Source organism: Belonocnema kinseyi, chromosome 1 (genome assembly GCF_010883055.1).
Source record: "Belonocnema kinseyi isolate 2016_QV_RU_SX_M_011 chromosome 1, B_treatae_v1, whole genome shotgun sequence".
Taxonomy (NCBI): domain Eukaryota; kingdom Metazoa; phylum Arthropoda; class Insecta; order Hymenoptera; family Cynipidae; genus Belonocnema; species Belonocnema kinseyi.
In genome coordinates this window covers 167,215,029-167,287,117 of record NC_046657.1, presented here as the reverse complement: position 1 = coordinate 167,287,117, position 72,089 = coordinate 167,215,029, and the positions used below count along the sequence as shown (strand labels likewise).

The window sequence follows — 72,089 nt, the reverse complement described above, 5'->3', positions numbered from 1 at the left end:
ACGCCTTTTAGTCTTATAGTAATAAAAACATTAAATGTGATTGGTTCCATTTTCTTCTGCCTTTCCTCACTTTTAAATTTTATTTAACCCTCAAACGGTACACTGGTGCGAATTCGCACCCAAAGTTTTTTCATTTTGTTGGCATTTGGGCAAATATAGCTGCAGCGGATTATCCTCAAATTTATTAAATATATGTGTGATATATGCTATTTGTTTATTGTGTGTTCAATATATTAAATATTTAATATTAACATTGCAAACAAACCGATTCGCACCAGCATACCGTTTACGTATGCTGGGTTGGAGTGTACCGTTTGAGGGCTAATCTATTATCTTTTATATCTGACCACTTTGGATTACAATTGATACAAGAAAATCTAAAATAATAATTACTTTAAAATAAGATATCTCTCATTTAAATAGCATTATGAAAAATACGTAATTCCGACAAATATATTATGGCAGTACAGAAAAGTAGCTAATCTGCACCGAAGCGCATGCGCCTTTCGATGAAGAATTACTCTCCACGCAGGTAAGTGTTGCCGCGCAGTTTTATATATTGAAAATTAAAAGGTGTCTGATTTTGCGATATGGGTGAACTATTTGATTAAAATATACTTATCAAATTACACGAATAATAGAACCTTTTATTCTTTTCAAACATTCTTCTAAGTCGAATATCCATTTATAGAATTGGCTTTTTTTAACACTTTGAATGCTTCTGTTTAAATTTTTGTGAAATCATGGACAATTGAAATTAAGTGATTGTGAATTCCCTTTGTTAAAGATTCTCTTGGCTTCAATTCATACATTCTCATCACGTGTTTCGTGTGTGAGAACCCACATAAAAAAAGTGCGCTCACTGTGCGTCCTCATATGCGGGACACGTGAGCCCTCACGACGTGCGTGTATGGTGCGTGAAAAGTTATGATGTTTATTGGGTATATAAATAACATTTAGATCCATATTTTTTAATTAAAAGCAAGTAATTTATTATCAAAGTATTTTTCATTGCAGGAACAAGTACGTAAAGAATAATTTTTCACATCTTCTCAAACTTAAGGATGTAACACGGCTAACCTCCATTAAGTTCCACCCAAAAGTACTTGTACATCCAGTTTCTCTTTTTTACGTGTTTTGGGAATGCTCCCCGGTTATTTTGAGACAAGGCATTAAAAAATCGTACTGTGCGTTTTTCAGAAAAAAGATTTTTTCATTTATAACAATTTTAAATCTTATTTTTCTCGGAAACGACGTAAAATGTAAGCAGCAGCTCATGCCTCAAAATTTTGAAGCTTCGAGTAATCTATGAAGATTTACCCTTTACAGATGTTTATATTGTTTAATTCAATACATTTTTCCAAAAATATAGAAAACATGGATAATATTCAAATAAAATAGCATTTAGCTTAACGTTTGGTTTTAGTTCACGGACAATGTAAAGAACATATTCCATGAGATTATTGAGGTTCGTGAGCTTCAAAGTAGCAAAATTGGTTCTTTATCTCTAAAATTTAAGAAATATAATTTTTACGGATTGAAAATCTCATTTTTCTCGAAAACTATGCAAAGTATGAATAGCAGTTAATAGTTCAAAATTCTTCAGCTTTCTGAAATCTATAAAAATGTACTCATATCTGATGTAAATCTTGTGGGTTTTAACCAAAATTTTCGAAAGAAATTAAAAATCTATTGAAGTGATAACATTGCGCTTAATTTAGCGAACAAAATTTTATTTTAAAACAATTTTTTTTAGTTGTGTACCAATATTCAAATTCGTCCTTCTTCCTGAAATATATAAAATAATACCCTCACCAACGATTTACCTTGTGTTTTTGAACAAATATAAGTCAATTTTTATTAATTTTTTCAATCTTCCTTTTTAATTTGTTCAAATATACAAGACAAATATTTCTTGAAAACAAATAAAATGCATTGCAAATAAAAATTCTACAATCAAATGCATTCCATAATTCTTACTAGTTTCCTCATTGATTTTTACGATAAAGCGAGAAAGTTTTTATTTTTGTAACTAAACAATTTGCACGAGTTTATTTCAATTCAATTTTCAATTATAATAATCATTAATAATATTTTTTTAATTAATGCTGTAATCATATTTTTTATTATACATTATTATTTTATATGATACACAAAGTAAATAATTAATTGAAATTACATATTTTTCATTATTATTATTTATAATTAATTACTTATTATGAATTAATTTTAATATAAAAAGTTAATGTGAATTGATAAATAAATAATAATACATTATTGCACATTTTGAAAATCACTAATTATTATTTTTAAAAACTGTGCTTCTTCCTTATGTGTGGCATCTATAAATAATGCCTCTCACAATTTGGGACGCATGTGCGCTACATGTTTGGCACACAGCATGCCCCTCACAAAGTGCGGCCCGTATGCCTCGCACCTGCATACACCTCACAAAATGCGTCGCATATGACCTGCACTATGCACACACCGCGTGCCTTGCAAGCGATGGGAATAACGTTCCTCGTACGTTTGCTATCTGGGAAGGTCAAAAGCAAATTTTTAGATCCAATTAAGGCAGAAAATCTTATAATTAAACATTTTATTGTATCTTGTGTCTTTGTTTTCAAAAAATTATGTTTTTTATTTTTAATGCCATTTTTTGCGGTTAAAACAAAAACTACGCATCTTATCAAAAAATAATGTATAACAAGTTTGTTGTTCTTTTTTCGCATATCGTGCCATTCTTCCACAAATTTTAATTTTCTTTATGTTATTCGTTACGATTAAAACAAAAATTGCGCGGCCTATAAAAAATGTAAAGAAAAATTGTAAATATTTTTTAAAAGGAAAACTGTGTCTTATTAAACAAAAAGTCTCAAGAACATTTTTTCATCTTTTTGAACCATTTCTCTTCCTAAAATGTTTTCATATCTCATATAGTTTTCCTAGGAAATGTAATTTTTTATTTCTTAAAAAACCATTTTCGACGGATATAACCAGAATCGTCGGTAAATAATGGCTGGTTAACACATTTTTTCCCTCGTTTTATGTCTTAAAAACGTGTGCCAAAACTGCCAAAGCTCAATTCAATCTGATCAATCTTTTAGAAAGTCATCGTGTCTACAGGAGAACAGGCAGACGCCTTCGTAAAAATCATTATTTCTGACTCAGTGGGTCTCAAAACCTGCAGATTTGATGAAACCCGATTAATTAAAATTTTACATAAAACTAATTCCTTCTCATTAGAATAGCAATGTAAAAATGTTAATACTTTTAAACACTTCAATTGTAAATTGAAGCAGGAAAAGCTGAACGGCGCTAAGTCTGCCGTTTTGACGAAATTGAGTTTTCCAAAATGATACTCTCCCGCTTTATCACACCTTTTTCCGTGAAAAAATTAGGGTTTTGAAATTTTGTACCCTAAAATGTATTAGTTAAATTTATTTAAAAATAGTTTTAAAGAAATCCAAGAAAATCGACATTTTCGATGGTAAAAATCTCGATATCTCGAGAAGGGTGAGAATAAATATAAATAAATAAAACAATAATTTGATGTAACACTAAATGATTTTTTAATATTTTCTTAGTCATACAAATATTGAAGTTACCTAATGTAAGTACTAATTGAAACTCACCAATTTAAAACTTGTTCCAATACCATAAAAATACAAGATAATGTTAATAATAATATAACAGAAAAATTTGTAATAACTATTAATTTATTAAAAGTTTTTGAATACTTCAAGTTGAAATTAAATTCTGAGAATTGAGAACAAAAAATAAGTATTGTCAATTTTTATTCAGATTTATATCAATATAATTTGTATATGATTCTTGAAAAAATTTGAAAAAAGATTTTTGAATATTTCAAATGTGTCAGAAATGAATCTAGAAGATTTTATAGAAATTTTTTCATTTTATAGGATTTTATAAAATATTAGGAAAAATTCGAGTCTTTTTAAAAGATGCTTAAGGCTTTTAGAAGTTTGGAAGGAATCAAGAAATATTTGGTAAATATACGGAAATTTTTCCAAGTTTTTTATTATTTCTTATCCAATAAAAACGTCTTAAATTCCTGGAAATTTTTTGATCTGACTCGACATTTTCTCAAAATTTGGAAAAATGATTCCAAATGTAAAAATATCATATTATAATCATATGAATATTCCCCGGAATTTTAAGAAAATTAATTCATTCTCTTGAAACCTTTCGAAATTCTTTTAAAGTTCCTTAAGTTTACTGTCAAATTCTTTAAAAATCTACATTTCTAAAAATCTTTAAAGTTAAAATTCTTTTTAAATCTACGCAATATAAATTAATATTTCTTGAATTTATTTGGTTTTCTTTTCTTTACTTTTCATTTTTTAATCTTTCCCAATTGAAACATTTTTCTTTGAAATCTACACTTTTTCGAAATTGTAAGAAATCGATTGATGTGTATAAAAGCCCTTTTGAATTTTCATCTGAAGTTAATTTTTAAAAATAAAAATAAGAAATATCTTTTTTTGCGATCTTGTCAGACCTTCTAAACCTTCTAATCTGTGAAAGTTATATAAATTTATCCTGATTTTTTTTTAATTCTGCCGAATTAAAAAAAAATTGTCCTCAAATCTTTCAGATTCTTCTCAGACAATTTTTGAAATATTTTTAAATAATCTCTTACAATTAATTTTTCAAAATAAAAAATTGTTTTCATTTTTCCTAGGAACCTAACAATTTTTATTCGCTTTTATGAATATCTGTTGAACTTACTCAAATTTTTTCTAAAATTATGTAATATGCCAAAATTGCAAAATTTGGCTTCAAAATCTTTTACACACTTTTTAAAAATGTTTGGAAATAATTAAAAATGTTTTTTTTATCTTTTTGCAATAAGTGTTCTCTTAGAATTCATTACAAAACAATAATTTAATATTTGCTCATGAATCGCAAAAACATTTTTTTTCATTCTCTTGAAACCCTGTAAAATTCAGTTTACCTAACATTCTTTTAATCCTGAAAAATTAAAAAAATGGTTTGAAAGTCTTCTATGTTCATTGTCCATACATTTTGAAATCTTTAAAACTTTAAATTATGCTTTTAAAATGAAGCTTAAGCAATTAAAAAATTTCCCCGAAATCTTGCAAAAATTCAATTGCCTCAAATCTTTTAAAATTATTATTAAAAAACGTCTTATTTTTTTTCAATTCTTCAAAATAAGTTTTTGCTGATAATTTAATTTTTCTTATCTCTTTAAAAATATATGGAAGTTCACAAATTGTTATAGTGTAATAGCGAAATGTTAAGAACAGTATTATTTCTGATTATTATATCAAACAATCATTTACGATAAAAGATGTTCCTTTTATAATGTTTAGAAACATTTAGAAATAAATGTTATGATGAATTAAAATGATTTATTAAGCAGTTTTGATGCAGAAAGTTTATGGTGCAGAAAATTCAGAAATTAAAAATGTTTCGTAATCAGGTTACAAATCCGTGTAAATCTTTCCACATCGCTTTAAATCCCTTTCAACAGATTAAAATCCTTTCAAGTATTTTAAAATCAATTGAAATTCCTTTAACCCCTTAAAAATCTTATAATAATCGAAAAAAAATTAAATCTTACAATATCCTTTGAAATCCCTAAAAATGTATTAAAATCTTTTAGAAGTCATTAAAAATCCCTTAAAATCCTTTATTTTCGATATCCCATTAAATCTCCTGCTTTCTTTTAAAATTTGTGAAAATATTTCGACAACGCAGAAAATCTTTCAAATATATTTTAAATCCCGTGACTTTTTTTAAATCTCCTAAATTCCTCTATAATAGTTGGAAATCTTTTGAAATTTCGTTAAATCTTTTGAAATTTTCTAAAATCCGTGCATGTATGCTATGAAATCTTTTAAAGTCTGTTGAAATCCCATGAAATTATTTAATCCTCTTTATATCTCTTAAAATCCTTTGAAATCCCTACAAATTTGCGAAATGTCGTTAAACCCTCTTTAAATATCGGAACTTACTGTTAAATCTCTTAAAATCACTTAAAATCCCTCAAGAACTATGAAATTCCTTGAACTTCCGTGAAATATTAAAAAAAAGTCAAATTCCTTTGAGAGAGCGTTCACATATTAAGTAACTTTAAAAACATTTGCTGGCGGGTCGTTTTTCATAACGAACTGCTATGGGGGGGGGGGTATTTTGGATCGATTACGTGACATTTTTAATTTATGAATTTTCTGCACCATAAACTTTGTATATCCAAATTTTTTAATAAATAATTTGACTTTATCATAAAATTTATTTCTAAATGTTTCTTCACATTTTTGACGAAGAGAAAATTTAAATTGTAAAAGATTTTTTAATATTGGGAAATAATTATATTCTTAACATTTTGCTTAAAATTTATAAACTGTTTTACATTTTCAAATATATAAGAAAAAATAAATTATGTGAAAAAGTTATTTTGAAGAATTGGAAAAAATTAGAAGCTTTTTAATAATTGTGAAAGATTTGAGGCGATTTAATTTTTTTCAACATTTCGGAGAATATTTTAAATGGTTTAGTTTTTATTTTTGAATTTTTTTCCAATTTTTCCATATTACATAATTTTATAAAAAAATCGAGTAAGTTCAAAAAAAATATAGAAGATATTTTCGAAAAATTTGAATAACTTTTAAAGGTTAGCATGTTTAGAAGGTCTGAAAAGATTAAAACAAAGAATTTTCTTAAGATTCGTGTGAAAATTGTGAATTATTATTATTATTTTTTTTTTTTTGAAAAATGAACTTTAAGAGAAAATTAAAAAAAGGTTTTAAACATTTTAAACGAATTCCTAAAATTTCGAAAAAGGATGTAGAAGAATTTAAATCAAAAGGTTTCAATTTAACAAAATTAAAAAAGAAAAAATAAAGAAAAGAAAATCGATTAAATTCAAGAAATATTAAGTTAAATTGATAAGATACAAAAAGAATTTTAAACTGAAAAATATTTTTAATGACGCATGCAAGATTTCAGCCATTTTCGACACCTTTGAAGTGGGGCTAAAGTTCCACTTTTATACCATATTGAGTGAAAAGTGACGTCAGAGGTGAATAATGAATATTATACATCTATGAGCTCGCCTTTTACCATAATCAGCCCACTCACCGTAAAAACTGTAAGGAAATTTCGGTTGCAGATAATATTTTGCCGTAATTTATGAAAAGTTACCATATATAATTGATCAAATTACCGTAAATTACCAAAAATTTGCGAAAACGTCTGAAAATGTTCGGAAATTTATATAAATTTTCAATTGAGTTTTGGGTAATTTATCTTAAGTTACCGTAAATTACCTGCAATATTACCATAAATTATCAAAAATGTCATAAATTTCCTGAAATTGATCCAAATTTTTAAAATTGAATTTTGGGTAATTTATGTTAAGTAACCATATTGACCTGTGAAATTTCCGAAATTCATAGATATTTTTAAATAGAATGTTGAGAAATTTATGGTAAGTTACCAAAATCACCTGTAATATTGCCATAAATTTCCGGAAATTTATAAAAGCATTCAAAATTAAATTTTGGGTAATTGATGGTAATTTACCATTTTACATGTAAAATTAACATAAGTAACCAAAAATTTCCAGAAATTTATCGACTTTTTTAAATTGAATTTTTGGCAATTTGTGGTAAGTTAATATCAATTACCAAAAATTTCGTAAATTTCCGAAAATTTATAAACGTGTTAAAAATTGAATTTTGTGCAATTTGTGGCAAGTTACCATGCGTTACCAAAATTTCATAAGTTTCCGCAAATAAAAACATGTTAAAAATTGAATATTGTGAAATTTGTGGTAAGTTACTATATTTATCTGTGAAATTACTATTAATGACTGAAAAATTCCATAAATTTCCGGACATTTCTAGACATATTTCAATGGAATTTACGGTAGGTTACCATAAATTACCCTTAAAATTACCGTAAATCATGGTTCCTTTATTCGAAATCTAATATGGGCTAAAATCATGATTGTATTTCGAGAATTGTCTGAAATTATCCATTTCTTATAAAAAATATCGTATGCGCCAAGGCGGAGAGGGACTTTTTCAACGATTGCATTTTTTCAGTATGAATTATGTGTGAGCGCATAGCGCCAGCTATTGCCTGTACCGAAAATCTCCATCAATTTCATATTAGAAATATTTCGAATTTAATTTCAGCTCAAATTTAAGTGTTCAAAAACTTTAACAGATAAATAATTAATTGAAATTTTTATACTCTATTATTAATAATATTATAGCGAAACTCTTCTATAGTGCCGATTTTAGGGCTGACTGTGTTTAGGGCTCTGCTTTGGTTTGTTCACGCATTTGTGCTCGCCTGAGTGACAACCGTAGAACCCGCACAGCTCCTGTTACATCTACCTGCGGCGCGGCGTCAATTCTCGACAGGGCTATAGAAGGGGGGGCTATTGAAGGGTTTCATTATTACATAATAACTGAGGGGGGGGGGTAAAAAGGTCGATAATAATGTTACGTAATATGTGAATGATTTCTAAAATGCTTTGGAACATTTAAAATCCATGGGAATCTTGAAAGCCCTTAAAATATAATAGGACCCAGTAAAGTCTGTTGAAAGACATTAAAAAACGTCGGAATTCCTTCCAATCCTTTGTAATGATTAGAAGCCCTGTAAAATCTTAAGTGAGCCCTTGAAATCTTTGACAACGTTTTAAGAATCATTCACATCTTTCAATATAGGAATCTTTCCGAATCTCTTGAAATCCCTTAAAATATATTATAATTATTAAGAAAATTAAAAGCCATTAAAATTTCTCCATATCCCCTAAACGCCTTTAAAATATCCAAAAATCCTTCGAAATCATGTAATCTTTTTCAATCCCTAAAAATCTTCATTGTAGCATTCAAATCCCCTGAACTCTTTCAAAATTGATGAAAATACAATGTAATCCTTATTTGAGTCCGAATTTTTTAAGGGGGGCGACCCATGTAAGGGCTTCAAAAAATCGATTTTTTGTTTGTTTGCTTAAATGGAAGCTTGTCATCCCAAAAACATGCTGTAAAAGTTTCAGAGTCGCAGGTGCATTCTTTAACTCCTAAAAGGCGCCCCGCGCGCCACGCGCTAGCCTGCCGACGCTGCCTTTTTTTTAACATGTAAATCTTTAAACGCGGTTTTTCTCGGTTTCATATTTTTCATAATTGCCCGGAAGATAACTCAAAAAGTATTTGACTGATTGAGTTCTCCTTGCCTACACATACAGTTGAAATAATTGTCCTCCGTGTGAACCTTTATGAACTGGAAAAAAATTGTTTCAACAATTATTTTTTAAACAATTTCATGCTTCTTTTTGAGTAAAAATACATTTTTTTAAACGGACACCATTTTGTCAAAAATGATTCCTTTTTACCATTTTTTTGTTCACACAGAAGCTATGAATATAAAATTGTAGAAAATTTTTTGTTTTTTCGTTTCAGACGAATCTATGAGAATTTTTATTATTAATTATTTTATTTCTCAGTTCAAAAGTGCCTTAATAAACCATAACAGTTTTGGAAAGAATTGTTATATTCTTCATCCCCACAAAAATCACAAAATATCACCCTTACTTTTGAGGTGTTACATGGGTCGCCCCCTTATAAAATACACATGAAATACGTCGAAACCGTTTTTTTATTCCTCATTGAAGTCCCTTAAAATCTTGGGAAATTTCGTGAAATTCCGTAAATATTTTTTTATTTTGTGAAATAATTTACAGTCATTTCAAAATTCCTGAAAATCCCTTGAAAGTGTGGGTATATAAAATAAGTAATCTTACGAACACTTTTAGGGGTTTCGCCGTGGGAAGTACATTTTTTGTCCACTTTTGTTTGCCCCATTAGATGGTTTCGTGGATTTTTTCACCACAGAAACTGAATTTTCAGATTCTCGAGAAGATGATGTTCATTCTATCGTGAAATGACAGCGACCCCGACAGATTAGGCTCACTTAAGCGACCCTTGGGTTATTATGTAAAAGAACTAAGCCCCCATTGTGTAACGTCCATGAAGAGCCCTCGATCTAGTAGAGATTCTAGATTATTCTTTGTGCCCACATACTAATTCCACATTCGGAATGTGCTTGACCGAATGGGAAAATGCATCCAAACTTTTTTTTTACCTCGCACTAGAAAAGGACACCGATTTCTTATTTAATTTTTTTATTCCTAGTTTCTATTTGCCCTATTTTGCCATTTTTTATATCCCGCTTATTATCTCTTCACTCAAACGTTTTAGAAATTATTTTCGTTTTTACTTAGAAAAGATTTTTGAATATTTCAGATGTGTTAAAAAAGAATCCAGAAGATGAAGACAAAATTATTTTACAGGATTTTACTAAATATTAGGAATAATATGAGCTATTTTAAAAGATATTGAGGACTTTTAGCAGTTTAAAATAAATAAAAAATGCTTCCCAAATAACTAAAGATATTTTTAACTGACTCGAATTTTTCTTTAAATTTTGAAAAATCATTCAAACGGTAAAAAAGTGCCTTCAAATCTTTAAAATTTTCGTAGAAATTTTAAAGCTTCTAAAATTTTTGTTTGAAATCTTTAGAAAAAAATGCATTTTTTAGATCTTTTACGGTTGGAAATTATTTTTAAATCTCTTCAAATCCTCTAAATCTCTTCGATTTAATCGATTTCTTTTTTGGTTTTTTAATCTTATAAAAATTAAATATTTTGCTTTACAATTTTCTACTCTTTTTCGAAATTCAAGGAAATCTTTTGTAATGCTTTGAAATCTTTTTAAACTTTCTCTTCATAAAATTTCTTTTTTAATCCTTTCAAAATTTTTAAGCCCAATATTTTGAAATTGTTCGTGGAATTTTTTTTGCGAAATCAAAAAATTTCCCTAAAATCTTTTAGATTCTTCTTTGAAAATTTTGCTTTCAAACCTGTTACATTTTTCTTTTAAATTTTAGGAAATTATTTAAAATGTTTTGCATATTGTTTTTCAATTTTCTCTTAAAATTCGAAAATTTCCAATTAATATTAAGAATTTTTTGTTTATTCTTTTGACGCTCTGAAAAAATTAAGTTTAGCTAACATTTCTTTTTGATCCTGAAAAATTAAAAGAATTGTCTTAAAATCTTTCATATTCTTTCTCCACACATTTTTAATTCTTCCAGTAAATTCCAGTAAATTTAATATGAATGACACCATTTTTTAAATTTACTTAAAATTCTTTAAAATTAGCAGATTATTATTTTCATTAATAAAATATGACTATCCGCGTTTTTGATAATCTGACTCTGCACTTGCACAAGTAACTTTATTGTTAAATAACAGTAAAAACTGTATTTTTACACTGCATTATTCCATTAATTAACTGTATTATTCCATTAAAAAGTAAAATTTGAGTTAGAAAATCCTGTATTTTGTTAAAAATTATTCTTTTTTGGTAGGAAAATTAATCTTCTTGGTAGAAAATCCACCTGCTCAGTTGAAAAATTTAATTTTTTTGAATTGAAAATTCTTTTGTTCTGAAAACTTAACTGTTTGATTAAAAATTCGTTTTCTTAGTTGAAAATTCATAATTCTAGTTAAAAATCTAGTTCTTTGGTTAAAGATTTAACTATTTTGTCAAAAATTCGTTTTTTTGACTCGAAAACTCAACATTTTGAGTTAAATTTGGTCTTTAGTGACTAAAAAATCTTTTGGTTGAAAAATCAACTTTATGTTGAAAATTCCTCTTTTTTCTTTGGAATTTAGTTTGTTTTGCTTAAGGATACAAATGATTTTTTAAAAATTCATATTTTTTGTTTAATTGTGTGATTGAGAATTTAACCTGCATGAACCTGTCACTAAAAGTGTTTAAAATATATTTAGAAACAAAATTGTGTTTTTATTCACATTCTTCATCTCCTAATTATAAGGTTGTTTTTATATACCCAAAAGAAAATTTTATAACGGTCAGGAGACATGAAAAATTATTCAGGAAAAAGCCAGGGAATTTAGAAATTTGGATGACATGAATCGTACATTCACTGATTAAGTGGTAAATAAATTATTTAAAAAGTTTAAAAAAATTGTAAGCTTGGAGAAAAGTAGCGTAACTACCTTTATATCAGGAAACTTGTATTTGGAGGGAAAATGTTGTATTTCAAATCAAATTCTCAACCCAAAATGTAATGTATAAATGACATTTTAAAAAAATCATTTTTACCAGTTGCATTTTTAAACCAAAAAAAAATGATTTTTTTTCAAAAGAGAACAATTTTCTATAAAACAGTTCAAGGCTTTAAATCGAAAATTTAAATTTTCAATTCAGTAGATGAATTTTCTACGAAGAAGATTTATTTTCTACCAAAAAATACGGATTTTTAACGAAATACTTACATTTTCAATCGAAGAGATGAATTTTCATGTGAAATGATGACTCTTTAATAAAAAAAGATTAATTTTCTAAAAATTGTATTTCAACCCAAGAAAAACAAATTGTGAGCACAATAGTGGAATTCTCAATAAAAACGCATATTAATTTTTGAACCAAAAAGATGTCATCCAAATTATAATTTAGGCGATAAATAATTTTGAATACAAAATGAAAATTTCGAACAAACATTTATTTTTGAAGTTTATATGTTCATTTATTTTTAGGCTTAGATAACTATTATCTTTCTTTCCTAAGATTCATAGAAAAATTGTAGACAGATTTCAAAGAATTCAGATATGTCGAAAAAAAATTTATTTTATTTTTTAGGATTTTGCAAAATTGTGAGAAAAATTTGAGTCAGCTTAAAAGATATTTAGGATTTTAAGAAGTTTAGAAGATAATCTCTTAAACTGACTTAAAATATTCCTAAAATTTTGATAAATATTTCAATATTATAAACCTTGCCCTTGATATCTTTTCAAATTTTCTTTAAAAATTCATTTTTAAAGTAAAAAGTCATTACAACTTTTTCCAAGAATCTCATGAAAACTTTTCATTTTCTTGAAGCCTTTCAAACTTCTTAGATAGTTTCGACAATTTTTTCGAAATCTTCAAAAATTTACATTTTATTACAATTTTTTGGAAATCTTTTCAAATTCCAAATTATTTTTTAAAACCATTTTCAAATTTTTAGATCTTTTGTATATGTTTTAAAATTATTCAAATTGTCTTCAGATTTTAAAAATTGTCTTCAAACTTCCAGATTCTGTTATGAAAATTTTGGAAATCTTAAAATATTTTCAAATATTGTATCAAAATTAATTTTTCTTAATAAAAAATCAGTTTAAATTTTACCATTTTTCATTATTGTCAAACTTTTCAAAATCCTTAATAAGCTTTACTTCAAAATATTCAAAAATGAACATTTTTTACAACTTTTATGAAATGTTTTCAAATTTTTAATTAATGTTAGATCCTTTTTTAAACTTCTAAATATCTCGTAAACTTGACAGATTTTTTTGATAAAACTTGGGAATATTGCTAACTGAGAAATTTGTTTTTAAAATCATCAATGAAATAACTAATTCAATCAAATTTAATTATTATTATTTTGTACTTTTTTTAAACACATTGTTTCTAATAACCAAAATATTACTCTTTCAATAAAGTTAGAAAGTCGTGGGGTTTTCTAAAATTTTCAACTTTTCATTCTTGTCCACTTTTTAATTGCCGTGGGGTGATAATTAATCCAAATTGAAAAACATAATTATTTAAACAATTTATATTTATTAATAATACGAGAATTCCTCGGAGAATTCTACATCAAACTAAAAATCTATACCCCCTCCTCAGATTACTCCATCCTCGCCGAGTGAGTCACGGATAGGCTTAAGGCCATGTGAAGAGTGGGTCACGTGACCAGATTCCTACCTTAACCTCACTTCTTTTATCTCCCAACTTATTTTTACACGAAGCGCCACATCGATTTGAAAATTTGGGATAATAAATAAGAAGCACTAAGAAAGGCGGGTCTGTATGGGAAATTGCTTTATTTAAAGATAAAAATGTCCCACTCACGCCTTTTTTAAAACAGTCAGCCCTGTACTCCAGAGTCCAAATCATGGCATTCGTCACTTCACATCAAAACCATAAAACTAAACACTTACTTCTCTATGCATTCTTAGAATCGTGAGAGGAGATTAACTTTTGCTTTAAAATCTCACGCATTCCAATATTCTTTCTAATACTCAACAGTCTGGTTCTAAATTTCAATAATTATGAAAAAAGACAAAAAAGGTATTCACAACAAAAAACTTTTTTCATAATTATACAAATTTAGGACCAGATCCACCATTCTTAGTGCTTCTTGTTTCGTATTCCAAATTGTCAACTCGATGTGGCGTTTCAGGTGATAATAAGTTGGGAAATAAAAAAAGTGGTGGTAAGGTAGGAATCTGATCACGTGACCCACTCATCACATGGCCTTAATGGTATAATATTCTCTTTGAATAATACTAGAAAATTGCAGTTTTTTCTCAAATTTTTTGACTTTTCAGTTTTTAATAAGTAATTAATAAACATCAACAAGAATAATTGTTTAAATAGTTCTTTATTTTTTTCCGAAGGAAGTATTATTATTTGTTACTCCTTTTCCAATGTTTAATAAATATTAATTTGTACAAAAAGGCCATCTTTTTCTATGCAATTAGTATTCCTTTGTCCTTTTATCGAAAATTATAAACCTGTTCATAGCTTATTATTCTAATCCCTCTCAACATGTTCTCCATTTCAATCACATTATATCAAATTGTCACATTTTTATTAACAATGCCAACAGTAGTAATTTTGCAACAAATATAACATTTCATATACAAATTTTAATGTTTATTACTTAAAAGACATTATATAAGTAAGAATAGTAAAAGAGTCAAAAATATCTGATCGTTTTTTTGTATTTTTTTTTTTTTCAATTAGTCGACATTTTTGAGACGAAGAACCAGTTGAAAAAAAATTGTAACACGAGACGAGAGCTATTATCCTTCAGCAGTGTCGCCTGAAAACCAGTTTTGCTTAAAGAAAAAAGGTGCTAGATTATTCATATATTTGAATAATTCTGATGTTTTTTGTCCAGTGATGAACGATATGAGAAATGATAAATCAAGTCTGCCGGTTCCAAATAATTTATGAATTTATCTTTGATCCCTTTTTTATTATCTTTACACCCACAAAGAAATAATAGTGTAGGACTGTAGGCTGTAGCCATTTTAGAGCAAGATTGAATTTTGAAATAGGTTTAATATTTTTTTATAAACAAATATTACGAAATTTTTTTTGAACAGACCATTTACATGTTTTTATAGAATATAGATACTGCCCATTTTTTTCCAATTCATCATAAATTTGATAGAGGAACACGAGTTGCAGATAATCTGTCATTATAAAATAAACGAAACATTTTTTATTAACAACTAATTTGTTTAAATGCAATTTTCACTGTCTTTAAGATTTCTTTTATTATATTTCCGGCGATCTAATTACAATTGCAAAATTTTGTAGTAGCATAATTATTGTTAATATTATAAATACTTTTTAGAAATCAATCTATGGAAGAATAGTCAATTAAATATAATTAAACTAATTTTGAAGATAATGTTAACAATAATAATTTTTCTTCTATATGGTTTTCCATTGCAAAATTATCTTGACTCAAATTTCTTTCAATCATAAAAACTACGTTAAAAGAGTGAAAACCTTAAAGCTATAGATTTATAGAAGCTTGAATTTTATAGGAAAATCCATACAAATTCTGCATATCTGCTTATTTTAAACTTATAAGGACCCTAATTTAGGCAAAATAAAGAAATTTTTAAAAAATTTTTCCAGAAAAGATTAAATGAATCATAAATCATTGAATCTGAGATTTAATTTGATGAAATAACAATTAATGTTTTTTAAATTTTCTTTGTGTTTTCTCGGATTGCTAATTTATCGGCGCTTTGTTTCCTAAAACTGGCTACAAATAGATTTTGCATTTCCAGAAATGTTTTTTTATCAGTGTTCTGTTTGCCTGAGTTGTTAAAAAAAGTTCTATTTTCCTAAATTTTTCAGGAATCATTTATTACGGTTCGGTTGTTATAAAGAGTTCAGGAACAGTCGTTCTTTTTTCATAAATTGTTAAGGAATCAGCGATGCAATTTCCTGAATGTGTTCAGGATGATAGCTTTCACTTTTCTGATTGTTTATTAATTATTGTTGTATTTCCTGGACTCTTCAATATTTAAAGTTTGTTGTCTTAAGGGGTTCAGGAATTAAGCGTTATGATTTCGAAAACTATTAAAAAATTGGATTTACCATTCCAGAACTGTTTTGAAATCAGCATTATATTTTCCTATAGCGCTTGGTTGTCGTAAAACCTAAATAGTTCAGGAACAGACATTGTTTTTTCCTGAATTGTTCAAGAATCAGTGCTGTGTTTTTCTGTACTTTTTTAGAAATTTGTGTAGTATTTTGACAGCGTCATCAGAAATCGACGTTCTGTTTTCGAAAATGGTTCACAATTCGGTGTTGTATTTTACCGAACTATTCAAGTATTAACGTTATTTTTTGCTGAATTGTTCAGGAATTAGCGCTGCGTTTTCCTGATTTTTTTAGCGACTGACGGTACATTTTTCGGGATTGTTTAATAATATTCGTTTTTCCTAAACTCTTCAGTATTTATCGTTCGATTACCATGAACCGTTCAGGAATAGACGCAGTTTTTTCCTGAATTGTTCTGAAATGAAAGCTGCATTTTGCCCACATTTTTTACGAATGTTTGTATTTTCCCGAACTTCTTATATGAATCGACGTTCAATTTCTTTTTACTTTAAAAGATTTCTTATATGAAGAGAATTGCTCTACTTTACCACAAAATTGTTTTATTAGTACGAAATGCGTGAAGGAAAGGAAGAGAATTGGTTTCTTCAAAAGCAAAACTTGTAATATAAAATGAAACTCGATTCTCCAGAGTTTTACATTGCTGCCCCTACTCTCACATCCCCTTTCATTGTCCCCATCATCCATCTAAAAACCCTCTTGTCTCTCCCGCCTGTCTCTCTTTGTCTCTCTCTACCCAATGTCACTTATCGTTACCTTCGTCGTTCAATCACCCTCTCTCTCTTTTCTCCTCTCGCTCGCTCGCTCTCTCTCTCTCTCTTTCCTTCTCAAATTCAGGGCCGCGTATATATAGTTTCAATTTCTACTGAAACAATTTCGGATTTTCATATTCTCTATACTCATCTCTAATCTTTGCCTTTTTCTATCCTTTGTAATCACGATATCCTTCAATGTATTTGGCGACATTTTCGGATACGAATGAATTCCGAACCAATCTGATCCGAACCATTCTGAACCAATCCAAAGCAAATGATCAATCTTTCAGTTTAATTGGAACTTGATGCTGATTTACGGTTTGAGATTCGGAACTAACATCTCAATTATTTTCAATTCAAGTCTGAAATCCAAGTGATTTAGACTAATTAATCATAACGCTGACTCATTCAGATTTAATTTGAGTTCAAACTGAATTGCATTTTCTTGATGGAAATCCTAACCCGAACTTCACCAGAGAGTTCCTTGTAATCTCCCCTAATCTGAGACGACTTGTCTAATTTTTTAAAAATAATCTATAATTTATCATCTAAAATCTATCATCTATAATCTATAATATTTTGTTATCCTATAATTTTTTCCGTAATTCCTGTATTAATCATTCTAAAAGTTTTACAATCTTCGTGCAATCTCTGTGGTTTTTATGTAGCCTTTAAAGCCCTGCAATACTTGTGTAATTTCTGCAATACACGGGGAACCCCATTTAAGTAACTCCAATTTAAATTGTTCCTAGAATTTGAGTCCTTAGCGAATGATGATGCGATGTCCGCGAAACAAGGAGAGAATTGTATATGTTAAGAGCAAGCAAATGTTCTGTTCGATTTAAGTGAAGGCCATTTAATACCATGTCGGAATTCGCACTTAAATGGAATTCACATTATTTTTTGGGTTTCCTGTTCTGTTGTGCAAAAGAAATTGACATTTGGGATTTAATATCTGAGTTTTAATTTATTTCTAATATATTTCAACGGAAAACAATTGTGAATCAGGTGCAAAAATCAAAGTAAGTCACCCGTTTTTTGGTCCAGTATTGAGTTCCTGAAAATTTTGTCGGTATTTAAAGTTTCTAGTCAGGCAAATTTTTGTGTGAATAAGGAAGTTTCTATTTCGATAATATTTTATACTACTTTAGATAGAAGAATGGTATGTAAAAAAAAACTTTTGTTAGTTTTCACCCCCTCGTTTTCTTTCGTTCGTTTAAAAATGATGGTTGAAATTTCTTCAAATTAAAAAAATTCAAATCACAAGAAAATGTTAATTAGTAACTAAGATTTTTGAACTTCACGATAGATAGAAGCTGAAAAATAATGCTAAAAATGATTCAAATATTTTTTTATTAATAGAAAAATCGATTAAACCTTGAGAAAAAAACCACCCTCAATAAGAGTTAGAAATACGTATCTCGTCTTTCTCTCATTTTGTATTAAATTAATATTTACCATTTTTTTAATTAAGTAGAGAACAGACGCTTAGCTTCACTTTAAAGGGATGAAATGTGCCTTTCCTACCTTGATAATATTGCATTTGTTCAGAGAAGTAATTTCAAGTCTAACATTAAAAGAAATATTTGTTTAAATTGGCAAAGAAACAAAGAACTTAGTACAAATTATTTTAAGAGGGTTTTTAAGAGGGGGAGGTTTCAATTTTTAATGGTGAATACTGAATTTTTATTTAAAGCAGTTCCGAGAACTCCAAATTAACAATAAAGTACAATAATGTTATTTTTTTCTAATTATTTCAGAATAGTTTTGTAAGTCTCTAAATCGCTTAGCGAAAAATAATAGTAATTTCCAGTAGAAACTGTTTGGCAATTTTCTGTGATTAAAAAAAAAGTGAAAAAAATTTAAGACATATTTTTCAATTATTTATTTTCGTATTATTATTTATAAAAAGTTGTTTTGCATCTAAAACTGGGAAAACGAAAGAATCAAATGATAACAGAATAGATTCTTGAAATCTATCCAATAATTCGTTTTTTGTTTCACATTTTAATGTGATTTATTCGCAGTTGCAAACACAGAGAAAATTTGTAAAGAAAAATGTCAAAAGTAGAAATATCTAAATTAACTAATGGGCCCCGAATTCCTCAGGTATGCCGCTCCTGAGATATGTTCCATCTCACTTACTCTCGCCTACTGACCGAATCTCTTTTCCCACTCTAATTATTTGCCCTCTCTCTCTAATTAAGCTCACAGCCCGAGTGAGTGGGAGAGCCCATCAAACCACGTGATCTCGGGGCGGGGGTGGCGGCGACATTTCGCATGCTCAGAACTCCACACTCCACAGGCTGCAGCATCACATAGTTAGAGATACGAGTGAAGGATACGCACGTTTTCTGAATCTCCCCTAAAAGTGAGAAAAAAAGAAAAAATCTTGATTAATTTCCCGAAATTTCAATCTCGACTTTTCCAACCCCTTCGTGAGTTGAAAAGTGCGTCAGTTACGGGGTTTTAGTGACTGATAAGACACAACGTAAAGGGAAAGGGTCACTACCCTCCTTTCGGCACCCTCCGGCTTTTAGTGACAACAAATTTCCCGAAGCAAGCGACCATGTTAGATCAGCATTTCCACATTTAACCTATAAAAAATACCCACCTCGCGATTTTATTTGTGCAGCGATTCTCGAGGAATTGTGATATCGCTTGTTTTTAAAGTGTTTTGGATTTTGTGAGGTGGCAAGAAATGTGCTCTGTTCGTGAAAAGTGATTTTGGTGTAAGGGCAGATAAGTGAAAGGAAATAAAGTGGTGATAAGGCAAGCCCCTTAGGGATGATGTACAGGTGTCGTCAGGAGGTGGGGTTGAGGAGTTTTTGCTAACAGCACGCTGCTGGACCCACACCGCTCCGGCGGAAACAATTGGTGAAAGGGAAAGGTTTGTTTTTTTTATTGCTTTTTTTAAATGATTTCTTTTAGTTTTGTAAACAAAATTGTTAACATTTGTATTTTAATGCTTGTAAAAAGGACGTTGGGGAAGTGCAAAAATATATATTTTTTATTAAACAACTACAATTAATCAAATTCTAGAAAAATACTCTAATTAATATGAAATTTAATCCGCAGGAATTTATTTTTATAGTAAATCAACATAAAATTATTGAAATTAATATCACTTATTATTATAGCCGGATTATACGCTATTATTTGAATTTAGTATTAAATTAACTAATTTTTTATCGTTTTTTCTCGGATTTAAACAAATTTTATAATATTAAGATACTATGGATGATGAACTTAATAACAAAATGAATTTTACACCAACTATGGTAGATTATGCCTCATCAAAACAATTAAGTTTCCGGTGAATTTGATATATTTTCAAAATAAATTTTAGACTTTGATGAACATTAATCTAAATGTCTAAGGAAATATTTTAAATAACTTAATGAAAATTTTGAAATAAATCAAGTTAGAAAAGAATTTTTTTCTAATACCATTGCCTAAAATGTTTGTCTCTTTTGAACCCTTGGCCTGTCAGCCTGAGGCAGATGAGTGAGGGGTGGTTGGGCCCAAAACACACAGAAAAGTCACATCTGGCCCACATCCTTAAACCTTTTCCGGAGAGAAAGTTTTCTGAGTGCAATTTGAAAAGTGGAACTCCTATGGATTCACACAGTTTAGAATTTAGAATTTTATATTATTCCTTTTTATTAATTTCTGCAGAAATAAAAGTAATAAAAATAAAAATCTGAACAAAAAACTTATTTTGCTCTGTTTGATATTATGTAAAAACACACACATGCGAAACTGACTCATGCACTTAATTGGGATAGTTAAGAGTAATTAATTTTAATTGGTCTTCTTCAGTTTATATAACATCGTTGAATTCATTTGCGAAATGGATTTTTGCATAATTGATAATTAAACGTCGCTTTTATTTAACATTAAAATTAAATTAGGTTTAATAACAATCGTTCCTTTTTTACACTCAATTAAATCGAATGAGCTGCGTTAAAGTTATTTGAATTCAATTTGTGTTTTTAAATGAAATCATGGCAATTAAATAATATCAATAATTAGTGCCTCTAACTTTGTTTCAAAACTTCAAAACAATAAATCCAAATTAATAATAATAATAATTATGCATGTAACTGAAATTTTTTGATATGCTATATCTGTAAAAGAATTTTTTAAGCCTTCAGAAACGATTTGTAGCAGACAGCAAGCTAAGCAGTTTCTCTGCGATAAACAGCGTGGCACGTTTTGTTTGGCATTTTAGATAAACTGCTCCTTTATCACGGCTTCATAATCTTTATATCCTTCTTGTCGAATTTATTTCTCTACATAAATTATTGTTTTTTTTTTCGTAGACTTTCATCACACGTGATCTTATTGTTTTTAGGGATCATCCATAAACTACATTAACAATTTTAAACCGCAAAGACTTTTAAAAAATATTTGAATTTTTAACAAAATCATTAATCTTGTAGCAAAATATTTGAATTTTTATTTAAGTATAGTTCAGTTCTCAAAAAAAAGAATTCTCTAAGATAGATTTAAATATCTTCTTATTTCATGTATGAATATTTTGATTTTAAACCTACCCATAGAGAATTTTCACGAAGAAAATAACTTTTAATAGAGAGATTACTTTTCAACTAAAAATATAAAGTTTTTAACCAAAAATTGAATAGTTATATTTTCAGTTTGAAAATTTAATTTTCAACAAAAAAAAAATTATTTTGAACTGGTTGAAGTCTACTTGAAAACACGAATTTTCAACAAAATAGTTCAATCCTCAGGCAAAATTATGATTTTTCAAAAAGAAGATTAAGTTTTTCCTGAAAAAGATGAATTTTCAACCAAATACATGAATTTCCCAGAAAACAGTATTGATTCCCACCCGGTACTATGAATGAAAAATAGTTAATTTTCTACCAAGTAGTTAATTTTTTACCAAATAGTTGAATTTTCTACCAAAATAGATGAATTTTCAACTAAATATTTGAATTTAAAAAAGTTTTCATCTTTGAATTACAGTTGCATTTATAGTTTAAAAAATTAATTTTCTACAAAAGGAAAGAATCTTCTACCACTTTAAATAAACCAAAAAAGACAATTTTGTAACAAAGTAGTAGTTGAATCCACAGACAAAAAGATGAATTTTTAAAAAAGAAGATTATTTCTATAACCAAAAAGACGATTTGTCAAAACAAAAAAATGAATTTTACGCTAAAAATTTTATTTTTCCACCCGACACTATGGATTTTCAAGAAAAAAGTTAATTTTCTTCCAATTAATTAAACGAAAAAAGGCGAATTTTTAACCAAATAGTTTTATTATGCATTCATAGCCAAGAGAAACGATTTTTAACAAAATAGATCAATTTTCCACGAAAAAGTTGAATTTTATAACCGGCCCTAGGAATTTTCACAAAAAACATTTTTTTTACCAAGCAGTTGTATTTTTCACGAAAACAGATGGTATATTGAAGATATTAGTTTTCAAACAAAACAAAAATGTTCTAAAAAATAATTGAATTTTCAATTCAAAAATAAGAATTTCTAACAAAAAGGTTCATTTTCAACTTAATTTTAATTATCTACCAAATAGTAGAATTTTCAAACAGAAAAGATAAATTTTCAAGGAAGCCTGTAATACTTGATATTTAAACAAAAAACTATTTTAATTTGAAATAAAAAAAGCAGTTTAATTTGATTAAAGAAGAAGAATTTTCAAAAAAATATTTTAATCTTCAACAAAGGATATGAATTTTAAATAAAGTAAATTATCTTTCAATTAAAAATATAAATTTGCAAACAATGATGGAATAGTTATATTTTCAGTTAAAGAAAAAACGGGTTAAATTTTCCACTCTAAAGAGGAATTTTTAACTAAAATTATATGAATCTTCACAAAATAATTTATTTTGAACAATTAATTTTATTTTCCAACCAGATGAATTATCTACAGAAAGTTTAGTTGGTTATATTTTTAACCAAAAAAGATTTTAATTTAAATAAAAAACAATTAAATGCAATAAAAAATACAAATATTGAACAAAATAATTAAAGCTTTTAACGAAAAGAAATGAAGTTTCAAGGAAATACATGAATTTTCAACTAAAAAAACATAAATTTTAACCAAATATGTAGTTGAATTTTTGGCAAAAAATATGAGTTTTTAACAAAATAGTGACATTTTCAAGAAAGTAATTAACTTTTGAATCTAATAGAAATATGAACCAAAGAAAAAATTTAAACAAAAAACCCGAGAAAAAGGAAAATTTCTTGGAACAGAAGAAAAAAAAACAGATAAGCTCCTTTAAATTTTGCACTCAATAAGAGTCATAATATTTCTCACTCGAATAAGAAGTGCTTTGTCAATTTCGAAATGTAGGTAATAAAACTTCCGGCATTCGCTTTTAGTCCATCTACAACGTTACATTCTAATAACACATTCGTGTCATTGTACGACTACAATATACTCAATTTACTTTGAAAAAATTCAAATTTAAAACAATATATAAAGGAGGATTTTCAAATTTCTCAAATCGAAATAGGGAATTCAGTGATCGAAAATAAAAAATAAAAAGATATTTAACATAATTTCCAAGATCTTCAGATTGAGTGGCTTCAAAATCAAAATTGATTAAGACATCCACATTTTTACGAGTACAAATTCAAGATTTTGATATCTAAACATTCGTATCCCATAGCTATGAACAATTAAAAGCATTTACAGCAGAATATTACAGTTTAAATTTCCAACTTTTAAATTGTTAAAATTTTAACTGGGTTCATTTTTAGTTCAATGAGAAACTTTTAAGTTTATAAAATAATGCTTATATTTAATTTTAACAGCAGCACATAATAAAAAGTTTTTAGCGGCCTTCCGGCTATTTTCGGCCCCGTATTTTTCGTTTTAATCGTGAAATATGCTATTAAAAATAAAAAATTTAATTTTTCGGCAAAACTAGACAAGATAGAAAAAAAGATGAATAGGCAAAAATTGTTCATCCGAAAAAGATCTATAAATTTTGTGTTAATTATTTTTTATGGGACGCATAGTTTTTATTTTAATCGTAAAAAATAACATAAAAAATTTTTTAAATTAATTTTTTGGAAAACCAACACAAGATCCGAAAAAAATTAAAAGACAAAAGTTATTCACCCAAAAGAGATCTGCCAATTTATATTTATTCATTTTTTATGGAGCACGTAGTTATTGTTTTATTCGTACAAAAATAAATTCAAAATAAAAAATTTAATTTCTTGAGAAATACATCTTTCTTCGTTAAAATAAATTTTCTGTTTGTTAAAAATTGATATTAGAAATTTAATTTGTGTTGCCAAAAAAAAACAGAAACGAAAATTTGTAAAGAAATTTTTCAGTCATACTGTTTCGCTTTCTTACAAACTATTTCAGTGACAAAAACCAAGGTTTTGCAATTTCTTATCCTAACATTGAGTATTTAAATATATTCGAATATGTTAAAATTCAAACAAATTTAAACATAATGAAATTAAACATACGAAATTATTCCAATTAAAAAAAAAAAAACAATTCGACGGTTATTTCAGAATATTAACAAGTAATTATCAATTCGAGATATTATTATCAAAATTAGAAAAAAAGTTGTATTGGTACTAATAAATGTCCCTTTTTTTAATAGTGTTATTTTTGATGGAATAAATAAAAATATGTATGTCATAATTATTACATGCAAATTTAGCGTCATATTTTTTTCACTTAATGGACGAGAGACGATTGTGAACCTCGCATTGGAATGCTTCGAAAGAGCCGCAGTGCGCGAGTACTCAGTCGAATATACTGCGCAATATTATGCATTCCAATAGGAAATGGTCCAGGCGGTCCTGACTGCTTATGTTTTGAGGGTACCGAGTTATTAAGAAGGCTAGTGCCAGGCAACCCCCGAAATTTTTATTATATGGGACTTAAAGTGTAAATTCGAAAAATAATTTAATAGTCTGTGCAATATTCCTCTAGAAAGTTCTTTGTCTCTCTTCTGAAATGATATGGAAAACAATGGGGGGAGGGGCTCAATGTATGTTACTTAACGAATATTGATTTTACTTCGTTTCTTGATAAATTTGAAAGAATTCTTTTCTTCTCTGTTTTTAAGAAACGTACCCTTTTTTCGTGTTTTCACTACTTGAATGCGAACTAAATGAATAGAATCCATCAACAAAAATTAAATACTTTTGGGTGAAAAGTCTACTATTATATTTTTGGTTCGGAATCTATCTAGGATAGTTAGAAATTCTAGTATGTGGTTAAAAATTTGGTTCTCTTACTGAATATGCAACTAGTTTGTTAAAAACTCATCATTTTTGGTCAGAAGAATTCTTTTTTCTAACAATCGAATTTTCTATTTTTTCTTGGAAACTATGGCAGATATGAAAAAATGGTAAGATAAAAGTTTGTACGCATAAAAAAGTTCTATGAAAAATGTAGTATTGTTCTTTTACGATATATCTCATAGTTTACGAGAAAAATTCAAAAATAAGATTGTTAGGAATAAAAAATTCTCCCGGCCTCAAGAATGCTTTAGTGCGCATGATAATCATAAGATGCCTTTCAGGTATAAGTAAAAACTTTTCAGAAATATTTAGAAGAATAAAAAAGGTGGGGTTTTCAAAAAAATCTTCTTTATCATTTTCTTCAAATTTTGAAAAAATTAAAAAGAAATATATTTTCTGAAAAAAAAACATTTTTAATTCAGACAAACCGCTGCCATATTTTGAATTTTAAATCTTTTCTATTTTCCGGTAGATTTCGAAAAAAAAATATGAACGCTATTATAATCAAAAAGAAAATAATAAAGATCTTAATAAGATCGCAAGTTATATGGAGGTTAAAAAATCGGGGGTTTTGAAAAACAAGGCATAAAATTCAAATACGCGTAACTTTTTAGACATTTTCTTTGCAAATTGGAAGAATATTTATTGCCTAATTTCCTCCAAAAAAAAACAACATATTTCGTCCTCGAAAAATTCTGCGATTTCAAGTGTAGGGCCCTGTCTGATATCAAACAGATTCGGTCGGTTAAAAATGTATATTTTTATCAAGATTCACCTCTCTGGCTTTTTTTATAATTCGGTTTTTTTTAATGAAAATTCATATTTTATCTGAAAATTTCGCAATTGCATTTTTATATATATAATTTATGGTGCATGAGTTGAAAATTCACGTATTTTGGTGAAAGTAATTCTTTTTGGTTAGAAAATTAATCTTGTTTGTTAAAAATTTTACATATGTTTCGACTTGGAATTTTAGTAATTAAAGTATTTCATATTGAATTCAATATGATATTTACATTATTTTTATTTGAAAGAATTTATCTCTTCATAATTACCCTATTTTCGTAAAAAATCACCTACTTTCCTGTTTTAATAGAATTTTGGTCTACATTATTTTTCGAGGGGGGGGGGGGGTAAATAGCCTCAAATTGGTAACTTAGTTTATGGACGAACCTTTCGCAAAGTTTAGCATTCCCGTCTTCAATTAAGGAATTTTTATTGTAAAGGCTCTAAAAATAGTTGTCTCTCAATCTGATTTAGCTAAAAATCACTAATTCATCAGCAAAAAATCATTCAATAATTCATTCCGTTATAGTTTTAACAAATTATGACTGATTTTTGGTGGAATATCAAATATAATAAGATTTAGAGATTTAAAATAGTATTGAGAATTCGAAATTAAAAAAATTTTCATACTGAGTTTTTAAATGAATTATCGTTCGAAAATCAATTCTATTACCTTAAGCATTAAAAAATTTAATCGCTTTAATTTGAAGTCCTAAAAAGTGACAATTTTTACATTTAAGCTATTTAAATTTAAAGATTTTTAATTACATAAATTTAAATTTAATTTTAAATCCTCAAATAAAAGTGAAATATGAAAGTTTACGGGGTCGCCCATATATTGCGCAGCATATTGTAAAATATAAAAAAACATTTCAGAAATATATAATAATTGCGCACAAAAATCGTTTTATACACTTATTAACAATTTTCAAAAACTACGTCACACTATCAGGGGGGGGGGAGTAAAGGTTTAGTGAATGATAAAAAAATTAAAATTAGTGGTTTTATTTTACAAGACACATTTTTTCCACTTTTCGCATCTTCGGCCTTTTTTAAAAAGAAATTCATATTTTCCCCTAGTTTCAATAAACTTTTCCTGAACTTAATTAATAGAACCCAATAAGAAAATGCGACTATTTTTCGGATAAAGGTTAATTTTTTTTTAAATCAAAATTCTACTAGAGTCGATAGGGGTGTGATAACGAGGAAATTTTGAGGGAAAACGAATAAGTTATTAACTTTTTTACCTTCTCATCAGAGAAGGTATTACATTTGTGTACAATTTGACCCCCCCCCCCAATTTTTGTCAAATGTCCACGTTTTGAGACCCCCTGAATCCGAAAAACAGGTTTTTACGTATGTGTCTTTCTGTATGTCTGTATGTCTGTAATCTGTCTGTATGTATGTATGTCTGTCTGTCTGTGCACACGATAACTTTTGAAAAAATTAATCTATTAGATTGCCCTTTGGTACCCTCGTTTAGTCTCCTAAATTAAAGGTTCGTTAGCCAAACATTTTGGATGAAAATTCAAAAAGTGGGCGCATTTTAAATATTTTTGAGACCACTTTTTTAAACATTCAAACATTCTCTATACGGTTATTCATAGAATTCAAAAAATTTAACAATTTATCCTAATGACTTTTTTTTTTGAAAAATCAAAAATTACTGGAGTTATAGCATTTTCAAAATCCAGAAAAACAAACTAAAATGAAAGATTTAAGCCAAACAACGCATGATACGAAAAAAAGTCTAGAAGAGAAAAACGTTGCTTTTTGAAAGACCTACAAGATTATGATAACAACTTTTTCAATTTGGTCAAAAAGTTGAAAATTCAAAATTCGATCGTACAAAAAAATTGTTGAAACCACAATTTTTTCAAGATGTAAAAATTCTGTGCACGGTTGTTCATAGTACTTCAAAACTTAAACAATTTATCCTTCCGACTTTTTTATATAAAAAGAAAATTATCAGAGTTAGAGCATTTTCAAAATCCAAAAAAAACAAACTAAAATGAAAATTTTAAGCCAAAAAACACATGATATGAAAAAAGTCAAGAGAAGAAAAACTTTGCTTTTTGAAAGCCCTACAGGACTATGATAACAACTTTTTAATTCGGTCGAAAAGTTGAACACTCCGAATTTGATCGTACGAGTACCAAAAATAATGAAAAATCCAAAAATTCCATTTTTTGGTCAAACTGTGCAAGATACGAAAAAAATGAAAAAGCTCAAATGACGCGCCCTGGAAAGAACTACAAATTAAGAATGAATTACTTTTCGATATAAGCTACAAGAAAAAATGAGACAAAACTTGTTCATCCAAAAAAGAGCTACAATTTTTGATTTGACAGTTAGTTTTTGCTTTAGTCGTAAAAAAATAACATTCTAAATAAAAATATTAAATTTGTTTGAGAAAACGACACAAGGTATGAACTTTAATTACCAGACAAAAGTTGTTCGCCTAAAAAAATCTATAAATTTATTATTAATTATTTTTCTATAGGATGAGTAGATTTTCTTTTAACCGTAAAACATAAGATTAAAAATTAAAAAATTAAATTTTTATAAAAAGCACAGAAAAGACGAAAGAGGACATAGGCTCCTATATAGGACCCTATATAGGTTTCTGTATTAGACCCTATGCAGATTCGCAGTAGTTTTTATTTAATCGTAAAAAACAGCATTAAAAATAAAAAAAAGGATAAAAACAAGGAAATGAGAATTAGTATGATACAATTTTTATGCATATTATGAATTGCAATGATATATATTTATTGAAATGATACATGTTTTAGAGCAGCTTAGAATACAATTTAAAGCAAAATAAGAGACAAATACAAAAATAATCATGATAAATACAATTTGCTTTTTATTTTGCAATTTTTTAATAAGTAATCCCTGGCAGAGTTACATGAAAAATGTATTATAATTGATATAAAAGTGTTGTGTATAATGTAGAAAAGTTGACAGGTTGGACAAAATCCAGTGCGAAGCACGAGATACGTGATGAGAATGTGTTCGTTAAAGCCAAAAGAGCTTTAACAAAAGAGAGTTCAAAATCACAAAATTACAGTTGTCGGTCCGTTCCCCTTTGATTTTAAAAGGTCTGTGCCCGAATGCGGAAGAAATGCAAAGACTACGATCGGCGAGAAAACTATAGGCATCTGGCTTTAAAGCTTAACAACTCAGTAAAAAAATGCTAGCGCAACAAAAAAACAGTCATTTAAAAGCTGAAAGTGTTCTACGTTAACGAGCTTGAAGACGTTTATGTAAAAAAATTGTTGTGCTTAGCAGACTGAAAAATCTAAACAAAAGTAAGGATTTTTGAGTACATTTAAGAACAGTCAAGTTTAGAGCATTATTTCTTATACAAGGGGCAATGAAATTTTTTTTTTAAATTATGAGTATGAGGAAAACTGTTGTGAACTAGTTGCAGTTGATAAATTTAAAAAATAATAAAAATTGTTACTTAAAAGAACAAAAATGTGCAACTATATTATCTTCAGTTCTAATACAGATATTAAAGCGATTCAAACTGCAAACTGTAATGCATAAGGCTTTGTACTTATTTTCAATCACCCGTAAGGATGTGTCAGTCTTATTTTTTGTGAAAATCGCGATATTTTTAGACATTTTTTTGTTGTAAAATAAGTGACAGAAAGCAGGGGGGCCCTTTTTTGTTTTACTGCCGACCGCTGGTCCCTTTCTTTGACCCGTGGCCATGTGCCATCCAAGCATTCAGAACTAGGGGCTTTTAAACGACTGTTTTTTTGTTCTGCTATTTTTTTTTTTTTTGACTGAGCTGTTAAGCTTCAAAGGCAGCTGCCTATAGCTTTCTCGCCGATAGTAAGCGCGGAGTGCGATTGCCCTCACTCACGTTCCGTATGTGCGCTCAAACTATCGAGCTAAGCTTTTTTGACGAAGGAGAATTCACAATCACAAAATTACAGTCGTGGATGTTTTGAGTTTTAATTTAAAAATATTTGCGCAAGAATGTGCGAAAATATAAAGACCGAGCGCGTAGCGCGAGTTAAACACATAATCGAGCGCGAAGCGCGAGATAAATACAACATCGAGCGCCCTAGGCGCGCTCAAACTCGCGAGCCGCGCGCGACGGTAGTGTGCCCGCGTGGCGGGCAGATTTTTTATTTTAACGTAAGGGTTGCATCTCTTATTATTTTTAGGAAAAATGTGGCTGTAATTAGTTATTGGTTTATTCAATTATTTTTAAAGAACCTGAGATGCTTCTAGCATATTTCAATTAATTGTGTCCTTTTGTTGATTTTTTTTGGAACAAAGGAAGATATTATATTTTCGTTGAATACTCTTTGTTTTCTAACAAAAATTGACCTTTTTATTATTTTTCATGATAAATTACGACACGGCGATTAAAAATCAGAATAAGGGGTAAGTGTTATATCTGTTTTTTTTATTACATTCTCATCAGAGAAGGTATTAGATTTGTGTAAAATTTGACCCCTGCAGTTCTTGTCAAATGTCCACGTTTTGAGATCCCCTGAATCCGAAAAACAGGTTTTTACTATTGTGTCTACCTGTATGTCTGTATGTGTGTATGTCCTTCTGTGAACACGATACTTTTGAAAAAATTAATCTATGATATTTCCCTTTGCTACACTCTTTTAGTGTCCTAAGCTAAATCCCAAGTTTGTTAGTCAGACATTTTGGATAAAAATACTAAAAGTGAGGCCATTTTGAAACTTTTTGAGTACACATTTTTTCATGATTCAAAAATTCCGTGTACAGTTGTTCATAGTAGTTGAAAAGAAAAATGTTATTTTTCGATAGCCCTACAAGATTATCAAATCAAGTTTTTGAATTTTTTCGAAAAATTCAAATTTTGACCGCACAAAAACTAATCAAAAGTTAAAAATTGCATTTTGCGGTTAAACTATCCAAGACAGGAAAAAAATTATAAGACAAACATTAGGCACCCAAAAAATATCTACAAATTTCTCATTGATCACTTTTTTTATAGGAAACGTAGTTTTTGTTTTCTTCACAAAAAAAAACATTGAAAATACAAAAATTAAATTTTTCGAGACACGACACAAGCTAAGCCAAAATAAATAGATAACATTTTTTCACTGAAGGTAGAGAAAAAAATCCGCCCGCTTCGTGGGCACATTCTCAAAGCGCGCGGCAATGAGATTACATTCTCATTGCGATAATCGCGCTTCGCGCTTCACAGTTAGGTTATACAGGCTCTAATTTTTTTAATTTTGAGCTAATAAAAAAATTCGGCTAGAATATATTTGAAATATATTTGGTATCTAGTGAAAATTTTTAATCAAATTTTTGGATCTATGAAAAAAATAAATTTGTCTATTTTTTGAAAATTTTGAAAATTTTTAAAAGTACATCACTTTTCTAATTTTCATCAAAATTAAAAATTTTATTTGGATAATTTGCAAGTCTTTAACCTACCTATAAGAAACTTTGACCAAAATTTTTATAATATTAAGAAAAAAAATTTGAAAATTTTGAAAATGCTATAATTTTTTAAATTTTGGGCTAATCGAAAAAATCGGCTAGACAAGTTTTGAAATATATTTGATAATTTGCAAGTCTTTCACCCATCTATAAGAAACTTCGACAAAAAATTTCAAAATTAAAAAAAAATTTCAAAATTTTAAAAATGCTCCCAATTTTTCAATTGTGGTTCGAAATATCTGATTAACGAACTTAGCCTTTATTTTGGGAACCTTCAGAAGTGTATCAAATGCAGACTCGATTGGACAAATCCTTCAAAAGTTAGCGTGGCTACAACATTCAGGTAACCATACATACAGACCCATACATACAAACATACAGACAGACGTACAGACAGACACCGACAAAATTTTATGATTTTCGGATTCTGTCCGCGCCGAAACGAAAAGATCCGTTAAAAACCAGAGATCGAAAATTTGGACGATTACATTACATTCCCAGGAATGAGAATGTAAAAAATGGTTATTAATGTTTTTTTACATTCTCATCAGAGAAGGTATTAGATATGTGTAAAATTTGACTCCACCCCCAGTTTTTGTCAAATGTCCACATTTTGAGATCCTCTAAATCCGAACAATAGGTTTTTTACGAATGTGTCTGTCTGTCGGTCTGTCTGTATGTATTTATGCCTGTCTGTCTGTCAGCACGAGAACTTTTGAAAAAATAATTCTATTAGATTGGCCTCTCGCACACTCTTTTAGTGTCTTAAAATAAAAGTCATGTTCGTTAGCCAGCCATTTTGGATAAAAATTCAAAAAGTGAGCGCCTTTTAAATATTTTTGAGACCATATGGGCGTATGTGTAAAGTTTAAATCATAAAGAAAACATTGGAAACAAGCTAATTCGCAGTTTATAGAAAAACGACAAAAGTTAGAATAAAACGTTAAATAACAAAATTTTTTTAAAAAGAATGCGCATTTTTTTTAAACGGGACAATGAATCTTCGTCTGTTTTAATACCAATGCAAGTTACGAATTATAATAATATACATTTATGGGAAGTATATAAAATTTCAGAGAAAAACTCGAGTGCGAAGCACGAGATACGTGATGAGAATGTGTTCGTTAAAGCCGAAGGAGGTTTAAGAAAAGAGAATTCACAATCACTAAATTACTGTTGTAATTATGAGAATGTGCCCGCGCGAGGCGGGCAGATTTTTTTTAAATTTTGAAATGCGAAAATTTGTCAGCAGTTCGAGGTTAGTTGAAGAGGTTAATAAACCTCATTTTTGGAATAAAAATTTGAGTAAATAATAATAATTGACCCAAAAAATGTTGGATACATACATTTCAACAGAAAAGTATTTTTTAAATCAATTTAGGAATGATACAATCAAATAGGTAATTTTTTCGGTATCACTGAAACTTCACTTCAAATAAAAATTTTTTTATTTCATTTTCATTAATATTTTTCAGTAACATTCGGATTTTAGTTATTTTTTTTTTAAACACAATCGTCGACGAGCTACTAAAGATAAAAAATATTTCTTCAGGCAAGATTTTATCGACTAAAGAAGCAACTGATTAAAATATATTTCTGGCTTAGAATACATTTTCTGTTGGTTAAAAATTTTACTATGTGGTTAAATATTATACTGTTTTGTTATAATTCGGATTTTTGGGTTAAGAATTGTATTATTTTTATTTAAAAAATCAACGAGTTCAATAGTCATATATTATTTGGTTAAAATTGTAATTTTTTGTTTGAAATTTAATTATTTTGTTGAAAATTCAACCATTTTTTCTTAATCTATCTATCTTCTTAACTCAAAAATCTAACTGTTTTGTCTTAAATTCGAATTTTTGAGTTCCAAATTATATCATTTTTGTAAAATATTCAAATGTTTGATTATTCATATATTTTTTTGTTACAAACTTAATTATTTAGTTGATGATTAATTTGTTTTGTTTAAAAATAAATCATTTTTTCATAAATATAATTCTATTCGGATTAAAATTCAAATGTTTTGTTAAGAATGTTAATGTTTTGTTTAAAATTCAACTCTTTTCTTGAAAGTTTTATTATTTTGTTTAAAATTTAACTGTTTTTGTTGAAAATCAGTCTTTTTTATGAAAAATTCGTCCTTATGATTTGAAAACTTAACTGTCTTTTAAAAATATCGTATTTTTGGTTTGAAAATTCAATTATTGGGTTTTATATGCAACTTTTTGTGATTGAAGTTTAATCTTTTTTGTTGAGAAATTCCACTATTTTGTAAATAATTCATATTTAAGGAATGCTAATTTAGCTATATTTGATTAAAAAATTATCTAATTTTTTGAAAATTAGTTGTTGATTTAAAGTTTAATTAAAGTTGTAAACGCAACTGTTTGGTTGATAAATACTAGTTCCTTTCTTAATTCAACTATTTGGTTAAAAATTGATATTTGTAGATCGATAATGTATTACAAATTCAACTATTTGGTTATAACTGCAATTTATTGGTCTAAGTTCATTTTCGTTCATCATGAAGCGTTTCATATTAAATTCAGTGTGTGATACGTACATCAATGTTTTTCGTAAGAATTTATTTTTATGTTGTTCCTCTATTTTCCTGAAAAATCACCCTATTTTCCCTATTTAGAGTAAATTTTGGGTTGTGAAGTATGTTTAAATATTGTGTTTCTATATGTTCTGTGTTTTATTTTAGGCATTTATCAAATGGAATCAAAGACAAAATGTTATCTTAAAAAGAGAAGGGACGTCACCCCTTTAAAATTGACAAAAAAAAATTACACCCCGACGGGTGTGGAATAATTTTATTACGCCAAAAACAGTATTTTTATCATAAATCGCATGAAAAAACGTTTCAAACTATAACAAAAGTTAAATCGACGGTGTCTAAAGTTATATTATTTGTATCTAAATTGATAAAAAGGTGGATTTTCAAACTGGAATATATCGTAAGATGTTCGGAAAAATAAATCTTTAAACAAATATTTGAGACAAATAATTTAAAAGAAAGAATAGGAAAACGGGCAATAATAACTAAATGTTTATTTTTGTATTTTCTTCAATTTTTCCCAGTTTTTTGTTGTATTTTTTCGACGGCCCTGATATTGCTATAGTGCAAGTACTGCACCAGAGTGGATATAGTGAAGTTAAAAGGGCGGAGCAGCGATAGATAGTGACTTGGCAACATAAAGAACACATAATGTAAAACGTCGTGGAAGGAGATTCTATTGGCTGGAAGCCCAGAATTGTGGTAAACGCCTACCCATCCAGTCACTCCACCTCTTTGACACGCAATTGGCAGACAATAATGCATGAGCCTTCTTGCCGAAACGAGTTCGAATATAGGGCCCAAGAAAAAATGGCCAAAACCAAGCCGACGAGAAAGGAGACTAAAGGCTCCTTGCTTCCTTTTTGCTTCCAAGGTCAACCAAAGAAAGAGATTTTTTTCCTCTAATATCAATCTTATATCTATTATTTCCTTTAAAGAATCCTAATATTTCACCAAAAAAGGAAAAGAAAAATGTTTCGAGATGAAATTGTTCCAAATAGCCTTAACACAAAAATTATCTTAGATTATAATGAGAAAAGGAAAGAAGGAAGGTTCTAAAAATGGACAAATTAGAATATGCGTTTTAATAAAACGCATTCAGTATGGGTACGGAATTTTCCATAAGACTTAACACTTTTCCAGCTCGTTCAGGGCTAACGTTACGGAAAATTCCGTGACCATAGACAGTGCCATAATAAAAATAATTTGTATACCTAATACAGCGATTCCCAAACTTTTTATGGACTTTCTGGGGAGCGGCAGGGGCCCCACCCTCAAATTTTTTCACAATACTGGAACCCAAGTGAGACACTGGACGCTAGTCGTTCGTGCTCGTTTGCTTGCTTCGCTGACCTTTTCGTTGTTAGAGAATTAGAGCCGGTTGAGAAAAATGAAAAGTTGGTTAAATATTAATTAATAGAATTTTGATAAGTTCCGTTAGATTTGTTAGATTATCAAATAAACGTTACAAAAAGGTAGAAGAAGATCGGATAATAACTTCAAGAGTTATCGCACTTTTGTTGCATTCACAAGATTTGTAAATATTTCATTTATTAGTTCGGATATTAACCGATTTTCAAAAACTTTGTTTTCATTTTCTTTAAATTTAATCACGAAATTCATTCAGCCAATTAAAATTTAATTGAGCTAAGTCTTTATAATTTCAGTTATTGCAAGTTCATTACAATGAAAGAGTCATTCGTGGTAGGTACACGAAAGTCGAGGAAAGTAGCCTTCTGCTCGCAGCGGGGAGCCTGCCTCGGAGCCTGCCTACCTGCCCGGCTCGGGGTGGCATCCCCCTGCCGGCGGCAGCCTCATCGGCCGGCGGCACTAGTTTGGGAATCGCTGACCTAATATATATATATATATATAAAGATTGTTTAGAGTTGAACAAGAATCGAAATTTTGACTAGAGAACTACGACAGGGTCTGTGGCTTAATGTCTCTGTTTATTAAGTTTTTGGAAGTATGTTTAAAAAAACATAACTTTAAAAAAGTCAAATTGTGTAATAAAATTGCCCAAAAAGGCTTAAAAAGAACTATGTTAAAAAAACATAAAAAAAATATATAAAATTAAGAAAGTTAACCTTATACGGTACACTAGTGCGAATTCGCACCCGAAGTTTTTTCATTTTGTTGGCTCTTACGCAAACACAGCAGCAGCGGATTATCCCCAAATATATTAAATATATGTTAATTATATTTGATATATGCTAGTTGTTTATTATAGGTTCAATGTATTAAATATTTAATATTAAAATTGCAGAAAACCAATTCGCACCAGTGTATCGTTTACGTATGCTGGGTTGGGGTGTACCGTTTGAGGATTAAAATGAGAGAAATATGTTTCGAAACTTTGTAATCGGCTTATTAGCGAGGGGTTCTTCACGAAGAAATCAATAAATTGGTGCGCGAAAAGTCTTAAGAGAAGACTTGGAGGAACACTTGGAACTCTCAGCAATCTAGCATTCGTGAAAATTCTTGGAAATTCTTTTTTTTTTCTCTATAAGAATAAATTGAAGACATAAGATTGCCGCATTCGCAGTTTTAAGATTTCGTACCGAGTAGCCCCTCGCTTATTAGAGATAGTTATATGACAATTGAAAAAGAGGGAGAAAAAAGAATGTAAGGACCATATTTGGACAATCACCATAAAATGTTCCTATTGTAATTTAAAAAAATATTCCATTTAAAAGAAATTCAAAAAGAAAAAATCTTCTGAATATTATTTATAAATTTTTTTTATTGTGATATAATAATAAACATAAAAAAGAGTTAAGAAATTTGGTTGGTTGCCTTATCATTTTTCTTTCCTCTTTTTTATTTTTGTCCAGAGATTTTTGTTTGGGACATTTTTTTTATTTATTTTTTTTAATGGGATCTTTTTTAAATTACTATAGGAGCATTTTACGGTGGTTGTACACATTTGGTCATTGGATTCTTGGTTTTGTTTTCAGGAATTCTACACATGAACTTGATTATTGAACGTTTTAACAACTTTTGTAAAATTATGTTAGACAAATTGACTTTCTTGAGTAGATGTTTTTTAAGGATACTTCTTTTTAAGCCTTCTTCTGCAATTTTGTTACACAATTTTACTTCTTTAAGTTTATGTTTTTCTTTTTAATGTACTTAAAAAAAAAGATTGTAGTGTCGGGGAAATTTTTGTTTGTAATAATTAAATGTTCGAAATAAATAAATAAACAATTTATGGCAAACAGAAATTGAATAATTGTTCTGAATATATTTTTTTCAGGTAGAGTGATATGTTAACCGAAGACAATGACCCGACCAAACCGGCAGGGATTTTAGATAATGCAGGCAACGTGTCTTCGTCGACGGAGGCCTCAATACAGCACCCTCGTACAGCAAACAATGGTAGATAAAATTCCAAACACTACTGATCCATTCCATGCCACTCAAACCACTCAGGCACGTTTTATTAAGAAAAAAATGTATAACTGACAAATTCCACAAAAATTTCAAAGGAATAACGATACTTATTATTATTAAATATTTGAAATGTTACCTCAATTGTTTAAAAGACGTTTTGATTGGAAAATTACGCTTAACGAACAATATTTGTAATTTCTTTTATAGGAAACCAGATTGAAAAAAAACTTTTTTTGTACAAACAATAATAACAAAAAAAGAATAAGTAATGCTTGTCTGTTCAAATTACCACATGAACAAATCTATGTATTCAATATTAATTATCAATTGTTTTTTCACGCCTGAGTGCTCGCCTGAGTAAAACCGCAGATCCCGCGCACCCCGCGCAGCTCTTACGTCTACACCTGCGGCGCGGCGTCAATTTTCGGAAGGGATATAGAAGGGAGGGCTATTGAAGGGTTTCACTGTATTTACCATAATTTCGGTACAAATAGCTGGATTTTGTCGGTACAAGTATAAATTCAGGGTCGCCGCTGGACCTGGAAACCGTGAAAACCGGAAAATGACGGTGAATTTATTTTTTAACCGGGAATTTCATAAACTTTTAGGAAAAAAATCGGTTTAAGTCTGATTTTAACAGTTTACAAAAATAATTAGTTGAATTGTTATATGTTTGAATTATGATATCATTTAGTTTACAATATGCGTAATTCGAACATCTTTTGTTTCAAACATGCTGTTTTAAAGACTTAAAAAATTAAAAATTAGAAGCGTTTGAAATCGACAATTTTTGATAAAAAAGTTCGATTTATCAACTGCGAATATAAATTCGCAATAAATTGGCAACCAGTTCATAATTTGGGAATTTTTAGATTTTAGCGATAAACAATTTTCAATTTTGAAATAACATCGAAATAATATATTCATACTTTTTATTACTTAATATTAAGAAATTATTTTAAATCAGTAATTAGAAAATAAGTATTCAAAACTGAAACAAAAATAAATAAATTTTGAACTTTACAATTGTAACCGTTTTATTTGAAAACTTAATTTGTGAGTAAATTTGTTGTCGTTTATTGTATAAATAAATATTGAACACCTATTATTCCTAAAAAAATTGCAAGTAAGTTAAACAAATATTTCGAAGGTTTGAAAAGATTCAAAATTAATTTAAAATAAGTAAGTCAAATTGTTGAATTTTGGCGTGTATAAATAAATATTGAACACCTATTATTCCTAGAAAATATTATTTCTATTATTCCTAGTGGAAAAGATATTTCAAATTTCTGAAAAGATAAAAAATTTATGTGATATTTGAAATTATTTCAAATAATTTCAATCAAGTGTCTACGCATAGAGACACAATCAGACTATCTATACTAAAATTACGATGCAAACATCCGAGAACGACTTAATTTAAAACAAAATATAGATTTTTGCAGATTTCGAACAAAAAACTTAGAAGCTTTGTGAGAATTGCTAAAGGCTTCAAAAGAATAAAAAAAAAAAATTTTCTTAAGATACCCAGGAAAATTGAAATCTATGACCGGAAATGACCGGTAATTTTTTTCTTTAATTAAAACGGCAACTTTGGCACTAAAAAAATAAAAAATAAATACAGAATCTTTATCACTGCGTAGAAATGTTACCTATATTCAGTTCCTCTTGTAGAAACCGAGGTTAAAAATGAAGTACAAGACTGTTCAGAAAATGACAATGTGCCCAGTGGCGAATTGTACATCGACGAAAACGCAGAGGAGAAGGAAGAGTACCCGGATTCAATGGAAAAGACGGACTACGGCTCGCTTTATGGTGCCAATCAATATTACAATAGGTAAAACTATACGGAACGTTAGCTTTAAAAATATGAAAGAATTTCACTGATTTTCAGTGAAAATATTTACTGATTTAAATCAGTACCTATTTCAAATTCTATATTTCACATTTAGAGGGTATAGTTTCGGCCGGGTGTCCGTCCGGCCATCGTAATTTTTTTCAAGATTACATGTGGTAACGCTTTCAATACGTTTTCAGATGATGAATGTTTTTGGCATAGAAAATTAATCTTTTTGTTTAAAAATGCATTTTTTTAGTTGAAATTTCAACTTTTTTGTTGAGCATTCTTGAATTTTGTTTTAAAAAATCGTCTTTTTTATAGTAAATGATTCTTTTTGTTTAAAAATTCATCTTTTGGTTAAAAATTTCACAACTAGGTTTTTGGTTGAAAATTGTTATTTTTTTAAGTAAAAATGAACTTTTTCCTTAAATTGAACTATGTTGTTGGAAATTCGTTTTTTAGAAGAAAGGGTGGGAAGTTGGGTAATTGAGGGGAGTGGAACTAAAGGGAAGTGAAAGAAAATGAGGGGGTGGAAGAAGTGAAGATATTTTATTTATTTGTATTATTTATGGCTAAATTCACGAGGAATTTCACTTGAATTTTTTCACCTGCAGGGCCGTGCCCCGAAAAAGTAAAACTTTTTGATTTTTTAATAGAATACATTAAAAAGAAATCATTCCAAATTAATTAATTTCAAATCATAAGTCATAACAAGGAAAAATACAAACTAGAAATATAACAAATTAAGATTTTGAAATATCCATCCCTAAAATTAACAATGTCTATTTTCAACTTCAATAATGTGTTAATTCTTCTATTAATGTGTGAAAAAGTAAAGAATTTGAAATTTTAACCTACCGAAATTAACAGTTTCAAAGTTGACAAAAATTGAGCAGAAAGCTTTTAAACGGAAGGGCTGAAAAATAGAAACATCCCAAATTGAACACTTTAAAACCTAGAGACTTTTAAATTCAACTAATACGCCGATAACTGGAACATTAAAAAAAATCATTTTTCAATAGAAAGTTTTTCAAAACTAAAAAAATTATAATGGAACGACTAGAAATTTAAAAATCAGGAATAGAAGAATTATTTTTAAAATTGTATAATTTTCAATTGAAGAAATTATTATATTTACACAATAATTGAACATTATATATTTCGAATGCAAGCACTCGAAATTGTTCATATAGAGGCTATTTTAATTTTATAATGTGTAATTAGGACATTCTAAATTCAAACTACTAAAAATTATCAAATCGAAAAATTAAAAATAGTAAATTTTAAAACGAAATAATTTTTACTTTTTCATATTCAGTTAAAAAAGCTTCCTAAAAAAAACCTTTTTCAGTGTGACGATTTTCATCTTCTAAAATTACATATAAAATATGATGTGTTAAACAAATGTCAAAAATTTCGATAAAAAAAATGTTGAAACATTTTCTCTAATTGTTTTTTACCAGCCTATACAATTCACCGTCCTATGGATCAACGACGGTATCAAAAAGCTCGTCAGCTTTGCCAAGTCCGTATTTAAATTCCTACACTAATCCGAGCTCGATGACCCAATATTCGCCATATAGTTACAACAGTGGGTCAACCACGTTTCCTACAATGGCTCAAAATATATCTTCTGCATCTCAGGTGAATTTCATTTTTAAAAAAATTTTGAACTACACTGAAACCTGGATTTAAGAAACCCGGCTTTACGATGTTCCTAGAATTTTAGTCCTCAGCATTTTGGTGATGCAGGGACCGCGGGACTGAATGTTTACGTTTGAACTCCCTGGATTTATTATCAAGGGCACTGCAACTCGTGTCCAAAACCGTACTTAAATCCAGGTTGCAGTGTATAGTATTATGCGATAAGAGTATCTTGAGAATTTTAATATTTAATTTCAGAAACTGGATTATACGGCCTATAGTAGTCCAATTTACGGAAACGACAGGGTATTGCAATATTCTGGATACTATCCAGTCGCCGGTTATCATCCGGCACCAACTTCCTTCAACATCGGCAATCTTAATTTTGCAGGTAAATATAATTTCTGACAATAAAAAGTACATTATAAATTAAACTCAAACATAGAATCTTATTTCGGCCTATCTTTATATTCTCTAAGCAATTAAAGGTCCTCCCGTAAAAGTAATTATAGCCATGTAAATAATAAAAAAATATGTTCTTCGATAAAAGATTCAACGAAGTCGGCCCTCACGTTGGACGCGACCTCACACGATGCGAGTGACTTGACCGCACGGGAAACCACGACCGTTGAAGGTAATACGACTCCCGTGGTCGATAACTTTATCGCAGGCATCAACACTTGATAATTTATTTGACATTGGACGTAGTACTAGAATCTTTTAAATTGTGTTTTTTTTTTATTTTTCTTCATTACATATGTTGATTAAGAAAAGAAATTATTATGAAAATAATCCATAATGCATTTCTACGTCTCCAAGTATGCAATCCACAGTACAAAGCAGCACTGTTGCCTTAAGGATGTTCTCACTGTACAGTTAAGCTCAAAATTACTTAATTCTTGACTTGATTTATAAAACCTATGAAAAATGGCCTTTAATAATTGCAATAATTGCAATAATTGCAAAAATTGCGAACAGAAAAACACAAATTCTGAAGCGTATTCTTTCAAAATCATATTTTTTCTAAATGGTTTTGAGATTTATCTTATTCCTAGTAGACCTCTTGAACGGAACCGTGACGCAACTGCCTGACCGTAAAGTGACCACATATGAGAGTTACGTTCACTGCGAGCTCGCTAGGGCATATTTTCATAGTTTTTAACATTTATTCACAATTTTGCATAAAACTCAACACTCTTTTTATCTTTTTATACATTTGTATTTATTTATATTTTTGCGGCAACCCAAATACAAATAGATGCAAATGTGTAAAAACATAAAAAGATTGTTGATTTCTACATGAAATTTTTAATTAATGTGAAAAAGGATGAAATGGTACCGTAGTGGGTCTGCAGTGAACGGAACGGTCATATGTGGTTACTTTAGGGTCAGGCAATTGCGTAACCGTTCCATTTACGCGATCCGCTGGGATACCGATTTAGTGAACCGACCGTAACAAGCAAGAGTTCAGAACAGTTGTAACATTATTCGAAACTAAACACGGAATTTGTATAGACACTTTCTTGTATTTTTATTAAATAAATTTAGTGCAAAAATTGGAACACTTTCAACTCTACTGGGTGACTCGCTTCTCTTCCCCTTCCCCGAGCATTTCTTCGTGCCTTTTTCTCGCACGCTCGTTTGCTCTCTGCTTGAGACGGTAAGAGAGGGGATTAACGTGTGACTGATTTTTGCTCTTTTCGTGGGCATCCCTGATCCAAACACTCCACTCACCCTCCTAAAGTCTTCCTCCCTGCAACCCTCCCTGAAGCTTTGGTATCATTGCTAACAGTTTCCGGTCGCCACTAAGCTTTCTATATGCACTCGGGAGGTCCAAAACTGCATTGCAAAATTGTTTTTTTACTCTAGAGGGCAAGGCACCTCCCCCCCCCACAAACTTTCCCTTTCCGGAGAAATAAAATCCGCAATTTTGTTTTTGAAATTCGAATATTGACACGTGCCAACGGGCACTTTTGCATTTTATGCAAAAAAATGTAACAAAAAAATGCGCAAAAATTGCAAAAAATTACAAACAGTATATTGTTAGTTAAAAACGAGGACTTTGAAGCAACAACATTTAAAATGTGTACTTTTGTGATATTCAATTTTTATAATAAGACCATTTTTAATTTCCAAACTGAGTGCTCAAGTGCATGAGAATGTGGAGACAATGTTTTTAGTTTTAGAATTAGTTAAAATCTTAAGGGCATTTATTGTTACAATTTGTATTAAAAAATATATATAATTAAAAAGAAATAAGTCATTTGCCGTCGCTTCAAATTTCATTTTTCAAAAATTTAAGTTTTATCTTTCATAGAAAAAGTTTAGTCATTCGTTTTTTACTTTCGGGGTTTATTTGATTTTTAAATTCAATTTGTTGAAATCTTAAGGGTATTTATTATTTAAATTTGTAATTAAAATAATATATAATAAAAAAACAAGGCATTTTCCGTCGCTTCAAATTTTATTTTTCAAACAAATTAATTTTTATCTTTCCTGGAAAAAGTTTAGTCATTCGCTCTTTACTTTCGGGGTTTATTTAATTTTTACATTCAATTTGTTGAAATCTTAAGGGTATTTATTATCAAAATTTGTAATTAAAAAAATATATAATAAAAAACAAGGCATTTTCCGTAGCTTCAAATTTCATTTTTCAAACAAATTAATTTTTATCTTTCCTGGAAAAACTTTAGTCATTCGCTTTTTACTTTGGGGGCTTATTTCATTCTTAAATTCAATTTGTTAAAATCTTAAGGGCATTTATTATTAAAATTTGTGATTAAAAAGAAATAAAGTTATTTGCCGTCGCTTCAAATTTCATTTTTCAAAAATTTAAGTTCTATCTTTCATAAAAAAAGTTTAGTCTTTTCACCTTTTTACTTTTGTGTTTTATTTTATTTTTTATTTCAATTTGTATAAACGGACAGACAACAGAGCTGCAGGTAAATATTATATATAATAATAATAATAATTTTATTTTATTATAAATGACATTTACCAGCTTGATTGTGTTTCACGAGAGGGAGCGAAGAAAGAGGCTCTCTTACTTCCAAATATTTGTCTGGAAAAATGAGCAGAAGTACAGTAAACTTCAATAAATTGAATTTATTGATAACTTTAGTCAACGTTTTTAATTTAGTTAAAAGAAACTGTTAATGCAAATTTTAATATTTCAAAACATTGATTTTTAACCCATTGACAACCAAAGCTATCAATTTTATAACATGAGTTTGACCGCAAAATTTATGGGTATAACAAAACAATAAATAGATCAAAAGTACTGTTTCTTATGTTTTTGGGTGAGCTCAATTCGAATCCGTGGCCAAAATTCGAATATTTTGACCTCAAAATTAAATATGGCGGTTTTTGTGCACAACAATAGTGAAAAACGTTTGATTTTTTATTTTTATAATTTTTTTCAGACATAAAATGATTGAATATCTTTAAATTTCTTCAACCATCGGTGCACAAAATACTTAAACTTTAACAAAAAGTTTTTATATACATGTTTTTTCTTCCAAAATGGCGGACAAAATGCAAAAATGTTCCAAAACCTGATTTTTCCATCATCTTTGTTTTTTTTCAAAAACTTTAAAGCTTAAAAAAAAGTACCATGAAACAAAAATGTCTTGAAATTAACTATAGAAAACTATTAAATTTTGTTAGATTTTTTAGAACAAATTTTTGATTTTTCAAAAAATTAAAAATTTGCAAAAAAATATTTTCAAAAAATCTGAAAAAATTCAAGAATATTCTTTGACCAATTCTAAGACATTTTTATTCATGGAAGATTTGTACCAGACACTATAGATTTTGGAAATAATTGATCAAATTTCATGCGAATTCTTTTCGCATGAAGTTTTACCAATTATTTCATTAAATCAATTGGATTTTTTGAAAAATCAAAAATTTTTTCTAAAAAATCTAACAAAATTGAATAGTGTTCTATGGTTAATTTCAAGACGTTTTTATTCCATGGAACTTTTTTTTAAACTTTCAAGTTTTTGAGAAAAAACAAAGATGATGGAAAAATCAGTTTTTGGAACATTTTTGCATTTTGTCCGCCATTTCGGAAGAAAAAACATATATATACTTTTTGTTAAACTTTAAGTATTTTTTGCACCGATGGTTGAAGAAATTTTAAGATATTAAAGCGTTTTATGCCTGAAAAAAATTATAAAAATAAAAAATAAACATTTTTCATTATTTTTGTATACAAAAACCGCCATATTTAATTTTGAAGTCAAAATATTCGAATGTTGACCATGGATTCGAATTTAGCTTACCCTAAAAAATTTGGAATAGTTCTTTTGATCTATTTATTGTTTTGTTATACTCATAAATTTTGCGGTCAAACTCATGTTATAAAATTGATAGCTTTGGTCGTTAATGAGTTAAATTCCCAAAAAGAATTTTAGATGCAAATGATAGCAAAAAAATCACAGATTTCGAATTTAAACTTTTAATTCACTATTATAAGAAATTAAAAAAAAATTTATTGGTTACTTCTTATCCTCATTGAGTACTCCTTCTCACAATCAACCCCCGCCGAGAAAAGCTAACCCAACCGCACTTCACGCAGGAGAATCATAGCGTTGAGGCGAAAAAAATGTCTTGGGTCAGCCCTGCCCTGACCTGGAAATCGCGCAAAAATTTTGGCGACCACTGCTTTATGAAGCTGTTTAAGTGGTTTTATTATTTTTTTTTACAAAATATATATTTATCTCACCAAGTGAATGTGCACTCTGTGCTGAATTTTAATACTTACATTTTGGCCTGTTATTTTTTTTTAATTACACTTTTTCAAGAAACTGTGAGTGTTAGTTAAAGTTTAACGTGTCAGATAACTAGTCAGAATGCAAAAAGAAAATGATTGTATGTTAAAAATTGTTTAAATAAACAAATAAGGTAAACAAAGGTTATAAATGCTTATTTGTGAAAGAGTTCTGAATTTATTTATATAAAACGGAATAAAATATAGTGTACATGTTACCAATAAAATTATAAAGAAATTTGTACTGATAAATACGAACACCTAATTAATCTCCGAACACCCGTTTTTCTATCCTACAGTAGCGTGGACTCGTATTTTCCAATTAATTTTTTTTTCACTTAAACACATTTAAATCAACTGACTGAACAAATTTCGATTGAAAACTTGGCGACAAATTTTTTGTTCACTTTTCACCTGATTATTCACAGCATGGGTCATTAATGACCCGTTCGACACTTTCCGTCCGTCCTGTACGAAAACCAGCGTTAAACTAAGAACGCCACTAGATCCTTCAGATCTACCTAATTTTTCCCTTAATTATCAGAATATTTGCTCCACCCCTGCGACGTTTCCTTTTTCAGAAACTTCACTTTTCAAATCGCTCCGGGTCATTTTTGACCCAGCTGGTGACTAGAGGGTTCAATTAAACGTATCAAAATTATGTAATTATTCAACAAAACGTAGCATAGGATACTAATTTAAAAAGAAAGTTGATATCTCTGGCTCAATTTTTAGCAATTTTGAAAATAGGCAATAAATAATTGTTTAAATAATTACATAATGTTTTTAGACAAATTTATTACTCCAAACAATGAAAAAATATTGCATTTCAATCAGAAAATACAATAATTTTATACATTTTTGAGGAATAAATAATTGTTTATATATTTTACATTTGTTTAAACCATTGGAAATTGTTTAAAAAGTCATGTTAAATATTCAAATTGTCCTTTAGTTATTAGAAATGAAAGTTATTAGTATGGTTTTATTTTGTAGACGTCCCCTTGAATCTCTCAAAAATTTTGCACGTTTCGATGAAACCCTGGAACATGAGTTCAATTTTTCGAAAATTTCCTCATGTTAATTAAATAGGACTTTGAAGTGCCCGGTGGCACGTGTTAGTATTGGAATTTCGAAAAAAATTAAGGATTTTCTTTTCCGGAAATGAAAAATGGAAACTCTTTTTAAAAGGTTAAGAAAAGTCTCGTGATTAATAATATCTTGGGTAGGTTTCAAAATCTGGGTCAATTTTTGTTTAAACTATTTTTTCAAACAATTGTTAAGAAAATTTGCTTGTTTGCACAGCGTTACCTCAAAATCTATTGCTCAGTAAAATCTGAAATTTGTACGCTGTCTATATCGAGGATAGATCTCTTGAAAGGAAAAAGAAATCTTCCCATCGAATAAAAACTTCTCCCCGTAAATTGTTGTTAAAAAGTTGCTATTTTTCAGAGAAAATCGTTTAGACTCTTCATTTATTAATCAAAAATCAATCACACCAACAAGTGGCATAATATTGCTTGAAATGTTTACTAAACCTTTATATCTATCATTAATAACATAATTTAGAATATTCGTAATCTCTCTCGCTACATTGTTTATGACAATTAACATAAATAATGACTCAATAACCAGAATCAATTAAAATTTGTTTTTATTAATCCTTGACACATTATCAAACAAGGCACAATTTTCATGTTACGAAAAAATGTGCTGTCGCAATGACTTTCGCGGATTCCGTCAAATGTCGACGTTTTGAGGCCCCCTGAGTCAGAAAAAGTAGTTTTTACGCCGGTGTATGTCTGTCAAATTATCCGATTGGATTTCCCTTTGGCACACTTTATAAGTATATGCAAATAAAGGACGAGTTCGTTAGCCAGCGATTTTGCACAAAATTTCAAAAAGCTAGAGCATTTTCAAAATTTTTGAGACCATTTTTTTCAAGATTAAAAAATTCTCTGCATAGTTGTTTGTAGCTCAAAAAGAGAAATAATTTCGCATTATGACTTTCTTTGATAACAAAAAATTATCAGAGTTATAGTACTTACAAAGTTAAAAAAAAACGAAAATTAAATTTTTAAAACAAATATTATTCATAAAATATAAATATTATCATAAAAACGTTTTGAATTTTCTTGAAAAACCGAAAATTCAAATTATGACAGCATAAAAAATAATGAAAAATAAAAAATTCCATTTTGCGGTCAAACTATGCAAAATACGACAAATAACGGTTTCCCAAAAATTATGCACTTAACAAAAATCTACAAATTTTTTATGTCTTACTCTTTGTTTAAAAGCGTAATTTTTATTTCATTCGTAAAAAACAACATTAAAAATAAAAATAAAAAACCAATACCTTCTTATTATAATGAGAATGTAATAAAAAATTTGAACAAACGACAGAGGCTATAAAAAGAAAATGAATAGAGAAAATTCGTTCTTCCAAAAAGAGCGAAACATTGGTCACCAATAATTTTTGTATAGGATACGTTTTTTTCTTGTTGTTATAATTGAGAAAATAAAATTAAAAGCAAAAAATTAAATTTTTGGAATAAAGGCGTAAGGCAGGAAAAAACCAATTGACAAAAGATGTTCACCCAAAATCGATATATGAATTCTTTATTTATAATTTTTAGAAAGGACAAGTAAATTTTCTTTAATCGTAAAAAATAAGATTAAAAATTAAAAAATAAAATTTTTGGAAAAACGACACAAGTTGCATTACAATTTTTAATAAAAATTTTTACATTCTCATCCTGATGAGAAGGTATTGGTTTTATGTAAGAAATGACTTTCGCGGATTCCATAAAACATGTCGCCGTTTTGAGGCCTCCTGAGTCAGGAAAAAATAGTTTTTTTGTTGGTGTCTGTCTGTTGTCGTTGTCGTTGTATTCTATAAACATGGTAACATTGAAAGGAATTATCCGATTGGATTGTACTGTGGTACAATTTTGAAGGGTGTAAAAAGGACGATTTATCCTCATGACTCTTTTTAATAACAAGAGAGTTAATAGTACATCAATAAATATAATATACATTTAACATAACAGTGGTGGAAATAATGTAGAAAAGTTCGCATTTTTGGCAAAACCGAGTGCAAAGCACAAGATATGTGATGAGAGTGTGTTCGCTAAATCTGAAAGAGCTTTAACAAAAGAAAATTTACAATAGTCAAATTACAGCTGTCGTTGTTTTGACTTTTAATTTTAAAAGGTCTGTGCATAAATGTAGGAGAAATACAAAACCGAGTACATTATGCAACAAGGGGCGAAAGGAGCAGATTTTTCCCACGGGTGGGTTTATTGCCCGATCGAGAAGATTTTTCCCGAGAGCAGTAATTACCCGAGTTGCATAGAGTATCTTATTTCACTCTCGACCGTGGCCACCTTGTGGCCTTAAAAAGCGGGTCAGATGCATTTTTCTATAGCTTTGTTTGCGCCTCTAATTCAGATCGACTAATTTTTACTTTCGCCCCGCTAATTTTATTTTCGCCCCGCTAATTTTATTTTCGCCCCGCTAATTTTATTTTCGCCCCGCTAATTTTACTTTCGCCCCGCTAAGTTCACTTTCGCCCCGCTAATTTTATTTTAGCCCCACAAATTTTATTTTAGCCCCACAAATTTTACTTTTGCCCCGCTAATTTTCCTTTCGCCCTTCTGATTTTACTTTCGCCTCGCTTATTTTACTTTCACCCCGTTAAGTTCACTTTCGATCCGCAAATTTCACATTCGCCCCGCTACTTTTATTGTCGCCCCGCAAATTTTACTTTCGTGGGATTTTGTTACGCTAGGGGGGGGGGGGGGGGGGGGAATTCATTCGTGTATTTAATTTTTGTAATTTTTCAAATGAAACAAAATTAACAGAAATTTAACTTTACGCGCCAAAGAAAACTGGTGAGTGAAAACCGAACTTAGACAAGAAAAAATAAAGCAAGAAATTTTATTGGTGAGCTAAAAGTCAGGGATATAGAAAAAATTCTTGTCCAAGTCAGGGAATTTCTATAACTTTAAATAACAGTCAAGCACAATAAATTCGAACTTTTTCAATTTTAATTTGAAATTGTTTCATTTCGCTTATAAAAGATTCTAGGTTAAACATGTTTTATGTTTAAGATTCTGGCCTTATATTATTATTGGCCAGAGAAAAAGAAAAATTGATCAGGGAAAAGTTAAGGAATTTTTAAAAATAATGTTTTATGGTAGTCCTGATAATATCCTTGTAATATTTTTGTTTTAAAAGTTTTGAATAAAAAATATAAAATATATAAATGAAAAAAAGTTTTTGATTTTTTCAACCACAGGCACTATGCACTGTGTATGTATATTTTTTGTTTACTTCGCACTTATATATAAAGAATAAAGATGCCTTGTAAATTTTATTCGTACTCAATAACTTTTTTTGAGTGTGCGTATATAAAGCGCTCATAAAATAAGAATAATGGTGACACCGGTTTTTAAAGTTAGAAGTGAACAAGGTGAAAATGATAATTTTTTTTTTACAATCTTTGTTCGAAAACTACTCATTTATTTAGTAAGGCTTAGTATTCGAATTACAAAGGACAAGGTTCCAAGAGCACGTTTATAAAATGCAAAGACAGCTAACATTGAGCGTCACTGTTATTGTACTTACGTTTTCGATTATTAAACAAAATGTAAACATTTTTTCGAAAAACTAGCTTTGCACAGCAAATGACAATACTATTTAGATGATGTATCCAAAAAATGAGACAAAAATATTCAACCGTGCGGATGGAAACGGGAATAATGTTTTCTGACTAATAAAAATCCTTGCGTATCAGTTTAGTTGAGGATCAGGAAGCGGCTTTATCCTGCAAGTAAACCGGCACAAATTGCTTAAAATAGTATAAGCCCAACCTGATTTTCCCCGAAATAGCACCTTACAAAGTCAGGCCTGGTTAAATACAAATTTGGGGTGGTATTAAAATTACAATAAATGTATGTATGGATGGGCGATGGTTAATTCCGCGCCAGCTACCTGTGTACGGTTCCCCCTCTACGTGGCTTCTCCTCACTCAGCCGAACTGCTGCCGCCGAGTTTGATCAGCGGGAATTCTTTGTACCTGATGATGATTCAAATGCCAAGTAGATTTTTTTTAAATTTAGGATTTAGTAATTTACAAATATTCGAAATCTACGAATTATAACGATTTCTAACGATATGTTGTTTGGCTTAAAAATATGAAAATTAAACAATAAATTGTCAAGTTCATGCAAAATTTTATAACAAATTTTTCAGTATGTTTTACTAAAATCCACTGCCGTATCTTTCATTCTACTATCATAATAAATTTGGTTTGTTTCTCAAACAGTCGCATTTCTTAAAATTATTCTTAAATAATTTTGCACTCCCAGTCCAAAAGTATAAATAGTCTCATTCCTAGCTTAATTTTGAAACTAATTAACAAACACCATACATTTTCATATTACTTAATCAATTTGTTTACGAAAGTTAATTAAAAATACTATTTGAACACATAAAAGCAAGGATGTTCACGGAGTCAAACTCAGAAGTGTCGATTTTCATTATAGAACTTTAGAAATTTTGAACAGGGACCAAAACAGGAGCTATAAAAATTAATTTATACATCAAAATTTGTTCTGAAATATTTTCAGATATTCTCTTAAAAATTTGTTTAAAAAAATCATTGAAATTTTTCCAGATATCTAATGCAAATTTTTTTATTATCCTGAACTCAGATTTTTCCTAATTTTTTTCTTAATCCTGCGAAATAAAATCTTTCAGATTTAATTTGGAACATTTCGTAATTTTTTTGAAATTAATTTTTCGAAATAAATTAATTTTTAATTATCTTAGAAATTTTGATTAAAAAATACTTATTCTTATTCTATTCTATATTATATTCTTATTCTATAAATATTTTTTAGTTCTAAATGCAATTTACGTTTTTTTCGGGTTAAAAATTGATTCTTTCAAACAAAAATGTAACTATTAGCTTGAAAATTCTTTCATTTTAAATATTTATGTGAAAATTTTCGTCTTTAGTTAAAAGTTAATCTTCTAGATTGAAAATTCAACTGTTTCGTTAAAGTGACTATTCTATTCATAATTCTTTTTATTTATTTAAAAAAAAGTTTAAACTGCAAATTTAACTATTCCATTTTTTGCTTGATAATTTATTTATTACTTTATTTGAAAAATCCATTGTTTTGGTAGAAAATTCTTATTTTTGTGGTAAAAATGAAATTTCTTTGTTAAATATTTATACCTTTGGGTTGAACAGTAGACTGTTTTTGCAGGAATTTCTTTGTTTTTGTTTCAATTCAAAATTCAAAATTTTGAATTCGATTTTTTTTTCTTTATTGACTGTACATTTTTTGTTCGGAATTCAACTGTCTGGTTGAAAATTCTTTTTTTTTTAAGTTTGAAAATGATTCTGATCTAAGTTAATAAAAAGACAGCAGAAGTGCCAGCAGTTAAACGTCCGAAGTCGGTAATATTAAACAGATTATTTTTAAAAGAAAGAATAATTATTTTTTAAATTTGGCGAGTTCAGTTTCTTAATTTTTTTCAACACTTTCGAAAATTTAATTTTCTGTTTTGGTCGCTGTTCAAAATGTCTAAAGTCAGATTTGAAAAACGACACTTTTGAGTTTGATTCAATGAAAATTCTTTATATTCTGCTTTTTATGTCTTAAAATAGTATTTTTAATTAACTTTTATAAAAAAGCTAGGAATGAGACTATTCATACTTTTGAAATGGGAGTGAAAAACTATATAAGGATAATATTGAGAAATACGATTGTTTCAGAAATAAACCCAATTTTCGATGTTAGAACATCATCATCATAGTTAATAAGTTTAGAAATCTGAAAAATTTTAGCTTCTGGAATTTCTCAAGCTAAGTAAAATATTCCACCAATACATTAAATATACTGCAGTCAATTTGAGTAAAATATACTGAACAATTTTTCATAAAATTTTACATAAAGTTGAAAATTTATTCTTTAATTTTGCAACTTTTTAAGTCAAATAAAATGTCTTTAGAATTTCGCTGGGGCGGAATTGTCATCTGCCCGTACGGGCCTAATTCAAAGAGGGGGTAGAGTTTCTTAAACATAGAGCTGAGAAACCTTTTTTGGCCCGTTTGACTTGATTTTATCCATAAATCAAAAGATTTAATTAATTTTAAGCGTGACTTAGCGAGACCATCCTTTTACCGAATTAATCGTCGGTTCATTAAAATTTCATCATATAAAAAATTGCTAGGAAGATATAATTTCAACATTAATTATTTTAATTATTTAATCAAACGTTAAAGCTGTTAATATTATGTACTAAACAGTCCCTTTGAGCTGAATTAAGGGGGTCTCCTGGTGTGAAACTAAAAAAAAGTGATTTTTCGGGATGTTTTTTTTTTTTTACGAGAGTAAGCGACATAGACAGTTCATTTGAAAGGTATATTTGAGACAACTTTTTAACAATATTAAACAAAAAAAACTTTGGAAAGTTAGAAAATGGCGGAGTGATCCAAAGTGAACTGAATCGTGTCGCTGATGAATTGGTCCGATTGTGTACACGATAGCGTCTGAACACTTTTTTTATTTCATAACTTATTTTCACAAGAAGCGCCACATCGTGTTGGAATGTTGGTATAATAAACAAGAAGCACTAAAAAAGGTGGATCTGGCCCTAAATTTTTATAATTATCAAAAAAGTTTTTTTGTAAATAATTTTTTTTGGCTTTTCTCATAATTATAAAAATTTATGACCAGGCCCATCTTTCTTAGTGTTTCTTATTAATTATCCCAAATTTTCAACTCTATGTGGCGCTTAGTGTCAAAATAAGTTAGGAAATAAAAAAAAGTGTCGGTAAGGTAGGAATCTGGTCACGTGACCCATTTGTCCCATGGCCTTAATTTGTATGATTTTTACTCTATATGAACCTCAATTACCCAGTGGAAACCAAAAATAAATGTACATTTTCACGTTTAGAACCCAAAAATGAAATTTTAATCATTTTTGTTTGTTTCAATTATAAAAAAATTAATGTTGCATAAAACTGTGGTTCCTATAGAACGGTCTTGAATACTCTACAAAATTAAATTTAATTAAAGTCCATAGATCAAATAGTTTTCACGTAATCATGTACACAAGTTGCAAAAAAATGATTTTGAGAGAATACGTCTTAAAATGTTGGAATATAATAAGCTGAAACTTTGTAGAAATGTTTACAGAGAGTTTTGCGACAGATTAAGCTAAAAAAAATCGATTTTTTTTGCAATTCACTCCAGGAGAGCCCCTTAAGAAAAAGTTATCTGCATCGTCAAAATAATTATTTGGTTACACAGGCATTACTCAAGTATTCGGCAAACATAATATTAAATAGGTACCGAATTAAATTACCCAATCGATAATAATTATTGAAATATCCAGTGACGGCGAAGCCCATCAGACGAGGAAGGCGACAAAGTGGGAGCGGAAATAGTATCGGTTCTGCAGAAACCACGGAAGCCGGACCAAACCGGATATTCATCTGGGACCTCGACGAAACCATAGTTGTGTTCCACACTCTTCTTACTGGATTGTATGCCAATAACCACGGCAAGGATCCACTTCTGGTACAACAGGTGGCTGTCAGTATGGAGGAAATGATCTTCAACCTTGCAGACACTCACTTGTTCTTTAATGACCTTGAGGTGAGTTCTGGGAGGCGAAATTCCAAACTTCGGATCATCCCGAAGTTGGGAACATCCCGCTCAAAAATTTGGGTAAGATTTGCTTTTTTTTCTCGTGCGATAAAATGCCGAATAGGTACTGGATAGATGTTACTGTTCGATATCCCATATCTGATCCTATTCTATTCGGGATCAGGCAACGAGCTTAAGGCTTGGGAATCGCCTGACTTTTATTCCTCTTTTAGGACTGCGACCAAGCGCACATTGACGACGTCTCGTCCGACGATAACGGACAAGACCTTGCGTCCTACAACTTTGCAACCGACGGCTTTCAATGTTCCCCTGGGAATAACGGTCTGTGCATCGGTTCCACTGTCAGAGGCGGTGTGGATTGGATGCGAAAGCTGGCCTTTCGTTATAGAAAAATAAAAGAGATTTACTGCAACTATAGAAACAATGTAGGAGGTCTTCTAGGTACAGAAAAGAGGGAACAGTGGTTACAAGTGCGATCGGACATAGAAGCACTTACTGATAACTGGTTGACGATGGCCATCAAATGTCTCACTCTAATCAACAAAAGACACCAGCACGTCAATATTCTCGTCACTTCCACACAGTTGATTCCCGCACTTTCCAAGATTTTACTCTTTGGGATTGGAGGGATATTTCCTATCGAAAACATCTACTCTGCAAGCAAAACTGGTAAATTTATTCTTATATGATGATTAATATAGTCTATCCGGAAACTGTTAGGTCTCCTTTAAAGAACTCTTCTTTGGAAATCAGAATCCAATTTTCCTTATTCCAGTCATCACAGAGTGTGACCTATTCACGTTTTGTCATCTATTTTCAATTTTGTCACCTTTTGTCACCTTTTATCACCTTTTGTCACCTTTTGTCACCTATTGTCACCTATTGTCACTATTTTATATACAAAATTACAACTTGCACACCAAATACATTTTTTATTACACTTTCCTAATCGACGAAACTTGGACCAAATTATCGAATTTTCAAACGGAGGAGAATTAACTTCAACCAGGAAGTGTTGCATTTTCAAACATACTTTTTTAATTTTTAATTTAAATATATGAATATTTTACAAGCCAGTTTAATTTTGAAGTAAGGAAGACGAATTTTCAACTAAAAATATGAATTTTCTAACAAATGAGGATTTTATAAGTGTTCAATAAATCAGTTGACATTTTGATAAAAAAAAAGATTACTTCTAAAGAAAATAGTTGAATTTTCAACCAAATAATAAAATTTCTAACCAAGAGATGAATTTTTTCAAAATGTAATCTTTTTAAGCAAATAGTTGAATTCAGATTAATTCTGGAACAGAAATATGATACTTTTTTGTTTTGTTTTCGATCAAAAGAACTAACTATCACTTAAAAAAGGTCAATTTTGAACCAAATAATAGATTTTCGGTACCAAGAGATTAATTTTAAACAAAAAAGGGGACTTTTTAAGAAACTAGAGGAATTTTCAAGAAAACAATTAAACTTTCTACGAATTTGGGGAGTTTTTAACTGAACACCGAAAATATAATATTAGACTTCAATAAAAATGATTAAATCTTCAACATAAAAGGTGAATTTGTAGCATCAAAAAAAAAAAATATATTTTCCGACCAAAAGATTATTTTTCTACCAAAAAATATTAATTTTTTATAAAAGTATTCATTTTTGACCAAAAACGATGAATTTTTCAAAAAAAATCGTTGATTTTTCACAAAAAGTATGTTTTTAAAGTAAAATAGATTATTTCTTAAACAAAAATACAATAATAGACTTTTCAAATAAAAGGAATTAATTTTCAATCAAAAAAGATAAAATTTCAATAAAAAAATATGCATTTTTTCCAAATGTATAAATTTTCGACCAAACACGATCAATTTGTTAAAACAATCGTTGATTTTTTACAAAAAGTATGTTTTTTAATTCAAAGAGATTATTTCTTAACTAAAAATACAATAATAGACTTTTTAAATCAAAAGAATTAATTTTCAAACAAAAAAGATTAATTTCCAACCAAACAATATAAATATTCGACCAAAAACAATTACTTTTTAACAGAAGACTTTAATTTTCAACAAAATCATTAAAACTTTAACTAAATAGTAGAATTTGTAACCAAAAAGTAGAAGTTTGAACCAAAAAAATGATTTAATAAAAATTCCACTACTTGGTTGAAAGTTGAACGAATTTTTTCAAATTTTATTTTTTTTTTTGTTAAGGATTTATAGTTTTAGTTGTAAGTTCGTTTTTTGGTTAAAAAATAAAATTAATAATACTTTTTGTTGAAAAATATTTTTCTTTTATTAACTGCGAATTCAAATATTGTGTTAAAAAAGTCAACTGATTAATTTTAAATAAACTTTTTTGTTATTTTTTTCTCGTTTTCAAAATTAAATGTTTTATAGAGAATCAGGCTGTATGGCTTGAAAATTCAACAAACTGTTTTTTGTATTTGATTAAAATTTTGTTGTGGTAATATCAACAATAACATTTTTTGATAAACATTAATATTTTTTGTTGAAAATTCAACAATTTGGTTAACATTATTTTTCATTCTTGACTGAAAAGTTTTTCTTGGTAGAAAAATAATTTTTTGTAGAAACTTCATCTCTTTTTGAGTTTTTGGTTAAAAATGCAACTTGTTAGTTCAAAATTTATCTATTTTGCTTGAGGATCAGACTGTTTCATTGAAAATTTAAAAAATTGGCATAAAATTCAACTATTTGGTATAAAATTAAACTTTTTTGTAGGAAATTCGTTTTTATTGCTGCTTTTTTTAATTGAAAATTAATTTTTCTTGATAGAAATTCATCTACTCAATTTTTTGGTTAAAAATTGAACTTTTATGGTTTAAAAATGCAGATTATTTATCTTTTTTGCTTGAAAATTTAACCATTTGGTAACGGATTTAACTAAGAGGTAAAAAATTGAATGTACTTGTAAAAAATATATGTTTTTTTTTAAATTGAAAATTAGTTCTCAGTGGAAGTGTAAATACTCCGTTTTTCAGGGTGGCCGTTTTAATCGAAGAAAAAAATTTCCGTTCATCCGCCGGTTTACAACAAATTAGAACATGTAATTGACAATACACTCATGAATCGTGTTGTAATTAAAATGATGAATCTTCAACAAAAAATTACTTTTGACCAAATAGGTGAGTTTTCAACCAAAAAACTGGATTTGTTTACCAAGAAAGACGATTTTTCAAAAAAATATACGAATTTTTAACTAAAAAATATAAATTTTCAACCAAAAAAGGAATAGTTATATTTTCACTTAAGAAAATTAATTTTCAACGGAAAAAATTAATTTTATACTTATATGGTAAATCTTCAACCAAATAGATTAATTTTCTACCAAGGAAGTCGAATTTTCAACTAAAAATAAGATAACTTTTATATTTTAAACCAAACGTAAAATGGTACATTTTTTTAGTCAAAAAAATAATTTTTAATAGAAAATGACAAATTTTCAACGAAGTATTTCAATTTTAAAGTAAAAAATATAAATTAAAAAAAATTTCTACTGAATCTTCAAGAAAAAAATGAATTTTTAACCCAATAGATGATTTGTCAACTAAAAAGGTGAAATTTTGAACAAGATGAATTTGAACGAAAATGGTAAATTTTGTCTACAAAAAAAAAAGAATTTTTAACAAATTGCTTGAGCTTCTAACCAAAAAGAACAACTTTTTATGAAAAAAGCCAAATCATTAACAAAATGAATGAATTTGCAACTAGAAAGATATATTTTCTACTCAAAAAGATACATTTTCAATGAAAATTATAAATCTTTACTACCAAAACTGAATTTTTAACTTAATAGTTCAAATTTTAACAAAAAAAGGTGTAATTACAATCAAAAAGATTGACCTTCTAGAAGTGTTCAATCTTCAACAAAATATATAAATTTTCAACCAAAAAGATTAATTTTTCTATTATAAAGAAGAATTTCCAAACAAAAAGATTAGATTTTAACCAAAAAAGACCAAGTTTGAACCAAAAAGATGATTTTGCAACTACCTGTATTGATTTTCTACGAAAAAATTACTTTTAACCAATTAAATTAATTTTTAATCCCATCGTTTTTTTCGATTAACTTTTTAACTGAAAAAGATCATTTTTAAAGTAAGAAGCGAATAGACCAAGGATATTAATATTATACCAATAAAGACGCATTTTCAACCATAAGGTGGAATTTTCAATCGCGAACATTATTTTTCTGCAAAATATATGAGTTTTTAACCAAAATATTGAATTTTTAACTAAAAAGTTGAATTTATAATCAAAAAGTTTAATTTTTAGCCAAACAGATTAATTTTCTAGCAGAAAAATACCAATTTTCAACCAAAAGGATGAATTTTCAACTACGAAGATTAAGTTTCAATAACAAAATTAACTTGTGTCAAAATACATTAATTATTAATCGAATAGTTTAAATTTTCAACTGAAAAATATAATTTTAAACCAAAAATGGAATACACTAAAAACATTAAATTATTACCAACAAAAGAAGCACTTACAACCAAAAAGATGAATTTTTAACCACAAATATTAATTTTCTCCAAAATACATCGATTTTTATTGAAATAGTTGAATTTTCAACTAAAAAATATTAATTTTCAACCACAAAGTGAATATGTTAATTTTAGTTATCGAAATTATTTGCAACCAAGAAACGAAGCATTTTCAACAAAATAGTTCAGTTTTTAACAAAACAAAAACATAATTTTTATCCAAAAAATGAATTTTCAACGAATTAGTTGTGTTTTAAACCAAAGAAATACATTTTTAAACAAGAATATTAATGTTTCATCAAAAAAGACGCATTTTCAACTAAATATATATTTGAATTTTCAACAAAATAGTTGAATTTAAAAATGCATGTATTAAATATAGAATAGTTAAAAATTTAGTTAAAAATATTTTTTTTAAACAAACAAGACAAATTTTAACAAAATAAATTAATTTTTAACCAAAAACGTAAATTATTAATAAAAATGATGTCATTTTATCCAAGAAAATAAATTTTCAACTACGAAAACTAATCTTTTACCAAACAAATTTAAATTGGACAAAGCATATCAATTTTTAATTACAAAAGATCACTTTTCAATCAAATGTCGAATAATTAAATTTGCATTAAAAAAAAAAAAATTTTCAATCAAACAAAGAATGAGTTTTTAAAGAAATATTGTAACCAAGAAGATTATTTTCTACCAAAAACACTAATCTTAAGAAAATAAAAGAATGTTCTGTTAAGAAAGATAAATTTTGATCTAAAAATAGAACAGTTAAATTAGACTAATAAATCTAAGTTTTAAATACACAATAAAATAGTTTTTTTCTCAATATTTCTATTTTCATATATTTCATACAGTTTTGATATGTTTATATTTTATGTCATCTTCTTCCTCATTTTATTTTTCAAAATTGTAAACTTATTGTAAAATTTGGTTTCAAAATCGCGCGCTTTTTATCACTTCTGGTTCGGGTTTAATCGTAGCCAATCAAAACAGTGGGAAGTTGTGGCAGAACTCTACCTAGAGGATCTCTACTTTTAATTTAGAACCGTTTATAAACGCAGTGAAACCGTATTTCAGATACAAATTGAAAATTTTCAAACTTATTCATTTATTTTAAGCAAAAAAAATTTTTTTCTACTATAAAAAATGGCTTTTTAATAAAATACTTTAATTTTAAACAAAATAATTACATTTTTAACAAAATAGTTAAATTTTAAACCTAAAAAGATAAATTCCGAACAATAACGCATCATAGTCTATATTTCAATAAAAAAAGATGAAAATTTTAAACAAAAAAACGAATTTTCAATAAATAAGGATTTTTAACCCAAGAAAGAGATAAAAGCTTATGTAAATTGTTAAATCTTCAATCCAAAAGACAAATTGTCTCTACAAAAATTGAATTTTTAAACAAACAAAATATGATTTTTCAGCTAAAAATTAATTCTCTACGATAATGAGGCATTTCTACAAACAAAAATTACATTTCAAACCAAGAAAATTATTTATTTTTAAAAAATAGGAGAATTTTCAACTAAAACAGATAAATCTGAAAAAATTGAAAAAGTTACATTATGAATTAAAAATAGTAGTGCCTTGCGTGTCGAGGGCGTAAGGAAGTCTATTTTGACGAGTACGAACTTGCCACCTGGGTGAAGCGAAGGCGTACACCATACACGAAGTATGGTGCGCACGACCAGACAGAGTTTGGATCGAGAGATCTCTCTGTATCTCTCTTAGTTCCCCCTGTCACCATTTCCCCTTCTCATTTCTCATTCCCCTTTACCATTACCTTTTTCCTGTTCACTTTTCCATTTTCAGCCGTTCTCCTTTCCCGTTCCCCCTTCCCTTTTCCTTATTCACCTTTTCACCCGTTTCCATTTTCCTTCCCCTTTCTCATTTCCACCTGCATTTTATTTTCCCCTTCTCCAATACCCTTTACCGTTTCCCCTTTCCTTTCCCACGATTTTCAGTTTCCCCGTTCCCTTTGTTCTTTTTCCTATTCTTCCCTTTCTCCGTTTATTTTTCTCTTCCCTTTTCCCCGTTTATCCCTTTCCCTTTTTACCCTTTCCGATTTTTCATTTTCTTCTTCCCTTTTTCTTTCCCCTATTCCATTTTTCAGTTTCCCATTTACCCCTTTACTTTTTTCTTTTCAAATTTCCCCCTTTTTAAAATTTCAAAATTCAAAGTGCCCGCCCAACTGCACTACGCATTCCGATTGCGCAGTGCGCACAAAAGTGACACTGTGTAGCGCAGCAACGTCCGTGAACGGACGCGCTCGATAATATACTTATATCCCGCTCCGCGCTCGATCTTTGTATATTCCTTACACTTGTGCAAAGATTTTTTTTAAAGTAATAAGTTGATAAATTTAATTATTTCTTTAAACAAATTTGATGAACAAATGCATTAATCAGGCATTTGTCGACAGAAAAATTCGTTTTTTTCTATGTCAACAGTTTTAATTAGGATATCGAACAAAATAAACTTTCCATCGACAGATGCTCGAATAATGCATTTTTTTATTAAATTTGTTTTAAAAAAATATAAAATTGATCAACCAATTATGAATTTCGCTGAAATCATCATGAACTTCCCAATTAAAAAGACTGAAATCGAAAAAAACGAATTTGTTCGTCCACAGATGCCCGAATAATGAATTTGTTAATTAAATTTGTTTTTAAAAATCAAAAAATTTGTCCACTTATCATGAAGATTGCCGAATTTATTATGAAGATCCCAATTTCCAATTGAAAATACCAAATCTTGCTGTCGACAAACGCCCGAATAATGCATTTTTTAAATTAAATTTGTTAAAAAAATTATAAGATTAATCGAAATTTGCTAAAATTATCATAAATTTCCAAATTGAAAAAATTGACCTAGATAAAAACGATTATTTCTGTCGAAAAACGCCTGATTACTGCATTTGTACAGTCAACTTGTTTATAACATAAACAATGATAATTAGAAGAGAAATTTTTTCATATAATATTGTTTCGATTCCAATTTCTTGCAACATAACTTGAAAAAACGTGTATTTATGGAAAATCGTAAAAAAAAATTTTTAACATATAATTTGATTAACAATTTTTTTTGTATATTGTCTAATATTTGAATATCTTTAACTATGCTATTTTATGCAACTTAAGCGATTTCAACCATTTTCCTGTTATTGACGAGCATTGGGAACGTCAAATAGAAAAAGGCCGTTTTTCGTAATACTTGTTTATTCATAAAAAAATTTAAAACCTAATTCAAAAATCAGACTGGGCAACTCTCAGGAAACTCTTTTTAGCTTTTTTCCAATTTTTTTTGTCGAAATCGGTGAAGATTTTTGGGGTGTACGTTATTTTGAACCAAACAAGTCATTTTTCTTCCCAATGTGCGGCACTCCTTTAGGTACGAAACCAAAAACTCTATTTTTTATTTTTAATAATCTTGTAGGGCATTGAAAAAGAAACATTTTTCTTCTCATGACTTTTTTCCATATCGTGCGTTATTTGGCTTAAAATTTAGATTTTCGTGTGTTTTTGGAAATTTTGTAAATGCTATAACTCTGATGAATGTTGTTTTTATAAAACCAACTAATGTTGCCAAAGAAGCGTTTTTACGGAAAAAATGAAAAACTACCTTTATTTTGTAATTCCACTTTTAGGTTATGCGACATAGTATTCATTTTAGAAAAGTACCAATCACGAAGTAGTATAAGGCAGTATCCCCAGTCTTGGGAACTTTTTAAACCGCGCAAAGGAGAATGATTTTTAATCAAAAAGTTGTATTTTCATACAAAACATTAAATTTCTTCTAAAACAGATGAAGTTTTAAATTAAAAAGATACCCTTTCGACAACAAAAAAGTTGAGTTTTCATCCAAAAAAGATTCTAGTTGACTCTGCAAGATTAAAAATTGAATTTTGTAACCAAAAAATAAGTTTTTACTAAAAAAATTGAATTCTCAATAAAAAAAGACGATTTTTTCAACCATAAAGGACGTATTTTTAACAAAAGAGATGAAGTCTCTAACAAATAGTTGCATTTTTATCCAAAAAAGATTAAATTAGGTGCTAAAACAGATGAATTTGTAATAAAAAACGACAAATTTCTTTTTGAAGTGGAACTTTATCCAGAAAAGATTTTAGTTCCTTTTTCAACACCGAAACATAAATTTTAAATAAAAAGTAAATTTTCTACGAAATAGTCAAATAAGAAAATAGTATAACAGCTTAATTTCCAACCAAACTGTTGCACATTCATCCAAAAAAGATGACATTTGACTTGAAACAGATTAATTTTTCTAATTAAATAAAAACAAAATCAAAATTAAAAAAATAGTTGAATTTTTATTCAGAAAATATTTCAGTTCTTTTTTCAACGCCGAATACTATATTTAAACAGTAGAATTTCTTAACAAAAATAAAGACTTTTCAAAAAAATTGTTGAATTTTCATCCAACAGTTGCATTTGTATCCAAGAAGGTTTTAATGTTTGCTAAAGCAGGTGAATTTTAAAATCAACCAGACAAAATTTCAAAAAAATTATTGAATTTTTAACTGAAAAGTTACATTGTTATTCAAGAAAGATGTAATTTCTCCTAAAACAGATGATTTAAACAAAAAACCTTTAAAAAATAGTTCAATTTTCATTCAAAGAAGATTTCAGTTTACTTTCTAACACCAAAATAAGATTTGCAAACAATTTGCAACCAAAATGGACGTCTGTTTAAGAAAATTATTAAATTTTCCACTATATAATAAAATTTATAACTAAAAGGATAATCTGCAGAAGAAAGTTGTTGCGAATTTTCAAAATTCTAATCTAAAAATATTCCTTTTTTAAAGCTTTTAACTAGTCCTATTTTCGGAATTTTATTCCTAAATTATTCAGATTCGAGATTCTTCAATTCAAAAGAAGATTGTTAAATTGTAAACGCTTTGAATCAGAAAAGATGCAATTTCAACGTTTTCTAATGAAATTGTCCATTTAAAAAAACGGCTATCTGGAATTTTTCAGTTTGGAATGCTTTTAATTAGAAATAATTCCATTTGGAAAAATTGTATTTCAAAGCTTTTCCGCAAGAGGCGCTACGAAGAATGCCAACTAACTAAATCCGAATCTACGCGTCCTAATTTTCCAAAGGCAACATGGGAGTGGGGTCTCCTGATTCTACTTCGTGGTACCAATGAGTTGTATATTTGTAGGTTATGCTATTCTTTCAAAAAATTACGGTAAAATTCCTAGAAATGATTGTATTTGTACAATAAATGGCAAATATCCTAGGTACTCGAATCAGAAATATTGCCAATACTATCTTAGCAATATTTAAAAAGTAATAAAATTTTATTTTAATTAATTGATAGTAGTAAATTTCAGAAAAGAAATTTGCAGTTACAGTGACAAATAATAATAATTCGGTGACAATTAATCCCTGAATTGACGGAAATTTCGACCTTTTTGCGCCGTTAAAAAACGACGTTTTGCCATCGAATCGACTAACCGTTCCTGATTGGGTGCCTTACGTTCATGCAATGACGCATGTCAAGGAGGCTCGGACAAAAATTAATTTTTTACCACAAAAAGGCTTTTCCACTAAACAGTTAAATTTGCAACGAAAAACATAAGTTTTCAATCAAAAAAATAAACTTTTAACAATGCAGTTTAACTTTTCCTCAAGTAGTTGAATTTTCAATTAAAAACGATGAATTTTTTACAAAATAGTCATGCTTTCAATCCAAGAGATGAATTTTCAACGAAAAATATAAATCTTCAGAAGAAAAAAAAGATTTCTTAACAAAGTGATTCAACCAAATCTTTCGAACAAAATAAATTTTTAAACTGAAAAATTGTATTTTCTGTTAAAAAAGATTTAATTTGACTTTTCACGATAAAAATATGAATTTTTGACAAGAAATAAGTTTTTACAAGAAAAATTAATTTTGAATCAAAAACAAAAGAATATTGAACCAAAAACCTTTTTAAAGAAATTGTTGAATTTTCTACCGAATAGTTGAATTTTTATCCAAACAAGATTAAATTTGCAGTAAAACGGATAAAATTTCAATTAGAAACAAATTAAAAAAAAAAACAGTTGAATTTTCACCCAAAAAAGATTTCAGATCTCTTTTCAACACTAAAATATTAAATTTTCAACGAAATAGTTTAATTTGCAACAAAACAGCAGAATTTTCAATCAAAAAGTATGATTTTTCAACGAAATTTGTTGAAGTTTCTACGAAACAGTTGCATTTTCATCCAAGAAAGATGTAATTTCTGCTAAAGCAGGGGAGTTTTAAAATCCAAAAGGCAAACTTTCAAAAAAGAGTTGAATTTTGAAACGAACAGTTGCATTTTTACTTAAGAAAGATTAATTTTCTTTTAAAACAGATGAGTTAAAAAAATAGTTAAATTTTTATCAAAAGAAGACTTCAACAATTTCAATTGAAAATTAATTATTTTAGTTGAAAATTCATCAGTTAGGTTGAAAATTAAACTATTGTTTTGAACATCCGTTTTTTTTTTTAATTAACGTTTTCAACTAAAGTTTAACTATTTAATTTTTGGTTGGAAATTAATATTTTTTGACTGGAAAAATTGAGGATTATTTTCAAAATTCATTATTTTTTTTAGGTGTGCTAAATAATGTTAATAATGAACCGAAAATGTAACTGTTAATTTCAGTGGAATATTCCATAATTTTAGCTAAAAATTTATCTCTTTGGTTGATCATTCATTTTTCGACTAAAAATTTAATACTTCAAATTTTGGTTGAATACTTATTTTGTTTTTCAGTAAAAAAATAATCTTTTTCGTTAAAAATTCAATTATTTTAGGTAAAGATGCGTCATTTTAGTTGAAAATTCAACTTTCTGGTGAAAAATTAAATTATTCTAGTTAAAAATTTATTATTTTAGTTGAAAATTCATCTTTCTGGGTTTAAAACTATTTCAGGTAAATATTTGCAATTTTAGTTAAGAATTTATCACTTTTTTTGAAAATGTTACCATGTTATTGAAAGTTCGATTTTTAAAAATTGAAATTTAGTTGTTTTTTGTGCAAAGAAATTTTTTGACTGAAAATTTGATTTATTCAAATTAAATATTCCATAGTTTCAGTTAAAAATTCATTTGTTTGGTTGATCATTAATTTCTTTTAACTTAAAACTTAATAATTTATCTTTATTAGTAAAAATTAAATTTTTTCTTCTTGAATCTTTAACTATTTCAGTTGAAGATTAATTATTTTAGTTGAAAATTCATTAGTTAGGTTGAAAATTAAACTATTGTCTTGGAAATCCGTTTTGTTTTTAAATTAATGTTTTCAACTAAAGTTGAACTATTTCATTTTTTGTTGGAAATTAATATTTTTTGACTGGAAAATTTGAGTATTTTTTTTTAAATTCATTTATTTTCCAGTTTTTGTTTGGGTATGTTAAAGAATGTTAATAATGAACCGAAAATTTAACTGTTATTTCAGTGGAATATTCCATGATTTTAGTTAAAAATTTATCCTTTTGGTTGATCATTCATTTTTTGACTAAAAATTTAATTCTTCAAATTTTGGTTGAAAAATGATTTTTTTTTTAGTTAAAAAATCATCTTTTTGTTCAAAAATTCAATTATTTTAGGTAACGCTACATCATTTTAGTTGCAAATGCATCTTTCTGGTTAAAAATTAAATTATTCTAGATAAAAATTTATTATTTTAGTTGAAAATTCATCTTTCTGGGTTTAAAACTATTTCAGGTTAATATTTGCAATTTTAGTTGAAAATTCATCACTTTCTTTGAGAATGTAACTATTTAATTGAAAGTTAGTTTTTTCCTTTTTGTTGAAATTTACTACTTTTTTGGGCAAAGAAATTTTTTGATTGAAAATTTGATTTATTCAAATTAAATATTCCATAGTTTCAGTTAAAAATTCATTTGTTTGGTTGATCATTAATTTCGTTTAACTTAAAAATTAATTATTCAAGTCTTGTTTGACTATTTATCTTTATCAGTAAAAATTAAATTTTTTCTTGTTGAACCTTTAACTATTTAAGTTGAAGATTGATTATTTAAATTAAAAATTCATCAGTTAGGTTGAAAATTGAACTATAGTCTTGAAAATCCGTTTTGTTTTCTAATTAATTAACTATTCCATTTTTGGTTGAAACTTTATATTTTTTCAGTGGAAAATTTTATTGTTTTAAAATTCAATTATTTTGAAATTTTTATTCGAGTGTGTTAAAGAATGTTAACAATGAACGTTATGAATTATAATAAATGTTTGCGTTTAGCGGCAAATATGAATATGTTACTTTTGTTTGACCGGGAAAATTGAAAAAAACTGACCAGCAAAAACCGGGAAGTGACCTGAAATTTAAAACCGTTCGCCGAATTGCTACCCTAAAATCAAAAACAATTTTTTTTTTCTGTTTTCAGGAAAGGAAAGTTGTTTTGGAAGAGTAATTGCAAGATTTGGTCGCAGATGCACTTACGTGGTCGTTGGAGACAGTCCAGATGATGAAACAGCAGCCAGGGCCTACAATTTTCCATTTTGGAGGATACAAAGTCACAAAGATTTGCACGCACTCTACAAGGCTCTAGACATGAGTTACCTTTAACCTGAAACTTCCAAGAAGTGGTAAATAACAAAAATTTTAAGTTTACTCTCGTGCAATTCGCTGCGAAAAAGAATCATACTTTTTTTTCTAAGCGACCTCTCACTACATTCCTGATTATTAGCGAGTAAGGAAGTGGAACGCAGTTTTCACAAGTGATAGAAAATGAAAGTACGCATAAGAAGTTTTATCTTCAGAGACATTTTCGAAAGGGAAATTTAGTATTGCGTGTTTTATGTACTTAAATAGAACGATTGAGAGCTTTTTTCAATCTGGACCGAGTGTTAAAGTTCCAGGAAGTGTGTGATTTTTCAACTTTAATTAAAAAATCTATGTGTTTTAATGAGATTTCTCTTAGGCTGAAAATTATTATTATTATTTAAAATGTATATTTCTTGCTTTTGAATCATTTTTTAAAGTGTCGCGAAATGAGAATTGCATTGTCAAAAAAGAGGAACCTTAACTCGGGAGCGAAGAATTAGAAAAAAGTGATTATAGTGATATCTAAATATTTGTCGTTACTAGTTTAGTTTGGCAATGTCTTCAGAAAATGAGAAAATTCTTTGTTTTTTTTTTTTTTTTTTTGATCCCAATATCAATTGAGCGGACCAAATTGTTTTAATAAGTCTACAAAGCGCACAATCTTGTGCGGTGAATAATGTTTAAACGTAATAAAAACATTTTACGTGAAGCACAAAATTTGAAATAAATTCTTCAAGTTCAAAAAATGTAATTGAAGGTTTATTTTGCGATGCGTCTTATACGCTTATCGTTTAAAAAAAATTTTTCCAAAGACAGTATTATTGAAAGAATTTTGACGTTCCAATGAAAGTCGTAAATGTTGGAAGTTCGAATCGTTGGGAACGATTATTATAAGTATACAGATAGGAGCTAGTCGATACATTTTTTTTTTAATTTAAAAATAAAAAAATAAAGTATTTTTAACATTCCATATCACTGCATTGTCTTGGCTAAATTAAAAAATTCGATTAATTATAATATTTGGTAAGTAATATTGTACAATACGTTTAGAATCAGTTTATAATTACTGAAATTGTGTTCGAAATAGGAGTGTTAACACTTTTCAATTTATTTTAATGGTTAGGGGCCATCCATACTTTTGTTGCACAATAAACATAACTTTGTTGCAATTATAAGTTTACGTTGAATTTTGTTATAAATTTTACATTTAAATTTTTTCAGCGTGCGCTGAGAAATAGGATTTTTAAATAACAAATTTTAACGTATAATTGCAGCAGGTATGTGGACGGCCCCTCACTGCAATGCAAGAACTATTGATCGAATTTTCAACTTTAGTTGCTTCGCTATAGATACAATTTTTTCTCTAGATATTAAGCAAATTCAAGCTCTGTAATTACTTAAAATTGTGAAAAGCAAAAGAAAAATTTACCATGGAATATCTTTTTGTTGCTAGAAATTTCCAAATAAAGTACGGTTTTGTTTAGTTTACATGTAGTTTTTCATTTTGCTCCTTTTTTCCCGAATGCAAAAATGATTCACCATTTTTGAGCCAACGTTTTATTTATCAATTTTTACAATTTTAGTCGTTAGTCTCCACTCAATGGTGAGAATGAATAATAATTAAAAACAGAAGCGGTGGAAACTTTCTAGGGGGGGGGGGGGGGGGGGGGGGGACGTGCATGGAATTATAATATTGAATTGTACAACTTGAACATAGTATAATAAAATTATACTATGTAAAAATTGTACATAAATAGTAAATAAGCAACAAATAATAAATACAGGTATAAAATTCCTAAAGATTTCATCAATTATCCTAACCAACATTGTGGAACAAGATTTCGAATTGTTTAATTCTCCTTTTTTTCGACCGAAGAAAGAAAACCTTATTAAAATTTTGAGATTTCATAAAGATTTCAAATATTCTGCAAGGATTTCGGATGGATTAAAAAGATTTCATCAAGATTTCTATTATTTTACAAAGATTTTAAAGATTTCGGATATATTGGAAAGACTTTACATAGACTTTAATTATTTTTCAAAGATTTTCATAATTTCACAAATATTACCAAATGTTTCAAATATTTTAGAAAGATTTTTTAAAAATTCAGAAAGAATTCACGAAGAGTTCACAAGATTTCAATGATTTCACAGAAATTTTAATTATTTCGCAAAGATTTTTAAAGAATTCACAAAAATTTCACAAAGAGTTTTATTATTTCACAAAGATTTCAGATGGATTTTAAAGATTTCAATGATTTTCTAACGATTTCACAAAGATTAAAAATATTTCGCAAATATTTAAAGAGAATCGACAAAGATTTTGCAAGGATTTCAAAAAATTTTCCTAGATTTCCCAAAGATTTCACAAGGGTTTCAATAATTTCCCAAAAATTTCAGATAGATTTTAAAGATTGAAGAAAGATTTGAATGATTTCACAAAGGTTAAAATATTTCGCAAATATGTTTAGAGAATGCACAAAGATTATACAATGATCTCACAAAGATTTCAATGATTTGGCAAAAATTTCATAGATTTCGCAGTTTTCCAATATTTTGCAATGATTTCAGATAGCTTTATAAAGATTGAATAAAGATTTCCCAATAATTTTAAAGATTTTTTCTAGATTTCACAAAGATTTTAATAATTTTCCAAAGATTTCAAAGACTTCAAATATTTCGCAAAGATTCCAGGTAGATTTCAAAGATTTCACAATGACTTTTACTATTTTACAAAGTTTTAAGATAAATTTCAAAGATTAGACAAATATTTCCTAATTATTTCACAATTGTTTCAAATATTTCGCAAATATTTTTAAAGATTTCAATGACTTTCCAAAGACTTCACAGATTTCAGAAAGACTTTTATTTCCAGTGGGCACAAAGTTTGGCGACGTCTTTACGACATCGTTACGACATCTTTACGACAAATTTACGACATCCTATGCTTCTGTCGTTAAGGTGTCTTTACGATATCGCAAAGACACTGAAACGACATGGACATAGGATGTCGTAAAGTTGTCGTAAAAATGTCGCAACGATGTCGTAAAGACGTCGCCAAATTTTGTGCCCACTGGGTTTTTTCACAAAGATTTCAGAAAGATTTTGATAATCGAACAAAGACTTCAATGATTTTCTAACGATTTCACAAAGATTAAAAATATTTCGCAAATATTTATAGAAAATCGAACAAAAATTTCAGCAAATTTCCTAAATTTCCCAAAAATTTCATAAAGACTTTGATTAATCTACAAAGATTTCATATAGAGTTTAAAGATTGAAGAAAGATTTTAATGATTTCACAAAGATTTAAAATATTTCGCAAAAATGTTTGGCGAATCAAAAAAGTTTATACAATGATGTCACAAAGATTTCAATGATTTGGCACAGATTACATAGATTTCACAAAAATTTCAGATAGATTACAAAAATTTCACACTTTTCTTATTTCACAAAGATTTCAGATAGATTTACAAAGATTGAACAAATATTTCCAAGGCTCCCCAACATTTTTAAAGACTTAAATAATTTCCCAAAGATTTCAAGTAGATTTTACAATGACATTTATTATTTCACCAATGTTTCAAATATTCAGCAAATATTTTAAAAGAATTCACAAAGATTTCATATAGATTTTAAATATAAAGAATAAAGATTTCTGTATGATTTTACAACACTTTACTAAGATTTCACAAAGATTTCAATGATTTCGCAAAGATTTCAATGACTTCTCAAAGATTACAAGGATTTCACTTATATTGCAAAGATATGAGATAGATTTCAAATATTTCATAAATACAAATATTATTTCATAAAGATTGAAGATATATTTAAATGATTTTGAATAAATTATCTAAACCAAAATTTTGGAACAAGACTCGTAGTTGTTTAATTATCCTTTTTATTTGACCAAAGAAAGAAAATCTTATTAAATTTTCAGATTTCACAAAGGTTTCAAATATTTCACAAAGGTTTCGGATGAATTTGAAACCTTTCAAAAAGACTTCCATTATATTTTTTCTGGTTCAATTCCAGCGGAGCGAAAGGAGATTTTTTTCAGAAAACAATTTAATTAAAAATAAAAAGAAATTTTATTCATAGCTTCATATAGCCTGTATAGACATTAACAAATTCTGTAATTCTTTTATGATAATGGAGATTCTTTAAAAAATTTTACTTGTAACACCTGACATAATAATTAGTTTATTTAAGAAAAAGGACTCTTTTCCATAAAAAAAAATTAATTCGTAGCTTCATCCAGTTTGTATAGCCAAGTCAGGAATGTGGTAGCAAAAATTGTAGAAATGTGGTTGTAATATTTCCATTTCCGTTTTTTGCCATACGAGGTCGATAAATTTCGATCATTCAGTACCAAAAGTGTCCGCTAGATGGAACCACTAGAGGAATTCCGCATGTCCTTTCCTAGAGATCTATCTTACCGACATTAGGAATGGATTCTGCAAAAAGTTTCTTTACTGACTGAGCTCGGGTAGAAAAAATTGGCCTGTGAAAAATAAAAGTGTGTGTAAAATT

The 72,089-nt window shown here is 28.3% G+C and overlaps 1 protein-coding gene across 2 annotated transcripts; it reads left to right on the top strand.

Moving 5' to 3' along the window:
• Window positions 1-19,345: 19,345 nt before the first annotated feature.
• LOC117172607 (eyes absent homolog 4) lies at window positions 19,346-68,162 on the top strand. Of its 2 annotated transcripts, none has more exons than XM_033360701.1 (9): window positions 19,346-19,926; window positions 37,372-37,493; window positions 39,183-39,345; window positions 40,812-40,992; window positions 41,251-41,383; window positions 41,543-41,626; window positions 54,185-54,447; window positions 54,672-55,128; window positions 67,396-68,162. In XM_033360701.1, exons 2-9 carry the CDS (start codon window positions 37,382-37,384, stop codon window positions 67,575-67,577), a joined length of 1,575 nt encoding a protein of 524 aa, XP_033216592.1. In that variant the 5' UTR covers window positions 19,346-19,926; window positions 37,372-37,381; the 3' UTR covers window positions 67,578-68,162. The 2 variants fall into 2 exon arrangements, with proteins under 2 accessions (XP_033216592.1, XP_033216600.1); XM_033360709.1 differs by lacking the exon at window positions 67,396-68,162 and adding an exon at window positions 57,460-57,544.
• The last annotated feature ends 3,927 nt before the right edge of the window (window positions 68,163-72,089 follow it).

Coding starts and splice junctions, on each gene's coding strand:
- LOC117172607 (XM_033360701.1), top strand. CDS start 37,382: ATGTTAACCGAAGACAATGACCCGACCAAACCGGCAGGGATTTTAGAT. Junction 41,384..41,542: donor CGGCAATCTTAATTTTGCAG/GTAAATATAATT, acceptor CTTCGATAAAAG/ATTCAACGAAGTCGGCCCTC. Junction 41,627..54,184: donor GGAAACCACGACCGTTGAAG/GTAATACGACTC, acceptor TGAAATATCCAG/TGACGGCGAAGCCCATCAGA.